The 72,089-nt window shown below is 38.7% G+C and overlaps 1 pseudogene; it reads right to left on the bottom strand.

The window, feature by feature from the left end:
• Positions 1-37,612: 37,612 nt before the first annotated feature.
• LOC110150013 (TAF5-like RNA polymerase II p300/CBP-associated factor-associated factor 65 kDa subunit 5L pseudogene) lies at positions 37,613-39,404 on the bottom strand (annotated as a pseudogene).
• Between the last annotated feature and the right edge of the window lie 32,685 nt (positions 39,405-72,089).

Here is a 72,089-nt window from a genome sequence, read left to right as displayed (position 1 = left end):
AATGTTGATCCCCACGGGCTGAGGAGGTGATGTAGGATTAATAACTATTGCAGGAGTATTACTGGACTAGCTTGCCCCAAGGAGTGACAAACTTGGAGCCATCTTCCTTAGCAAATGGAAAAACTAAAGTTGCTGTACCCTGAAATTCCAGTCCAAATGAATTTGTATTTGGATCTGGTGATACACCAGGATAAGTCCCCAGCTAACAGTCCAGTTCCCCAACTTCTCAGTAACATCTGTCCAATTTTAACTTGTGGGTGGAAGTTGAAACCATGCGAAATCCTGTGGTTACAGTAATTTCCACCAGGAAACCATGAAACAACGAGTGGTATGCAAATGCAGAATTTTCAGTACGCTTTTTTTAATTTCCAAGTTGGAAATTGAGGTTTGGTAGTACACAGGGACTAAAGTGATGAACTAACTCCAAACACAGCTCTGGAAGTGGAAAATTTGAAAGTTTCCTTTGCCCTAACAAGTGTTTTTAGTTTGTTTTTGATTTATAGGATTTAGTGTCTGGGAGAAAGTCTTTCTGAGAGAAAGCAAGGAGAAGATGGTAGTGGATTCCTCACTTACCTCCCAGACATGACCCTGACTGTTAAGAGCTATCATTTCCTCAGTAGGTCCTTTCATTGCCCTGAATCCAGACCACAATCTGCAAAACAGGCATTATTATCATTCCCATTTAAAAGTTGTACTAAATGAAGGTTGACTAAGATTCGAGCAAACACTCAGACTTTAGAAACTGACACAACGCTTCAGAAACGCAAATCTTTCTTCTTTCGCAAATGGGACTTCAGCTCTATCCTCCCCTCCTCTCCACTCCTGATACTGTTCTGACAGTTTCGGCCTTTGGAGACCCCCGGGGAGATCCAGGTGGGGAAGAAAGGACGTGGGCGACTCCTCTCAGACCGGGTTTAAGCCTGTTCTCATCCTCACCCACACAGCATTAGCGGTGATGTTGGACTCATGGTAAAGGGGGCGTTTTGCAACAGTTTGTTCTCAAGGTTGGTGGCCTCCAGTCAGGGCTTATCTCTAAGTTACTTCTCAGGAACGGGGCCAGATCGATACCGTATTCTTTCAGACCTCTCTAAACCCAGCGGGGAAGGCAATCACGGCTCCCTGCACCTTCTGGAGCGGATCAATACTCCGACAGCGTGGAGCTTTGTTCCTTCCCCAGCTCTAAGATGTTCTGCATGCTCTACATGATTGCTTAAAGGCTCGCGTTCCCTTCCCCCTGGATGACAGCGCCACTCCCGCCCTCACCTTCCCTAATACTATCGCTATAATTGCCTTGACATAAAATAGCAGCACAAACCCAGCGCCTGGGCTTTGAAGGGTTTTATCTTTTTTGAACATCTCTATTAGTAAGGGCTGTTGATTCGCCTTTAATATGTAGTCGGAGCTTTAATGTAAACCTGCACTTATTTACACTGCTTTGTGAAACCCACTGAGATGATTTTACCTATGGGAATCATATAGGGACTGTTTAAGGGGAGAGGGAGATATAAACCCGTAAGCCCAAGAATATTAGCTTAAACTTTATGCGGCTTGAAGCCCATTATAGCTACCCCATACCGCCACAGAAATTGTCTTAGAAGAGCTCTGTGTCTTATTTACTTTTTAAATGATGCTGGGTAAAATGAAATATTTATTTTACTGTTTTTCAGCCAACATTCCAATAAGTGGTAAATAACACAAAGGCTCAACAGATCCTGTTTTTCCAATTCCTGCTTCTTGCTGTTGCCTGCTAAGTCAAGTTACTGATATGCTCTGAGTCTTTACCATACGCATGACTCCTCAGTGCTCATCTCCCTCCAAATATACCAAACAATAAAAAATAAAATATAACAAATATATTATGTGATTGCATTGAAATAGAAAAGTTTAAATGAAAACTCACTACTTTAGCATAAGAAATAAAAGTCCAGCACTTTAGTCTCTTTCTGCTGGCTTCAACCACATCCCTTGAGCTTCTTCCCTATTGCTATGCCCCTGTCCTGGGTCCCAGCCTCCATTATTGCTCTTTTCTTGTTTCGAGACTTCTCCATACTGTTCAGCTTGTCCCTTCCCCTTAGACACGTGTAACTCCTGGCCTTTCTTTGCCCCTTTAAGTCCTTCACACCCTTCAAGATCTGGTGCCCGTCTCAGCCCCTCTGGGAACCACAGGAGACGGTCCGACCCATTGCGTCATAGTGGAGCACTGCCGTTCATCGGCTCTCAGTTAGATTGCAGGACAGTTGGACGTTTGCAGTCAAAAGCAGTTGCGCTTCCAAAGTTTGCCGAAGATTTTTTAATGATAATTGGAGTGATGGATATTGATAATTATTAACTGGTCAATTGAGACACGAAAGTTCAAGGTTATCCTTAAACTTTTTATTCTTTCACTGGTATGCTGATATATTTCTAAGAATAATAGAAAGGGGCAGGGCCACCCAGCCTTAATTACACCTTCCTTGAAACTTGTCTTAGAGAACTTGTAGGTCACTGAAGGTCACCCACTGGTAGTATGAGATATCTAAGATGTGCTGTAACACTCCCCAGTGGATCATTTTTATTTGTTGGGTCATCCACACACTCAGTGGGATTCCCACATGGTGCAGTGGTAAAGAATCCATCTATCAATGCAAGAGATGCAGGCTTGATCCCTGGGTCGGGAAGATCCCCTGGAGTAGGAAATGACAACTTCTTTAGTATTCTTTTCTTTTTCTTTCTTTCAGTATTCTTACCTGGAAAATTCTATGGACTGAGGAGCCTGGTGGGCTACAGTCCATGGGGTCACAAAGAGTTGGACATGACTGAGCTACTGAACACATACACACCACAGGCTCAACACTATGCCTTGTATATATCATTAGGCACTGAACAAATACTAATTAATGTGTTATCTGGTTGGAGTCATCTTTTAATAGAAACCAAGTATGTCTGTGGGCTGTACATGCACTGTGGCCATGAAAAAGAAAAAAGGAGGGAAATAATTTACAGTGTATCCAGTATTGCAAACTAATTAGATGAATTGTCACTTCTGATGGCAGATGCACCAAGCAAAGTTGCTTTAGTTAGTAGTTTGCTTAATTTAATACAGTGTCCATTTCAGGTTGAATATTTAAGTATAGCTTCTGAATACACTGGACTACTAAGATATATAATTAAAAAGTCTAGCTGAAGCATTCTGATGCTTTAAGCTGTTTCATATAGCTGAGAAAAGAAAGCAGGTGTCAGACACTTGACTGTTTTACCGGGGGAAAAAAAGAATTGATTTTACCTGGTGAATGAAATCAGAATGACAGCCACATAACAATGCAGTGTTGCAAAATACAACATGTAACATATATAATGTGTACAGAGGAGAGAAAGAAAGAGAATGATACAGAGTAAATTATTTCTACTTCATTCACGTAAGTTGATTACAACTGAATTAATATGCATTTTCAAGGACATATTATATTACGGCTAAAGAAGTCACAAGCAACGTGTGCAAGATTTTATGAAATTTATTTTAAAAGCATCTGTGTGAGATAGTGATGCAGACAATGAAAGCATAATGAAGGACAACAGTCATCATACAGAGGACGGTAACTGCTGAGCAGTGAAACCACAGCAATTTAGAAAGTTAAAAGAAATTAAAATTCAAGTTCTGTATTTAATTGCTAATGTAATACATTTTCAACAAGGTAAAGACTTCCTTCCCTCCTTCTTTTTTTCCCCTCATCCTTCTTCCTGCCTTGCTCTCTTGTGCATTTCTCTCTGTCTCTGACTCTGTCCTTTGTCTCTTTCCAAGATCTGCTGTCTCTATTTCTCTGCCTCTATTTGTCTCTTTGTCTCTGTTCCTGCCTCTGTCTCTCCCTCACTGTCTTCCCTGTATCTCTCTCTCTTGAATTCTATAAAGAAGAGTTACCAAAGTCATCAATTCGGGCACTTTTGTGACATGGTGGGAAGAGACTGGCTGATACTTTGCAATTTATGACCTTGAGAAGCTACTTGTTTTCGTGATAATTTTCTTTTACTATCATAGTGCTAATTTAAGCTGTCTACCCAGGATCCCACTCCAACTTGGTAATAATATGCTGCATAAACTTATTTTAGCTCATAGAAAAAAAAGTGCTACATCAAATGAGAGAATCATTGATATCACCGTTTCCTTAAACCCTCATATTTCTTGTCCGTTATTCATTACTATTGCTACTCAGTGACCATCCACTATGAGCCAGGCACAGATTTTTTAAATGTCTTTGGATGGCTAAAGATCTCTATCAGTTGAATGTTCACACGTGTGTGCTCAGTCACCCAGTTGTGTCTGACTCTTTGTGACCCCGTGGACTGTAGCCTGCCAGGCTCCTCCACCCATGGAAGAATACTGGAATGGATTGCCATTTCCTCCTCCAGTGGATCCTCTTGACCCAGGGGTCAAACTGGAGTCTCCTGTGTCTCCTGCATTGGTAGGTAGATTCTTTACCACTGAACTGCCTGGGAAGCCCATCAACTGAATGTACTTCATTGTTTATAAGAATACCATGTTTAGCATAAAGACTTTCATTTGAATCTTCCCCCATGTCTACCTGAAAAGTGTTTTCATCTTCATGCTAGTAATGGCGTGAGTTTAGCATTTAGTATTTAGTTTGGGGCATTTTTAAGCATACAAAATCAAGCTGGCTTAGATTAGCCATTATCAATCCAAAAAAGTTAACTTCTGGAGAAAAATTCGTCTAACAATGTAATTGTTTACCTAACCAGACAAACTTCAGTATTTCTGTGACAGGACCATAGATGCACAGACAATGTATTGAACATTGTCTTTAGATTATTTCCCCCCTTTCTAAAGTTATATCAGAGCCATATACTTTTCAAAATAAAATTTTGTTTTTTAAAATACTAGACGTATAGAAGCTTGTAAAAAATGGTAAATCAATCTACAGTGAATGAATGAATGAATATGCAATTTGTCATCTTCCCAGAATTAGGTCAGACTGCCTGGTCCTTCTCATGTCTGGCACCAGCTGGATCCTCACTTCTGCTCAACTTTCTTTAGGGGATCCCCTAAGTTGCTCAGTTACAGAACTCCTGAGAGCTCTTTACATATAATTACCGTTTTATTCTAGCAAAAGGATGCACACTAGAAACAGCCCACAGGCAGGCCTGGGAAAGCCCCATATGTGAAGTTGCCGTTGTTTCTGGGGTCATCCTAACCGCTGGCACATCAGTGTGTGACAATACAGAGGACCAGAGAAGCTTGCTTAGGCTTCAGTGCCCAGAGTGTTAGTGGGGCTTCTTTAAATAGACATCATCACTTAAATCATCGGTCATATGACAGTATCCAGGCCCTGTCCTCTTCCCAAAGAATGGGTGGGTGCTGAGTAGCTCAAAGCCCCACCCTCTAGTTACCTGATTGATCTTTTTGGCTTGACTGTCTACTATCTTGAGTAATTTTATTAGCATAAACTATGTAGGGGTTCACCATGAGTCACCTAGTTAGCATAAACAATCAGATGTGGTCCAAGGGGACCACCAAAAGTGAAAAAAAAGGTAATCCCAAGGCTATAAAGAGACACTCCTAAAGATAGGAAGTTCCAAGTGTTTAAAGTATACCTCCGAGGACCCAGGGACAAAAGCCAACTAATGTCTTTATTATACAGAAATATTATTTTGCTGAACCATATAAGATATAAACACCTAAGTGTTTCCACATGTTTCTCTTGTAAGATCAAGGATATTTTCATAGTAGAATACAACATTTAAAATAATTAAAATGTAATTATTGAAACTAAGGAAATGAAATACATATAAAATAGTGTTATCTAATACATAGTCCAAATTCAATATTTTGCAGTTGTCTCAACTTTTTTTTTCCTTTCAATTCTGTTTCCAGTCTAAAATCACATATTTCACTTAGTTGTTCATCTTATTACTTTTTTAAAAACAGAAACCATTCCTTAGCTTTAGTCTTTTCTTTCATGACATTTGATAGTTGGGAAGAGTATAGACTAGTTGTCTATACTCTTTATTTAAAAAGGGGTTTTTAAATAAAGGTGTTTATTTTAAAAGCCTCCCAATTTGGAGTTGTCTGATTGTTCCCTCATGATTTGATTCAGATTATTCATTTTCTGGCAGGATTACTGTATAGGTTTTACCCTGTTCTTCTCTGTGAACCATATCAGGAAGCACATGATCTTGATTTAGGTTGTTTATACACTTTTTCTACTGTAAAGATCTCTAATTATTTTTTTTTTGCTCTGTAATAAGAAATCCAAATGGAGATATTTTTAGACTATGTGGACACACTTCTTTAACAAAATCTCACAATAGTTTTAGGATCCATTGATAGTTCTTATCTATATTAATTATTACCGTAGTCATTGCAAAATGATGATTTTCTAACCCTGTTTTTCCTCTGATATTTGTTACTTACTAGAAAAGAGCTTTCCCTTCACTCCTTTGTATTTGCTTGTTTATTTAACTTTTAGCGTCAAAGTCTGGATTCTTTTTTTTTTTTTGCTATGTTGTTATGATTCTGCTAAATTTTCACCTGTGAATGAATGTATGTGTTCAGCAATAATTCACAAGCCACTATATGTGAAATGATGGGATTTAGGAAATACTAGTTTGTATCTCTTACAAATAAGAAAGCTGTCACTTGGAAACAGTCAGAATAGGAATCCTTCATTTAATTCCTAACTTTTTAGACCTTCTCAATAAAATATGAATGTTGCAATATACATTGTCCATTTCAAACAAGCAAATAAATAAGCGTACAAAATCTTTGCAGTTGTAACTGTAATTTTGCAGAGAATGAGCTTTTGTTCAAACGATCACAAAAACTGATTCAACCTGTACTCCAAAACATATCCCCTATTGAGAGAGGAACTGATCACATCCTTAAAGATCAACTGGTTTTAAAATTATACCAGTCTGTTTCATTCAATCATTATGTAGGGATTGCAATGGGAGGATGAACATGGACCTCCTGAAATTCGCCATGTTCAATGAGGTAAGCCATGGTGTATAGAGAGCTCTACTGGATGTGAAGCTTCTGACACAAGAGGGAAAAGGGAAAGGGTTTCCTTTTACCCGCTGCCTGATTGTCAACACCAGCAACTCCACCATCATGTTTTCTTCCCTGGCATCTCAACTAGACTCCACCCTCCTTAGTAGCATGTGTGTAAGAGAGTTCCCTCTTCTGAAGATCTGGTAGAGCACATTGATTAAGGTGTACATCCTTCGCTGCGAGAAGCCTCGCAGAGCAGGTTATCAGGAAAGAGGATGGAAGGAACATAAAGATGCTGGGTGTATACTGGGAAGGAAATTATCTATTGTGAGGTGTGAGGAGGCAGACACCCCAAGACAATAGAGCCTGCCTTCCAGCCTGGTCACTGGCTAATCTGGCCACACTCTAATAGATACTTTCTGGAGACCATGCCCGACACCAGTGCCCTACTCCAAGGGGTGCTTGGACAGAGTGAGGCACATGGCAGTCATTCAGAACATTTATTCAGACATGCCTAAAAACTGGCCTTATAGCTGACCATACAGAATTTCTGCTTTCCATACCCAGCTCTATTTTGTCCATGGCACTCCTCTCCTTCTATCATGTCGTACAGTTTCTTATTACAGGGACAATTTATTTCCCTATCCTGGAAGACAACTCTTACCACTCTCATCCCTCCCCCAACTAGAAAGTAAGCACCAAGAACGCAAGTATTCCTGTTTTATTCCTGGATATGTGTTGGGCTCTTAGGATATAGTAGGAGCTCAGTAATCTTTGTGGAATGAATGAATGTCTACATTGTGGATAAAGTGCTCTCTCATTTTCCCTTAAGATGAAAATCTGTAACTTAAATTCTCTGTTTCTATCATTTTAAAATGGGACAATTGGACACACACCAGGTTTTCTCATTAACATCAAGTTAATTTTCTACCTAGACATTTCCCACTGTTCTTGGACATTTTGCAAACAGTAGTGTCTCTTATTGTTGTTATTGTTTTACTAAGTTCATATATAAGACACTGAGCTGGATGTTTTTATGGTATAAGCTTCTCTTCAAAGATGAGTCTATGAGTCAGGTCACCTTTCAGAAGTGGAAGAGATGATGCTACTTCCATAGATGACAAACTTACTCACAGGGAGTGTGGTCTTTGGGGATCTCATTTATTCAAAGTCCATAAGGCCATGACTGTTTATAAAATGCAAAATGAGACCAGTGTAGTCTCAATTTAGGGACACATGCCTTTTAAAATCACAGTCATTTGCTTACATATCAGCTTCCCTGGGGACACCTGCCTCTCTTAATGGGAGAGCAGCTCTGTTAACCCTTGTTGACAAGGCAGGAACACATACTCTGCAAAAAACTGTGCATTTCCAGCCCAAGGCTGTTCCAAGGGATGGGCAGTAATGTTTTGGCTTTTTGAACATTATTGACAACCTGAAAAAAATGATTGCTCATTGCATCTCACAGAGCCAAATGTAGTTCTTAAACCTTCTACAGTTTAGCTGAAATTAACGCCTTCAATGCAATTCAGAAATTCCACTCAACTAGAGACTGAAAAAGTTAGTGCCTCTGAAGACTTCTATGAGTTAACTTAAGAAGCTCGTCAGAAGTTCACCCTTTGCTAGGAGCATTCAGTTAGGAACTTAAGATAACCTGTTTGTGAATATTAGAATAATTTTAGAGCCTACACAGAATTTCCTAGTATGATTTCAAGTGAGGCCTAGAAAATCTAGTTTCTTGTGTGTATGTGCAATATTCTGTGAAGAGTCCATAGATTCCATGTAGTTCTCAAAGAACTCCATGATCCCTATGCAAAGAAAAAAATGCAGAATGTGTGTTAAAATCACTAGATTTTATCTGATGTCTTTGGAAATGAAAACAAAAATGGTGGAAACTGACTATTTCAAGGCCAGAAAGAAGATATACCGAGACAATGAATAGGGAAGAACAAGGAAAAAACCCCGATTTGTTGATCCATGGTGGAGTTTTCTGAGAATAATTGTCTTTTTATGCAAAATGAACTTAATCACATTTGCCTTGTTCACAAACTTGTTCATAGATTGAGTGAGGGGTATGTGGAACGATCTTTATAGCTTATAGTTATCTTTATTATCACATGCACATCATTATGTAGATAATTTCATCTGTGTTATGTGTGTGCATGGAACTATATGAACAAGTTAACTCAGATATGATTGCTCTAAGATCTCCAGTTGCTTCAATTCTGTAATTTTGAAAATATTAACCTTTTCAATGACTTTTAAACTTGCCCAGAAAGTACACATTTTCCAAGACAAACTCCTCCAGTTCTCTGAGGTTTTGTGAGTATTAGTAGATTTTACTATACTCCTAGGTGGTTCTGAAAAGGTATGTGCTGCATCATTGATAAATACAACCTGCTGTCAACTTATTTTCTCCCTCATTTTCTCTACTATATATACATCCTTAAACTCCAAACATTTTCTCTTTTACTTTTTAGGAAGATACAATCAGCAACTCTTCACCATCCTTAGAAGGTGGATGTGGTATAAGATGCAACATATTATTTTTAAACTACTCTACCAATAATTGCAATGTAATGTGAGAATTATTAGAACATAAATATATAAAAAGGTTGCGGGATCACCCAAAAGGGGACAATTTATGATTTAAGAGTGTTAAAATCTCAAAAAGGGTAGGAACATTCTGGACAAAAGATTAGGGTTAGGGTTAGGGACAGAAGATACTATCCCCTATGCAAGTAATCCCTGAAAATCTCTTCTGTGCCAGGCATTGACTTCAGGTCTGGAGCATCAGAATATACCCTCTAATGTAGAGGATAAGAGGCTTCCCTGGTGGCTCAGAAGGTAAAGAATCTGCCTTTAATGCAGGAAATCTGAGTTTGATCCCTGGGTCAGGAAGATCCGCTGGAGAAGGGAATGACTACTCACTCCAGTGTTCCTGCCTAGAGAATCTCACGGACAGAGGAGCCTGGTGGGCTACAGTCCATGCGGTCACAGAAGCGTTGGACACAACTGAGCGACTAACACTTTTACTTACATAGAGGATAGAGAGAGAAAATAATCCCTAAACACATCAATTCCTCAAATGATCTTATATGGTGATAATTTTTCAAAATAATGAGAGTTATCTGCTTCAAGACAGAGATATGTAGAAAACAAATTAACATTTGTTTATTTAGTTGTGCCAGGTCTTAGCAGTGGCACACCAGATCTTTGGTCTTTGTTGCATCAGGTGGGATATTTTCATTGCATTATATGGGGCATTTAGGTGTAGAATGTGGCATCTAATTTCCTGACCAGATCGAACCCAGGCCCCCTGCAATGGGATTGTAGGATTTTAGCCACTGGAGCACCAGGCAAGTCCCAAAAAACATTTTATAAGATGATCAGAGCAGAGACCCTTGAAGAGGTGCTATTTGAAAAGATACCCAGTGTATTAAAAGGAGACAGTCCCTCAAAGACAGAGGAAAAACTCCCGGAAGCAGAGAAAGCAAGAAGCAAAGTGTCAGTGTTTGAAAAATAGAGAAGCAAGAAATGTATCAGTGATTCATGCTCATCATGGAGGAAGGTCAGTCTGGGAAGGTAGGCTAAGTCCATACATTTTGAACTTTATCTGAAAAGCTTTTATTCAGAAGCTTGTCATGAGGGGATTTTACATTTTGGAAGATCACTCCGTGAGCAGCAAAGGGCATGGCTGAAGTCAGAGTGCTGAGCATCCAAGGCACTTCCCTGGGGGAGCTGACAGTGGTCTAGGCGGGAGGAAATGATGATGACTGATGAAGATGGAAGGGGCGGGAGAGCCACTGAGGCTGGAAGACTGATCACCGGGAGTGCTGGGACAGGGAGAATGGCCAAGAATAATTCTGAGGTGTCCAATTTGAGTGACAGTACGGAGGATATTGTCATCATTGGAAATGTGGGCTATCAGGTATGAAGATACAAGGTCCTCCTGTATAGCACAGGGAACGATATTCAGTATCCTGTGATAAACCATGATGGAAAAGAATATAAAAATATATACACTATTATATATTTAATATATATATATAAAACTAATATACATGCATATATATATATATGTGTGTGTGTGTGTGTGTATATATATATGCATGCTAAGTCACTTCAGTCATGTCCAACTCTTTGTGACCCTATGGGCTATAGCCCACCAAGCTACTTTATCCATGAGATTCTCTAGGCAAGATATGCATATAACTAAATCACTTTGCTGTACAGTAGAATTTACCACAACCTTTTAAATCAATTATACTCCAATAGGAAAAGATTGAAGTTGTGGAAATACAGGTGTATCTGACACATAACTTGGAACTCAAGAGGCAAAACATATCACTGACAGTAGCTAAAATTAGCTATTCAAGCACAGTAACTTCTGAATTAGAATGTGAATTTCCTGAGAGCAAGGCCCCTGTTTCCTACATTGCTGCATCTCTCATATATAGGTAAACGCCTGGCATGTAGGTCCTCACTAATTATCAACTAAATGGAATAAATCATTGAATTTGGGAGAAAGGCACATTGACATCAAATTATTGGCCACTCCAACAGTACCAATTTATGTGTTACTTTTTAACGTCATGAAGTGAATGGATGGGATTTTCTTCAAAACCAAAGAATCAACTTTACTTGAGTTCTATGAAGACTAAAGTCTTTTTTTTTTTTTTTTTTTTAAGACAATAGACCTTTCACATTTATTTTCCCAGTCTCTATGGGTCCCATTCTGGTGCTTTAGCATGAGTTCTCTCCCATATCTCTATCAAAACCAACTTCTTAAAACTAACAGATATATATTAATATTAAGAGTAGGATGGTTTTATTTTCACAGAAGACAGATAGTTACTCCAAGGACCAAATCACTGATAGTGAAGTTTCAGGCATTGATAATCTGTAAGCAGTGTAAAATGTGGACTAGAATAAAAGGTATTTTGGATTTAATTCACATGTCATGGGGAGGCCATTGAATCTTCCTGTGACTTGGTTCCTTCATCTGCAAATATTATGAACTAACTGCCTTGCTTCTCTTTTCAGTGGGATATTGCCAAAATACAATGTTGATGTAGGAGTCATGCTTTCTTGGTCTCATTTTATTCCTAGAACTTTATAAAGTAGTTCTCTGTGCATGAAAATCCCTTAATTAGTACTTTTGACACCTGTTGAAGTATTTCAGGTGAGATATCAAACTTTATCCTGATTAACTGTAAAAAAAAAATCATTCCTACAATAACATGATTCACAATATGGGTTCATAGAAGTAATTTAATTGGTGATGAGAATATTCAAAATCAACTCATTTTTAAGACTTTTCCAAGATGATTGACTGAAAGCTTTATACAATGTGTATATATGAAGTTCTAAGAAAGGATTAGCATAAACGCCAAGATTTTCTGGAAATTTCTGTTTTTCTTTTGGTTTTAATATAAATGACAGAGATATACATTTATTTCTAACCAACATACTTTTAAACATTTACCATGTTTTTTAATTTAAAAAAGAAACTGAGAAGACTTGCTGGCTCAAAGAATTAAGGGATTGTGTGTGTGTGTGTGTACGCAGGTGGATGCACACATATGTGTGTGTGCTTGTGTGTTTGGAAGCAGCAAGGAGATAAACACATAACTACAGTACTCTACTAAACATGCTATTATTGAGGTGGGCGCAAAATGTGGTAAGAGTACAGCGGAAGCCATCAGTTTCCCAGAGGATCCAGGCCTTACAGCTCACTCTGCCCCTTCCAAGGCAGGTATGCTAACAGTAAGTCACCAACACTGCCAACCTGTGATAAGACCGTCTTTTCCTTTCCTCTTGCCTCCATCAACAGATGTCCAGAGGGAAAACGTTCGTTTGTAGTATGAGAAACAGGGAAGTGGTTATTTTGGAGCCTGAAGGTGACTCAAAAGGAAATACAAAGTGGGCTGGTGAGGCACTGATCCTTGATGTGGGTGCTGTTTACATGGGTGTTTTCAGCTTATAAAAACTCACCGTTTCTTTCGCGTATGATAATTTACATGTTTCAGTGCCGTTCTCCCATATCATCCTGCCCTCGCCCTCTCCCACAGAGTCCATTTCTGTTGAGTATGAAAAGTTATACGCATCTTAGGCCAGGTTCCAATTTTTTTACGTTTAATTGAAAGGGAGAGAAACTAGAATCCTTAGAGCTTTGTGTGTCCGAATGAGACTTGCCTGCTCACCTCCCACAGTGTCATGGGCAGGAACAAAAAGAGGCCCCAGAACTGTCTCCTGAAAAGACACTCCTGATCAGACGCACTTTCTAAAGCATCCTACAGCTTCCCCCATTGTTGTCCTTGACTCACTCAGGACAATTTATCTACTCCCATTTTGCTGGATGACTGTTGTTTCTTCTTCTCTCCCCATCTCCACCGACTTAAAGGGTAGATCTCGTCTCTTCCACATACCTTTGCCCACTAAAAAATTTATCTGCAACCTAAAAGTTGAGAGTTATGTTTTATTGAGTGGGGAATTTTTAGGATTTCAATGCCAGGAGGCTGCATCTCAAGAAAACCTGAGAGAACTGCTCCAAGGAGGCAAGGGGAGAGAGGAGCTAGGTTATATAGAAATTTTGAAACAAATGGCAGGAAGTAGGAACAAAAAAACTTTTTGTCACCTATAGAAAACTAGAAATCTCAAGTTACAAAATTTAGCTCTTTTTTACGTATGGGAAGATGCAACACTCTGGGCTCACTGAGATCATTGTTTAATCTCAGTTATCTGGGGCCAGGATGCTGTGTTTCCACATCCTGGGTTTCCTCTGAGCTCAGCAAGGGGAGTAGCTTCAGTATGATGGCTGCTGGATGGCAGGTTTCCTTTCATCCCTGAGTTCCCTCCGGGCTCACCAGTTCACCATCAGCTGTGGCTGCTATTGTGGTGGCAACTGCTGTTGACTGTGACATCATTTGTTTACTGATATGGCAGTCTGTGTTCTGTTTATCACCTTTAATCCTTTAATAATTTGGTCTGGAGGTGGGCTAGATGTCTTTCTCTTTTCCACCACCTCCCTCCCATTTACCCAGTATGAATTTTACTTTATTAGGTTATACCACCCACTAGCTCTTGTTTTATACCACCCAGTTACCTCTTGTAACTGGCTGGAAAAGGTCAGTTTTCATTCCAATCCCAAAGAAAGGCAATGCCAAAGAATGTTCAAACTACCACACGATTGCACTCATCTCACACACTAGCAAAGTACTGCTCAAAATTCTCCAAACCAGGCTTCAACAGTACATGAACTGTGAACTTCCAGATGTTCAAGCTGGTTTTAGAAAAGGCAGGGGAACCGGAGATCAAATTGCCAACATCCGCTGGATCATCAAAAGAACAAGAGAGTTCCAGAAAAACATCTACTTCTGCTTTATTGACTACACCAAAGCCTTTGACTGTGTGGATCACAACAAACTGGAATTCTTAATGAGATGGGAAGACCAGACCACCTGACCTGCCTACTGAGAAATCTGTATGCAGGTCAATAAGCAACTGTTAGAACTGGACATGGAACAACAGACTGGTTCCGAATCAGGAAAAGAGTACGTCAAGGCTGTATATTGTCACATTGCTTATTTAACTTTTGTGCAGAGTACATCATGAAAAACTCTGGGCTGGATGAAGCACAAGCTGGAATCAAGATTGCCGGGAGAAATAGCAATAACCTCAGATATGCAGATGACACCACCCTTATGGCAGAAAGTGAAAAACTAAAGAGCCTGTTGATAAAGGTGAAAGAGGAGAGTGAAAGAGTTGGCTTAAAACTCAACATTCAGAAAACTAAGATGGGGCATCCCATCCGTCACTTCATGACAAATAGATGGGGAACCAATGGAAACAGTGACAGATTTTATTTTGGGGGGCTCCAAAGTCACTACAGATAGTGACTACAGTCATGAAATTAAAAGATGTTTGCTCCTTGGAAGAAAAGCTATGGCCAACCTAGACAGCATATTATAAAGCAGAGACATTACTTTGCCAACAAAGGTCCATCTAGTCAAGGCTATGGTTTTTCCAGTAGTCATGTATGGATGTGAGAGTTGGACTATAAAGGAAGCTGAGCACCGAAGAATGGATGTTTTTGAACCGTGGTGTTGGAGAAGACTCTTGAGAGTCCCTTGGACTGCAAGGAGATCCAACCAGTCCATTCTAAAGGATATCAGTCCTGGGTGTTCATTGGAAGGACTGATGTTGAAGCTGAAGCTCCAATACTTTGGCCACCTGATTCAAAGGACTGGCTCACTGGAAAAGACCCTGATGCTGGTAAAGATTGAAGATGGGAAGAGAAGGGGACAACAGAGGATGAGATGGTTTGATGGCCATCACCTACTCAATGGACATGAGTTTGAGTGAACTCTGGGAGTTGGTGATGGACAGGGAAGCCTGGTGTGCTGGGTCGAAAAGTGTCGGACATAGCTGAGCGACTGAACTGATTGACCTCTTGTTTGCAGTCTTCTATAGAGTTCTGGTTCCCTCAATTGCTCCTTTGAGGTTTTTGTTGCTGGCTGTGGTCCTTCTCTTTCACACCATTATGAAACTTCTTGCTGATTTCATTATTCACATAGATGATCTGTCTACTATCTTGCTTCTCATTCCCTTGACCTTTTCTTTATCACTAAGTCTTACTCTCTACCCAGAGCCAGTTACTTACTCTGAGAGCCAAAAGCTAAATGGCTTAGATCTTTCCATTACCAATATTTATAACTTACCCATTATTTCCACTACATTCCCTATTTGCCAGTTTACTCTTAGTTCCCCAACTCCAACTGTCCTTCCACCCACTGAACATCACAACCCATTGACCTGCTTCCCTTTTACCATTTCTTCTCTCTCATGCCTTCACTCTCCAGACCATATATGTTCAATTCCATGGTGCATCATTATAATAACTCTCTTCCATTAACCAATTTTTTCTGCATCTCTCTTGTTTCAACTTGCTATGTGGAAATACCCCTCATTAATTAAGTCCACATTTTTTTTTTCAGGCACACCTGTGCATCTTTATCAGTTGGAGAAACATTCAACTAAACTGGATGAATGTGTTATAACATTATAGTCGATATTGTACTACATTTCTCCAATGTATTCATTTCCAGTCCAAATCCAGTGCTTCTCATTATTTTGGTGGGTATGAATCACTTGGCATATTGTTAAAATATAGGTTCTAGTTTGCTATGGCTGAAAGAGAGGACTGAAATTCTGGTTTCTGATGAGGCTCTCACGTACTTCTGTTGCTGATTTATGGACCACACAAAAAACCTGATGCTATTATTTCATACTATTCTTTCCTGGAACCTCTATTTCCTCCCCCATTCACATTTAACTGATGTCTTGTTCCTTGTACTGAAAAGTCAGCAGCAACCAGAGATTTCATGTGCCTTAAATGTAATTAAAACATAATTTTCAAAATATGTATTTATTGACACACAAAAATCATTTGTTATATGAGTAGACATATAAAAGCCTTCTACTCAAAAAACATTTTTGTCTAAACAAGGATATATATGTATAACTGATTCACTTTCCTGTATAAAAGAAACTAAAACAACATGTAAAGCAAGTATGCTCCAAAAAAATTAATAAGTTTTCAAAAATAAAATTATTTCTCAAAAAGTGAAAATAGCATTAATTTATATGTATATAATTATTGATTGAGAGAATATTAAAAACATAAAATAATTATTCTTGGTACTTAATCATTTGTTTTAAGGAGTTTCTTTCTTGTATACAATTGGTGTCCCATACTATGCTATTGGCATTTTTTTATAAAGAATGTGTTCTGAAATATAACTTTATTATTTTTAATTTTTGCCATAGTGTTTCTAGCAGATACCTTCAAGGTTGTATCTATGGTTGGTGTGTTTAAAATTGTTCTGTCTCTTCAACTGATTATAAAAATTCAAGTTCTGTAATGAATTCTATTAGTATTTTACCTATTTATTTTACTTCTAAAGATGATACAGGAAAAATATAGAAAGAGTTTGCCCCTTTGAGAACACTGTTGAGCCACTGAATTTAAAAACCTGAGAACAGCCCCACTACTGATGTTACTTCTTACAAAACCAGTCAAGGATATTTTCCTATGATGTGCCTAGAAAGGGCTTAACAAGTAAAGTTTTTGTGTTCTTTTTTGGTGAAAGTTTTCAAAATGTGTAGTTACATTACTATTTTCTGCTATGTTGACTCTGTTCTTCTGTTTTTCTTATTTTGTATCCTCATTTAATATCACCCACCTTCAACCAGTGCTTTTCATCTGGATTAGCTGTCTTTTTATATTATTACCTCTAATATCAAAGGCTTTATCTCTCAAATTTTCTCTTATTTTATTGTAAACATAGACTAAATGACTTCTCTGTCCCTCATTTTTCATCTAAGTCCTGTTGGAATCATCTTCTTCAGTCAGAAACTTCAACTTACCTAATTATGTGAACCCTCCAGCCAAGAATTTGTTCAGCAGTCATTTTTTAATATGAATATATTGGTCAGTGGAGGGAGCTGCCTAGTTGTCTGGCTCTGACAATTTGGACTTATTTCTTGAAAAGCTAAAGAAACCAATAGTTCTTCCTGTGTCAGAAATAGTGAACGAACAAGTAAAAGCTTCAGAGATGACCTCTCCAGGGACTTTGTCCCAGACTCAACTCTTTCCTATTTCTTATCTTAGAAAATATTCTTTTAAAATACAAACTTCCATTGTTGACCATGTTGCCATGCCAGAAAACCTGTCTAGTGTGGATTACTAAGGAACATTCATGTGCCATGGGAAGGTTTTCCCAACCGTTAGTGGAAGAGGTCATCAGTTTTCCAATTCTGTGCAAAGTAGGGCTTCCTCGGTGGCTCAGGCAAGAATCTGCCTCTGGTGCAGGAGATCTGGGTTCGATATCTGGGTTGGGAAGGTCCCCTGGAGAAGGGAATGGCAACTCACTCCAGTATTCTTTCCTGGAGAGTCCCATAGAGGATCCTGGCAGGCCACAGCCCACGGGGATCCCAAAGAGTGGGACATGACTGACAGACTAACACTTTCACTTTCCTTTAGTGCTAGGAGGGATGTGAAGCCTGAGAAAAATTGTGTGTATAGTAGTCAGGGAAAAAACAACAATGTTTTTAATGATATAAAACACAGTATTCTGTATTCCCCATCCCGGCTGATTCATGTCAATGTATGACAAAAACCACTACAATATTGTAAAGTAATTAGCCTCCAACTAATAAAAAAAATTAGAAAAAAAATAATAAATGGAAAAAAACCCAAAAACACAGTGTTCCGGGCAGTAAAGGTTTCTAGTCAAGCTGCAGCAGAACACTGAGGTGGCCCTCAGGTGTGAAGACCAGCCCAACTGTGGACATCTTTGTAGACTCTGTGAGGTACTTACTGGTCATGGTCCGAGGGAGAGCTCTGAGACTATTGCCAAGCATGGAATCTACTGTGGGTACTTAACAGTCCTTCAAAGGGGCCACGAAAATTCTGGTTTCCTATAGTAGTCTTCAGATAAACAAATGAAAACCACTTACAGAGAAAATCATGTGAAATGTTTAGGTCAATGTCTTCCCTTTCAGTTAATGGGAGTGCGGATCTTTTTTTGATTTGTGAATGGTTGTCACTCTGTGTTAGCAGGTACTCATTGAAGGTAGATGGATGGAAATTATCCTTTGCCTTAGACCTCAGGTATACTCACTGGAAATTCTCCCTGGAATCTTAAGGCTGCCTTTGTTATTCACTGAGTAGTGTCCCCCCAGTTTGTATGTTGAGGCCCTAATCCCTAAAGTGGATATATTTGGAAGTAGGGCTCTTAAGGAGATAATTAAAGTTAGATGAAATGATGCACAGTTATGATTCATATATATGCATTTACGGAAACACATAAGTTTGTTTTTTAAAAATACTGTTCATTTATCTGGTTAAACATTGTTTCTTAAATTATTAAATAAAGAAAATGTCTCTTTCTGGTACATACTTTGGATAAGTTTTTTAGCATGCCCCATATAAATAACATACTTTATAGCTAGTATAGGGAATAATATATCACTGATCTGTATAAGAGGTAATCTATCTATAGTATGAATAAAAGGACTGTGAAATATTGCTTGAAATAAAATTAACCAGCTTGAATGACTGTCCTGGTATCATCATCAACCATATCAAACACAGTCATGGTTTTTATTACTTTTAGCATAAAACGTTAAGTTAAATTCAAACTGCAAGTTTGTCAGATCTTAGTTTATCAATTTCAGTTTATAGAACAGAGATTTGAATAGTCACAAAAGATATTTTAAAAGTACTTCATACTTTTGAATAATACTTTGGGAGACTGTGAAACATAGCAGCAAAAATTCTATGTACAATAAATTTAAAATATAGAAAATTGCTACTACTAATTTTAGTAAAAAGAAAATTAAAAGCATAAGGTCGCTGAGTACATGATGTAATCAGGTTCATGAGTTCATGGGAAAGAATTATTACCTCCTCGAACATATTCTCCTGTGTAATGCTTTCAGAAACACAATTGAGTCTTGTATTTTTTGAAACCAAAGTCATAGTAACTATTATCTTTCACCATGCCTTTATTTTTAATGTTGACTTTAATGTTTTTGGAAATACATGGTAACCACAGAGTTAAAAAATGAATAGTTTATAGCCAAAATTTTTTTGCTCAAGAGGATAGTTATTGAGGCTAACTGGAAGTGTTAATATTTTAAAAAGTTATGGAACATTTTAGGAGAGCTGCCATTAAGTATCAGCACATTAGAACAATAATACACATATTTTGCCTTAATTATATATTTTAAACAAGGATTATATTCTACATCTCATCATCTTCAAGATGATTTGCAGAGGTAGGTCTTAGATGGAAATATGAGTGTACCCACACCATTTTCCTACTCTGGATATGTTAGCAAAGAACATTCTACTACTAAGAGATTGAAACCATTTTGGAAACTTCAGATGAAAGTTTACCCAGATATAAAATGTCATTTACTAACTATTTGGGTGTTTTCTAGAAGAGGGTGCAAACAACTACCTCTAGCAAACACCTGGACAGTTAATTTTTCAAATAGCAGAAAGTGAAGAGGAAATAAAAAGCCTCTTGATGAGGGTGAAAGAAAAGAGTGAAAAAGCTGACTTAAAATTAAACATTCAAAAAACCAAGGTCATGGCATCCAGTCCCATCACTCCATGGCAAGTAAAGGGGAAAAACTAGAAACAGTGACAGATTTTATTTTCTTGGGCTCTAAAATCACTGTGAACAGTGACTGCAGCCATGAAATTAAAAGGTGCTTACACCTTGGAAAGAAAGCTATGACAAACCAAGATAGCATATTAAAATGCAGAGACATCACTTTGTTGACAAAGGTCCATATAGTCAAAGCTATGGTTTTTCCAGTAGTCATGTACAGATGTGAGAGTTGGACCTTAATAAGGCTGAATGCCAAAGAACTGATGCTTTCAAACTGTGATGCTGAAGAAGACTCTTGAGAGTCCCTTGGACAGCAAGGAGATCAAAACAGCCAACCCTAGAGGAAATCAACCCTGAATATTCATTGAAAGGACTGGTGCTGAAGCTGAAGCTCCAGTACTTTGGCCACCTGACATGTAGAGCTGATTCATTAGAAAAGACCCTGATGCTGGGGAAGATTGAGGACAGGAGAAGGGGATAACAGAGGATGAGATGCTTGGATGGCATCACTGACTCAATGGACATGAGTTTGAGCAAACTCCAGGAGACAGTGAAGGACAAGGAAGCCTGGCATGTTGCGGTCCATGAGTTCACAAAGAGTCAGACACAGCTCAGTGAGTGAACAACAACTATTTGAAGTAATTGTTTTGCTTTGCCCCCAAACCCCCACCTGCCATGAAGGGTATTGTTTGGAGAGGAAAGGTGAGCTTTCTCAGTGCTGCTTCCTATATTCAGGATATCACAGGGAGATGTAGCAACGGCCCAGGGAGAAATTACACTTACATTTTAACTATACTACAGTAGCAGCACAAATAAGTTTTGAGAATCAACTTTCCATTGAATCCCTCATAATTCTCTATGTCCTTTGAGTACAGTCACTGACAATTTTTGTTCCAAAGTATCTTTTCAAAGATGTTTGTATAAAGCATAGCCTTGAGATATGGAGATGGTTTCTCCTTCTAGAAAGCAGAGAGAATATTTGCTTGAAAATGAGTGGCTCAGTGGTAAAGAATCCACCTGCCAATGCAGGAGACAGGGTTCAATTCCTGAGTTGGGGAAGATCCCTTGCAGAAGGAAATGGCAACCAACTCCAGTATTCTTGCCTGGGAGATTCCATGGACAGAGGAACCTGGCAGGCTACAGTCCATAGCATCGCAAAGAGTCAGACATGACTTAGCAACTAAAGAACAACCATAGTAAAGATAATGTTTTCTCCTGGGTCAAGGTTTGGACAGATTTTCTAGCAAACTCTCATAAATGAACAGGATTTCCTGAGCTCAAAATTCCTCAGCCATGATGCCCAGCACTTTGTATACAGCATCCTTCTAGCTCTATGTGCCTATTGTCCCTTTGGCATTTGATGGACAGTTGTAACTGCCATGAAATTGAAGCTCATACTGCCTGCTAGCTTTAAGTAGAGAAGTCTTTTGTTTCTGACCCAGGAGTCTTGTGTCTTCCACCAGCATTTATAAAACTGGAGGCAGATTAACTTGTAAGCATGCAAGTAGCATAACCATCCCAGACCCTTTACAGTTCTTTACACAGGTCTGAGAGCAACAGAAACATAGTACTAGGTGCATGCGTACAGGCTAAGTTGCTTCAGTTGGGTCCAGCTCTTTGGCACCCTATAGACTGTAGCCCGTCAGGCTCCTCTGTTCATGGGACTTTCTAGGTAAGAATACTGGAGTGGGCTGGAAATGGCAACCAACTGGGTTGGAAATGGTTGCCATTTCCTCTTTCAGGGGATCTTCCCAACTCAGGGATCCAGCCTGTGTCACTCTGGTGTCCTGTACTGGTAGCTGGGTTCTTTACCACCAGTGCCCCCTGGGAAGTACTACAGGGAGTAGCAGTAATAAGCAATAGAAACAAATTTAAAAAGTCTTTTTTACTCTACAAATCCCCTCCAATTTGCTATTTCAAGCTACAGAACTAATTTAAATATTTAAAAGTACAAGATTAAAGATTATTTTAATGGGCCAAGTATCCTGGTATAGTTTTTTTTTTTTTTGGATTTGGTTATATTTCCTTCTTTACTTTTAATATTCTTTCCTTTTGTACTCTTATTTGTTGATAAATCTAGCCTAATTTTATCCGAGAGTTTAGTTTTTATTTTGTTTTGGTTTTAAATTTTTTAGAATCAAATTCTAATTGTATTGATCCTAAGTTTCCAATCAAGAGTGGAGAAAAGTTTCCAAACAGTAGAAGAGAAATTTTTCCAAACAGTAGAAGAGAAAAATGAGAACAAATAATGCATCGTAAATCTAATGGAGGGCAGAAAGGGGAAAATGAAAGTTTAAAAATGTGTGCATAAACAAAGGAAACGATAAGCAAAGTGAAAAGACAGCCCTCAGATTGGGAGAAAACAATAGCAAATGAAGCAACAGACAAAGGATTAATCTCAAAAATATACAAGGAACTCCTCCAGCTCAACTCCAGAAAAATAAAAGACCCAATCAAAAAAATGGGCCAAAGAACTCAACAGACATTTCTCCAAGGAAGACATACAGATGGCTAACAAACACATGAAAAGATGCTCAACATCACTCATTATCAGAGAAACGCAAATCAAAATCACAATGAGGTACCATTATACGCCAGTCAGGATGGCTGCTATCCAAAAGTCTACAAGCAATAAATGCTGGAGAGGGTGTGGAGAAAAGGGAACCCTCTTACACTGTTGGTGGGAATGCAAATTAGTACAGCCACTATGGAAAACAGTGTGGAGATTTCTTAAAAAGCTGGAAATAGAACTGCCATATGACCCAGCAATCCCACTTCTGGGCATACACACCGAGGAAACCAGATCTGAAAGAGACACGTGCACCCCAATGTTCATCGCAGCACTGTTTATAATAGCCAGGACATGGAAGCAACCCAGATGCCCATCAGCAGACGAATGGATGAGGAAGCTGTGGTACATATACACCATGGAATATTACTCAGCCATTAAAAAGAATTCATTTGAATCAGTTCTAATGAGATGGATGAAACTGGAGCCCGTTATACAGAGTGAAGTAAGCCAGAAAGATCAAGACCATTACAGTATACTAACACATATATATGGACTTTAGAAAGATGGTAACGATAACCCTATATGCAAAACAGAAAAAGAGACTCAGATGTATAGAACAGACTTGTGGACTCTGGGAGAAGGTGAGGGTGGGATGTTTCAAGAGAACAGCATCAAAACATGTATATTATCTAGGGTGAAATAGATCACCAGCCCAGGTTGGGTGCATGAGACAAGTGCTCGGGCCTGGTACACTGGGAAGACCCAGAGGGATTGGGTGGAGAGGGAGGTGGGAGGGGGGACTGGGATGGGGAATACATGTAAATCCATGGCTAATTCATGTCAATGTATGACAAAAACTACTGTAATGATGTAAAGTAATTAGCCTCAAAAAACAAAACAAAAAAAAATAAAATAAAAAAAAATGTGTGCATAAAAATACAGGGAAAATAGCAGATGGAATAAAACAGATATAACAGTAGTAACAATGTTCACATATTAGAAATGTTGCTATCAACATTTTTACTAAGTTTTTGCTTTGATCACACAGTGAAGACAACTTGGTCATGGTGGAGATTTTTTTTTAAAAGGAATTTAGGAATTTTAGAGGGAAGAAATTGAAGAGGAGGCAGAACTCCCTTCGCACTTATCAACAGTGTGGAAGAAAAGTCAATTACCCCTGACTTAGTAGAATATGGGAGGCTGGGACTATCTACCACTCCTTTTTGCATCCTGAATGACATGGCATATTAAGCTGAGAGGGTTAGGGTTAGGAATGGTTTAGGATTAGGATTAGGGACAGATGGCTCAGTGGTAAAGAATTTGCCTGCTGATGCAAAAGATGCGGGTTCAGTCTCTGGGTGAGGAAAGTCCCATGGGGGAAGAAATGGCCACTCAATCCAGTATCTTGCCTGGAAAATCCCACGGACAGAGGAGCTAGAGGACTGCAGTCCATGGGGTCCCAAGGAGTCACACGTGACTGAGTAACTGAGCATGCATGCATCCACACAGAACATATGGTACCAGTGCTCCTGGCACACATGCGGGCACACAGGCTGACATGTACCAGAGAGTCTGGAAATACAGAGCTGAGACTTAGTTAAAAGACAGTGAGGAAGCCAGGACAGTATAGTTACGCTGTTTTCTGATACAGAAGAAGTAACTGTTACAGAGGGATCTTGCCCTTCTAAAACTTACTGACCAAGCGTTCCCCTTTCGTTAATCTATGATAGTATTAATAAATGACACTCAAAACTTTTTTTCCTGTGTATATAGCTGTGGTTCCCTGGTGATGCCTGGGAAGCCATGATTTCCAGTGAGAAATCCCTGGTACAAAGAATGCAACTGTATTGGGCTTACATGGTCAGGCTGCCCTTTTCAAAAGACTTACCCCAGAGTATAACTATTCCAGGGATTTCTGGAGGAAACAGCAACTGTGTTTAGTGCTAAACTGACCCCAGGGAAGTGTCTCATTGCTAACCATTCATCCAAGTAGACACCCTTTGGACTGAATGAGTCATCTTAGGTGAGCTCTTTGCAAATCAGTCTGATGTATTTTCTCATTTGACACCCAGGCTGTCAAGCTTCACAATGGTGTCAGACAAGGTGAACAATCTTGTAACCTGTTAATTTGCTTGAAATAATGACAGCAATAATCTGATCAGGTTTGCCAGACTGTCTCCATTTGAAGTGGACAGTGGTTCGTCCTGTTAAGATTGTGACACATTAAGACAAGTGTGTGATTATTATATCCAGTTATGGCACTTGGGTAAGTTGACACAGCCCACTGCTGTGAGAGTAACCCACATTTACCACCCTGTGCATCCACTTGCTATGATTGGCATATTTGTATGCTTGAACCTGTCTCCAGGTCCTTTATTTCCTCTGGAACTGTATCAATCACAAATTCCTTTAGCTGCTCTTAAGTGTATTTATCAATATGTTAACCCCTCTCTCAAGATATTCCAATAAGAGTTATTTATAGGCTATACTGAGAAAGCTACTTGAACTCTCTAAGGAAGACAAACAAAGATTGATCTATCAGTGTTGGAGAAGAGTTATATTTAGACTTTTTGATAAAGTAGGACTTGGATTTCTGTTTCTTTCTAGTACTCAAGATAGTTTTTTCTAAATTCTTTATACATATCATGCAGTCCTTCTTGATATCCAAACTTGACTCAAAAGGACAATTTGTGAACATAAAACATTAAAATCATTTTAACTTAGGCAAATCTATTTTAATAATTCTTCAGATACAAACTTGCTCAAATAACTGTTGTGTCTATTGCTGACAATTTGGGAAATGCCATTTGAACTTTTCATGAAAGTATGCTAAGAACAAATAGATCAATAATTACACAGAAGTTGTCATGTGTTTTTTTGTTTTTTTTTTTTTCCTTCCAGTAGAGTGCTTTCCTCTGAAATCATATACAAAACTGTTCAATGTAATCAGGGTTAGGGTTTGGATACTTTGGCTTTACCTGCACTAAAGCCAACCTAAATAAGCTGTTTTCAGTCTTATATTTTTTCTTTTATCCATGTTTTATGAGGAGACAGTATACTTGTTCAGAATAGGTAAGAGAAAAACATTGGTAAAAGAAAATTAAATCTCATTGTTGTAAGATAATTTTAAGAAGATCCTTATTAGAATAATTATGATCAAAATGTTTTCTAATATTTACATTTCAAATATTGGTCCAGATAAATATGATAAGGTATGTTAAAAGAATTTGTTGATCAAAGTTAAAGAGGTTAGGTACGTGCTAATTTTTATGAGGCGTAAAGTAAAAGAATGGATATAAAACGGAAGTATGCGAAAACAAAAATATGAAGAGGGATGATCTACAAAGTATAGAGAAATTGGTGTTTTGTCACAGCTCAGGAAAATTCTGGAAGCAATCATTATAAGGAAAGCAACGATCATGTGTCAAATAAATGAGTCCTATAAGGTAAATTTCATTTACACGATAGGTTATCCTTTATGTACTCTCGTATCTATGCTTCCGCCTTTTTGCCCACTCTACCTCTGGTGCATTCTTCACTCTCCACATTGAATTTGTCTTTCAGCTCCTCTACCAAATCTGATCATATGCTTCGTCTAGCTCCCTGTATTTTAGTATTTTATGAATAAATGTTCAAACTCCTTGTGTGGAGTACAAATTCCTCATGATTTGGCCGTTTACTGTACCTTCTTGCAGCTCCTGCCACCCAAGAACCACCTCTGCCACGCACGGCTTGTGATCCTTCAATACCTAGCTTGGTCATCACTCATGCAAACTGCATCAGATTGTCACCTTCCATCTCTCCACTACAAGGCAGAGCTGGTCACTCCCACCCCTTGTGCAAAAATACAGTAGGCACATGCCTTTATTAAGAGTCAGTACAATATAAATACACTGAGACACAATTTTAAATTTCTATTTCTGATGTCCTTGAGTAGACTGGGAGCGCTATAGAGCAGAGACAATGTTACTATCCTATTGTTATCCCAAGAGAACATGTAAGGTGAGAAAGAAATGTTTGTTGTGTTAAGTAATTAGTATTTTAAAATTATAAGGTGGTAATTTATTCTAAGTTAATCTACAGGCAAAAGATTCACTATAAAACTGGCATGCATATGTTTTAAAAATTGGCAAGACTTTTCAAAAACCTGTATTAAAACATAAAGGATTCAGAATAGATAAAAGATGTGTTGGAAGACAAAACAATTGGGGGACTCATATTTTTTGGTTTTAAAATGTACTATAAAGCTGTAGTAATCAACATAATGAGGTTCTGAAACAAGTATATAAATACAGAAAATACAGGAGAAAACCTTAGTGACTTTAGATTTGGTGATGAGCTTTTAGATAGGAAACACAGTACAACACATGGAAGAAAAAATTAAGGAAGATTTTAATGACACTTGTTTTAATTGATGTATAATTGACTTATAGTATTTTCAGGTGTACAAAAAAGTGATTTGATATTTTTATACATTACGGAATTATTACCCTATGAAGATTAGTTACTACCACCATACAAAATTATGACAGTATTATTCATTATATTCCCTATGCTGTGCATTATATTCTGTGACTGACTTTATAACTCTAGGTTTGTATTTCTTAATCCTCTCCACCAGTTTCACCCACCCTCCCCTCCCTTCCCTCTGGCAATCACATTTGTGTGCTGTATCTATGAATCTGTTTTGTAATTATTTATACATTTCTTTTGTTATTCAGAATTCATATATAAGTGAAATCATATAACATTTATCTTTCTCTATTTCACTTAGCATAACGCCATATAGATTCATCCAGTTTTTGTAAATGAGAAGATTTAACTCTTTTTTGGCTGTGTAATATTCCACTGTATGTGTGTGTGTGTGTATACACACATCCTGGAGATATATATATATATATATATATATGTATATATATATATATATATATACACACCAACACACACCCACACATCTATATTTTTTCCTTCCTCTATCAGTGGACACTTGTTACTTCTATATTTTGGCTACTGTAAATAATGCTGCAATGAACATAGGGGTGCATATATCTTTTTGATTTAGTGCTTTTGTTTTCTTTGGACAAATACCAAGTAGTGGTTGTTGGATTGTATGGAATTTACACTTTTTATTTTTGTGGTATCTCCATTCTGTTTTTCACAGTGGCTGTGTCATCCGCAGTCCCACCAACAGTGTACAAATGTTCCCTTTTCTCCACGTCCTCACCAATACTTGTTAACTGTCTTTTTGATAACAACCATTCTCATATTTATGAAATGATATCTCATTGTGGTTTTTATTTGTATTTCCCTGATGATTTAGTACCTCTTATTGTGATGAGTACCTCTTATTATGCTTGTTGGCCATCTTTATGTCATTTTTGGAAAAATGTCTATTTAGGTCTTTCAAACATTTCTTAATGGGATTGTTTAGTTTGATAATGAGTTGTATGAGTTCTTACATAACTTGGATATTAATCCCTTATCAGACACATCATTTGAAAATATCTTTTTCCATCTGTATGTCTTCCTTGGAGAAATGTCTGTTTAGTTCTTTGGCCCATTTTTTGATTGGGTCATTTTTTCTGGAGTTGAGCTGGAGGAGTTGCTTGTATATTTTTGAGATTAATCCTTTGTCTGTTGCTTCGTTTGCTATTATTTTCTCCCAATCTGAGGGCTGTCTTTTCAGAAAAAGAGACACAGATGTATAGAACAGACTTTTGGACTCTGTGGGAGAAGGCGAGGGTGGGATGTTTCAAGAGAACAGCATCGAAACATGTATATTATCTAGGGTGAAACAGACCACCAGCCCAGGTTGGATGCATGAGACAAGTGCTCGGACCTGGTGCACTGGCAAGACCCAGAGGGATCGGGTAGAGAGGGAGGTGGGAGGGGGGATCGGGATGGGGAATACATATATATCCATGGCTGATTCATGTCAATGTATGTCAAAAACCACTACAATACTGTAAAGTAATTAGCCTCCAACTAATAAAAATGAAAAAAAAAAAAAAAGAAAATATCTTTTTCCATTTGGTAGTTTGCCTTTTTGTTTCCTTCATCATGAAAAAGCCTATGAAAAGTTGATAAGGATTATTTGTCTTCAGGGAAACACAAATAAAAATATAAAGAACTACCTTATTAAAATAATGAATACAAAAATCTGCAAGAACCAATAGCTGATTAGTATTTGCAGCACATGGAACTCTCATTCATTATGGGTAGGAATGTAAAATGATCTAGTTACTTCTGATTACAGTTCAACTATTGCTGACAAAGCCAACATGTCATAATGTAGAATTGTGGTCCAACAATTGTGGTGTTAAGTACTTACCTAATGTGTTAACAAATTTCCGTCGTACACAAAAGCCTTCATACTGATGATTATAGCGGCTTTATTGTAATTCCCTCAAATTGTAAGCAATCAAGGCGACCTTCAATATGTAAATTGATACACAAGCTATGGTACAGCCATAGAATGGAATATTATTCATCAATAAAAGAAATGTGTTATCATTATTTCATCCCCAAACATGGACAAACCTTAAATGCATACTGTTAAGTTCAAGATTCAATAGCAAAGAGTCTTACACTATGTAATTTTCTCTTTCTGGATATCCTGCTATTGGTGTAACATAGATCCTGGATCTATGAGCCTATCTTCCAAGTCTTTTATCTGTTTCATCATGATTTACATCTCTGTACCCAATTCCTTCACATGATTGAGATGTTTCTTGGACTTGTTCTGCTAAGTTAGTTGTAGAGATTTAAAGCTTCTCATTCAATACATCCAAAATATTACTTAATTAAGAAGATTTTTATTTTAGCTCAGAGAAGATACTTTTTATTTTGGATTTAATTATTTTGAGTTTTTCTTCAATTATTTTTCCTCTTCCATTGTCATCCATTTTTTTCATTCAGCTACTCTTCTTTATAGCTGTTGGACAGGGACTGTTAAGCTGAGACAGATGAAGTTTTGTCTGTTTTTTTGGTTTGAAATACTGGTTTGATTGTTTGCAAATCATAAAAGGTGAGTGTCTCATCTATAGTAAAAATGCCACCATCTATTTATTACATACGTCTAGCAGATTGCCAGTTTCCTGCTGAGGCAAGGAACCATAGTCTTCCTATTTCACCTTCCCTTATAGTATCTTTTCCTTAGGAGAAATGCAGTGTCTTCAGTAATAAGAATATCAGGTGTATACATGCAGGTCTGATGAAAACCCTCTCTGATAGCCATAAATATCTGTGTAAAGATTTTTCCAGGATTCAGTAGTTTATGGAAAATAACCTAAGATCTTTTGTGTCTAGTTTTTTCTCTACAGTTAGTCTCTTTTATTGAAGTATAGTTTATGTACAATATTATATGCTACAAGCTTACAATATTATGTTCCACAATTTTAAAGGTTATATGCCACTTATAGTTATTAAAAATTTATTCTTATAGTTTACTTCATATGTAATAATTTGTGCTTCTTAATCCCCTACCTCTATTGCCTCTCTCTGCTTCCCAATGGTAATTATTAGTTTGTTTTTCACATCTGTGAATTTGTTTTTGTCCTTATACTCACTAGTTTATTGTATTTTTTTAGATCCCACATATAAGTGATATCATATAAGATTTGGCTTTCTCTGTTTGACTTATTTCACTTAGTATAATACCCTCTGAGTCCATTATTGTTGTTGTAAATGGTAAAATTTTATTATTTCTTATGGCTGAGTAGTATTATATAAACATAAATATATAAATAGATATACTAATATATAGATGCAGATAGCATATTTATATATATATATACCACATATATATATACATTTATATACATATATATACCATATATATACATATATATACCCATATAAATATATGGGGCTATATGATGGCTCAGCGTTAAAGAATCTGCCTACAATGCAGGAGACGCAAAAGATGCAGGTTGGATCCCTGGGTTGGGAAGATCCCCTGTAGGAGGAAATGGAAACCTACTCAGTATTCTTGCTTGGAGAATCCCATGGACAGAGGAGCCTCACAGGCTACAGTGCACAGGTTTGCAAAGAGTTAGACACAACTGAAGTGACTTGACTTAGCATGCACACATGCACATATCTCACATTCTCTTTATCCATTCACCTGTAAGAATATACATATCGATAACTGCCGTAAATATAAATGGACTAAATGCTTTGATCAGAAGACACAGAGTATATCTGAACTCCTAGAGAAACAAGACCTGTATATTTGCTGCCAACAAGACTCACTCAAGATCTAAAGACACACACATCCTCTGAAAGTGAGGGGATGGAAAAATGTATTTCACACAAGTGGAAATCAAAACAAAACCAGAACAACAATTCTTATACCAGAAAAAAATAGACTTTAAAAAATAAACAAAGAAGGACACTATGTAATGATAAAATAATCAATCCAAGAACAAGACGCAACAATTGTAGATATATATGCCCTCAACAAGAGAAGGCAATGGCACTCCACTCCGGTACTCTTGCCTGGAAAATCCCATGGATGGACAAGCCTGGTAGGCTGCAGTCCATGGGGTTGTTGAGAGTCAGACACAACTGAGCGGCTTCACTTTCACTTTTCACTTTCATGCATTGGAGAAAGAAATGGCAGCCCACTCCAATGTTCTTGCCTGGAGAATCCCAGGGATGGGGGAGCCTGGTGGGCTGCCATCTATGGGGTCGCACAGAGTTGGATATGACTGAAGTGACTTACCAGCAGCAGCAGCAGCATGCCCTCAACATAGGAGGACATAAGTACATAGACAAATATTAATGGACATAAAAAGAAATATCAACAGTAAACAATAATAGTAAGGGATTTTAATACCTCATATATGTCAATGACACTTTATCCAGACAGAAACTCTAATAAGGAAACACTGGCCTTAAAGAAATACCTAGGAATAAACCTACCTAAGGAGGCAAAAGGCCTACACTCAGAAGACTATAAGATACTGATGAAAGAAATAAAAGATGACACAAACAGATGTTTTTGGATTGGAAGAATCAATATTGTGAAAATGACTGTACTGACCAAAGAAATCTACATATTCAATGCAATCCCTATCAAATTACCAATAATTGGTAAAATAGATCATTTAGTCCATTTACATTTTTCACAGAATTGGAACAAAAATTTAAAATTTGTATGGAAACACAAAAGACCCCAAATAGCCAAAGCAATCTTGAGAATGAAAAACAGAGCTGGAGTAATTGGGTTCCCTGACCTCAGACTACACTATAAAGCAATAGCAATCAAAACAGTATGGTACTGGCACAAAAACAGAAATACAGATCAATGGAACAGGACAGAAAGTCCATAGACTAAACCCAGGCACTGACAGTCATCTAATCTATGACAAAGAGTCAAGAATACACAATGGAGGCAAGACAATTGCTTCAGTAAGTGATGCTGAGAAAACTGAATAGCTACATATAAATGCATGAAATTAGAACCAACCCTAATATCATAAACAAAAATAAACTCAAAATGGATTAAAGAGCTAAATGTGAGGCCAGATACTATAAAACTCCTAGAAAACCTAGGAAGAATTCTCTTTGACATAAATCTCAGTAAAATCTTTTTCAATCCACCTCCTTGAATAATGAAAATAAATACAAAAATAAACAAATGGGACCTAATTAAACTTAAAACCTTTTTCACAGCAAAGGAAACCATAATCAAAACAAAAGACAACTCTCAGATTGGGGGAAAAAACATTTGCAAACCAAGCAAGTGACATGGGATTAATCTCCAAAATAAACAAACAGCTCATGCAGGTCAATATTAAAAAAAAAAAAAATTACAGCCCAAACAACAAAACTAGGTGGATGATCTGAATAGACATTTCACTCAAGAAGACGTACAGATGGCCAAAAACACATAAAAAGATGCTCAACATCACTAATTATTAGAGAAACACAAATTAAAGCTACACTGAGGTATCACCTTAAATCAGTCAGAATGGCCATGATCAAAAAATTTATAAACAATAAATGTTAGAGAGGGTGTGAACAAAAGGGAGACCGCCTACACTGTTGTTGGGAATTTAAACAGGTACAGGCGCTATACAGAACAGGATGGAAGTTCCTTAAAAAACTAAAAACAGAGCTACCATACGATCCAGCCATCCCTCTCCTGGGCTATATCTGGAGAAAACCATAACTGGAAAAAATACATGCATCCCAATGTTCACTGAACTACTATTTACAAGAGCCAGAACCTGGAAGTAATCAAAATGTCCATCAACAAAGGAGTAAAGATGTGGTATGTATATATACAATGGAATGTTACTGAGCCATAAAATTAACAAAATAATTCCATTTGCAGCAACAGGGATGGACCTAGAGACTGTTATACTTAGTGAATTAAGTTGAACAAAGACAAATCTTATGTGATATCATTTGTGGAAGCGAAAAAAGAAAAGGTACAAATGAATTTACTTACAAAGCAGATATAGAGTCAAAGGTGTAGAAAACTAACTTATGGTTACCAAGGGGATAAGGAGGGGAAGGGTAAATTGGGATTTTGATTGACATATACAAACCACTCTATATAAAATCAGTAACTAATAAGAACCTACTGTATGGCACTGGGAATTCTACTCAATACTCTGTAAAGGCCTATATGGGAAAAGACTCTAAAAAGAGTGGATATATGTATACATATAATTGATCCAGATTGCCATACAGCAGAAACTAACACAACATTCTGGAGCAGGAAATGATAACCCACTCCAGTATTCTTGCTTGGAGAATTCCATGGACAGAGGAGCCTGGTGGGCTGGAGTCCATGGGGTTACAAAATCAGACATGACTGAGCATGCATGCACAATGCAACACTGTAAATCAACTGTGTGTGCTAAGTTGCTCGATCATGTCTAACTGTTTGTGACCCATGGACTACAGCCTGTCATGGACTATGTCCATGGGGATTCTCCAGGTAAGAATACTGGAGTAGGTTGCCATGCCTTCCTCCAGGGTATCTTCTCAACCCAGGGATTGAACCTCACGACTCCCACATTACAGGCAGATTCTTTACCGTCTGAGCCAGTTAAAAAAAAAAATAACACATTAGACCAGATGAACTTAATTGATATTTATAGAGAATTTCATCTGAAAGCAGAATAATACATATTCTTTTCAGGTGCATATGGAACCTTCTCCAGGATAGAACACATGCTAGCCACAAGACAAGTCTCAGGAAATTTAAGAAAACTGAAATCATATGAAATATCTTTTCTGATCACAATGCTATAAGGCTGGAAATCAACTACAAGAAAAAACAACTTCAAAAAACCAAACAAATAGAGGCTAAACAACATGTAACCAACATGTAACCAATGGATCACTGAAGAAATGAAAGAGAAAAAAATAGAGACAAAAGTTTTTCATTTGTAGAGACAAATGAAAATGAAAACAGGGTGATCAAAAATCTATCGGACACAGCAAAAGCAGTTCTACAACAGAAGTTAATAGCAGTATAATTTTACCTTAGGAAAATATGATATAAGAAAGTAGGAAAATCTCAAATGAACTACTTCACCTTACACCTCAAGCAACTACAGAAAAAAAGAATAAACAAAACCCGAAATTAGCAGAAGGAAAGAAATCATAAAGGTCAATGTAAAAATAAAAGAAATGGAGATGAAGAAAACAATAGAAAGGATTAGCGAAACTAAAAACTGGTTCTTTGAAAAGATCAAGTTGATAAGCCTTTAGCCAGATTCATCAAGGAAAAAATGAAGAGGTCTCATATCAATAAAATCAGAAACAAAAAAGGAGAAGCTACAACTGACATCACAGAAACACAAAAGCTCACAAGAGCAGACTACAAAAAAACATATCCCAATAAAAGAGACAACCTAGAAGAAATGGAAAATTTCTCAGAAATGTACAATCTTCCATGATTGAACCAGGAAGAAACAGAGAAAGTGAACCACCAAATTACCAGTATTGAAATTAAATCCTTTATTTGAAAACTCTCAATAAACAAAAGTCCAGGACTAGGTGGCTTCACAGGTGAATTTGATCAAATACTTAAGAGTTAAAACCTATCCTCCTGAAACTCTTGTAAAAAATTGCAGAGGAAGGAACACTTCTGAACACACCACCCTGACACCAAAACCAAACAAAGACATCACAAATAAGAGTACAGAAAAATATCACTGATGAATGTAGACCCTAAAATCCTCAACAAAATATTAGCAGTCTGAATCCAACAATACATTAAAAGGATCATACACCATGATCCAGTGGCATTTATTCCAAGGACACAATGATTTTCAATTTTCACAAATCAATGTGATACACCAAATTAACTAATGGAAGACCAAAAACCATATGATCATGTATTAACAGATATATACATGGAATCTAGAGAAGTAGTACTAATGATCCTATTTTCAGGGAAGTTGCAGACATAGAGAACGGACTTGTGGACACAGCAGGGGAAGGAGATTGTAGGACCAATTGAGAAAGTAGCATTGACATATAAGATAGATAGCTAGTGGGAAACAGTTATATAACACAGGGAGCCCAGCCTGGCACTTTATGATGACCTAGAGTAGTGGGATAGGAGGGGTGGGAGGCTTTCGAGGGAGGGGATATATATATACATACATACATACATACATATATATATGTACACACACACACACACATATATATGTGTATATATATATATATGTGTAATTATGGCCAGTTCTCATTTTTGTGCAGCAGAAACCAATACAAAACTGAAAACAATTACTCTCCAATTAAAACATAAAAAACCCATATGATCATTTCAACAAACACAGGAAAAGCTTTTGTCAAATGTCACCTTATTATACTATAAAGTATTTAATTTGGTAATATTTTTGAGATGCAATGCACATAACCTCTTAAATTGTTCAATTCAGTGTTTTTTAGCATATTCACAAAGTTTGTAATCATTACCACGATCATTTATGGAACACATCCATCATCTTGAAATATAAACCTCATACACTTTAACTATCCCCTCTCTGCTAATCACCGATACTAGCAGTCCTTGGCAACCACTGTTCTGGTTTCTGTCTCCATAGATTAGCCTATTATTACACTCTGTTGGATTTGACTTGCTAATATTGTTTTGAGCACTTCTGAATCTGTATTCATAATAGATAACTATTGTGTAGTGTTATTTTTTATTATGATTATGTCTTCATCTCTTCTGATATCTGGGCAATACTGGCCATATCAAAATAATATTGGCCATATAAAATTAATTTTTCAAATGTTTGGCAAACATTCAACTGTGAGACCATATCAGCTTGGACTTTTGGTTGTTGCTGGTGAGTTTTTTGTTCCTAATTAAAACCTTTCACTTGTTATATGACTATTTGGATTCTATATATATATATATATATTTTTTTTTTTTTTCTGAATTCAGCTTTGTTAGTTTTTGTTTTTCCAAGAATTTGTACATTTATCCTGTTTTTTATTTTCACATGGTTTTCATTGTCCCTTTAATATTATTAGAGTCAAAAGGAGTATCTGCTCTTTTCTCTTTCTTTGCATTGAATCTTCACTTATTTTCTCTGTCAACATAATGAAATCTTTGTCATTTTGTTGATCTCTTTAAATGACCAATTTTTGGCTTTATTGATTTTTATATTGTTTTTCTATTTTCTATTTCATTAATTTTTGCTATAATCTTTTTGTTATTTTCTTTTGGACATAGGCTTCATTTTTTAAAATTAATTTCTTAAGTTGAAGGGTTATTGATCTCTTAACATAGACCTTTCTAGTTATAAAAATCCCTTAAGCATTATTTTTACTGAAACTCATAAGTTTTGGCATGTTGTGTCTTTAATTTCATTAAAAGTAATTTATAGTTTCTCATTTCTTTTTTGGCATGTTAGTTATTTAGGAGTGTGCTATTTTAATTTTCACATTTATGAGTTTCCTCCATTTCTTTCTATTATTGACTTAAATTCAATTCCACTTTGGTTATAAGATCATAAACCTTTATTTTTTTGTAACTAAATACATATCAATAGAAAACAAAATACAAAAAACTCTCTTCAGGAAACAGAATTATTTAATCCAACAAATCAGAAGTTGCTTCATCTTCAAAGTGCAGTTTTTGATGTGGGTGTTCACACTTAAGATATGTTTCACAGACTGTTCATTAAACATCTATTGCAAAGCAGGAGGTAGAAGGGACCATCTCAGGAGAAAAAGACATTGGAAAAGCCACACCTCAGAATCATCTGGAAATTCAACACTTTCTATCTTACCACTTTTCACTTCCAATTACTTTCATTTCTTTACCACAATCTGCCCTTTCAGGGGACAGAACTGTTAATAGAGGTGCAATCCCCATAATAATCATTCTTTTCCATCATGGACGCAAGAGCCCAAGACTTCCTCCATGAAATCCACATACCCATTTCTAGAAACGTCAGCTGGAATGATCCGTCTGTCACCCAGAAGTTTCTCCTTTCTCCCAACAGACTGTGCAACCAAGTTCTCTGAATCCCCTGAACCTCAAAATTCCAAGTATCACAACCAGGAGAAAAACCTGAAAGATGAGAGCAGAGAAGTGTCTCTGCCAGTGCTAGGTTTCTTCTTCTCAACAATAAAAAATCCCAGCTCTCTGCAATCACGGAAAAGGAAAGACATTTGCCAGCAGGACCCTGCCCATTTCCTAATTCCCACCCCCGCATTCTTGCCCTAATAGAGTCCCCTCCACTCAATGACTCTGCAGCACTGGTCCTACGGAGGGCGCCCAGGAAACATCCTCCTGTTGAGTGCAGCCCCAGTGAAGCAAGGCTGCCTTGGCGCCAGAGACTGGAAAGAGCCACAGGAGGATACAGCGGTATCTCTGTGATTCCAGATTTCATGTTCATTCTCATCACCACCCTTCCTTCCCCTGTCCTTCCACACTGGGGGTGGTGGGCTCAGGAGATCTGTGGGTCTTTCACAGTCAGGCAGTGATTCCATCCGTCTGTCCTAAGACTTGCAGTCTTGTGCCCTTTGCATGCACCAGCCCATGACATCAAATATACAAATCAAGGTTCCTCATTTTCTTGTGTGATTCCGGTCACCAGCAGGAGGTTGCAGGCCATGAACTGCACGCTCAGCACTTTGCTCATCTGGCGGGTGAAGACGCCCAGGAGCTCTCTGGATGAGCCGTCTGCGGGCGTGCAGCTGTGCGTGCTCTTGATGTCCCAGACACGCACTGAGTTGTCCATGGATGCTGACGCAATCAGGCTGCTGTCCGGGCTGAAGGTGAGGCTGGTGATGCTGTCCGTGTGGCCCTGCAGCTCTTTGTAGAGGGTCCCTGACGCCAGGTCCCACAGCTTCAGCCGCCGGTCCTCGCCTGCAGACACTAGGTACTTACCGTTGGGGGAAAAGGCCAGGGAGCGCACGGTGCCGTGGTGGCCGGTGAAGAGCCTCACCAAGTTCCCCTGCTGGGTGCTCCACAGCCGCACCGTCTTGTCTGTCGAGCCCGTGGCTAAATAGTTTGAATTGGGGTGGAACCTGACGCAGTCCACGTCTGCCACGTGCCCGGCGTAGATTCGCAGAGGATACGTCCGATCAAATGACCAGAGGCGGGCCGTGCGGTCGTGGCACCCGCTGGCGAAGTACAGGCTGTGCGGGCTGATGTCCAGGTCCCACACGGGGTAGGCGTGGCCCTGGTACCGCACGGTATTGGTGAAGCTGCCCAGGTCCCAGTACCTGATGGACGTGTCTTCAGAGCAGGAGAGCAGCGCAGAGCTGTCCGGGAGGAACCTGGTGCCATACACTGGCCCGCAGTGTCCCCGCAGGACTTTCATCTCCAGACCTGCACTGTCATCCTCGTCCTCCTCCGGGACATCACGAGCCAAGTGGATGTGAGACGCGTCGACTTGACGCGGTTCGGAGTTTAAGTTCTTGGAACGCGGACTCCACACTTTTATACAGGAGTTGTCGAATCCCGCGGCAAGCAGCCTCCTGTCCGGGGAGACCTCTGCCGTGTTCAGCAGCTGCTCCGTGTTGTAGAAAGCGTAGAGGCAGATGGTGGTGAGGGACGGGGGGCCATCCCGAACGCGCTTGATGCTTTCCTGCAGGGCCTTCAGCGCCTCCTCGTTCTGCAGGACGGGTCTCGGCATGTCAGGGGGCTCGAGGCTGCTGCCCTCGCCACCGGAGGGGACACCGCTGGCACAGAGCTGAAAGTCCATCTTCTCGGCGGGCCGCACGTCCAGGTATGACACGCCAGGCGAGGACTCTGCCAGGCGTGGACTCTGTCAGGCGTGGCGTCGTTCCTCCGGAGGAAGCTGCGAAAGGAGTTGCACCTTGTCTTCCGGTCGACGGGATCACGTACTTGTCGTCCAGGAAGGCACGTAGCCGGAAGTTACACGTAAACAGGATATCCTGCCTGGTGCGCGTGATCCGCAGCTGCTCGACGACATTATCGGCGCTGGGTTCTCCACTTCACGGCTCTGCTGGGAGTCAGAGTCGGTGAGAAAATTACACAGCCTTCGTAACTGTACTTCATATTGCTGGGTCTCTCCCTGGCAAGAGGCTACAGACACTGTGAAGTCACAACCAGATTCTGATGGGGCTGCGAGGCTGGCTGCCATCTCCTGGGCATTCTGCAACCGGCGCAGCCCCTGCTTCAGCCGGCAGGGCACATCCTTGACTGCCGACGTTTGAGGTAACAGGACGCGGCCGTCTGGATCTGCTCCGTGAGCACTCGTGTCATGACTGAACATCCCAGGCGGTTCCTGCTTCCCCCACTGCCACTGCCACCACTACCAGGGTTTCGCGATGCCCCATGCCCCTCAGCCCCCGCGGGGTTTCCGGGGCAGCCGAGAGATGACTGACTGAGGTGACTGGCTGACTCGGAGCCACCTTGGGCTGAGCCAGGCCCTTACAGACATTTATAGTCTTAATTTCTATTAAATATATTGAAATTTGTTCTGTGGCGTATCCTGGAGAATTCTCTTTGTGCACTTGAAAAGAGTATATATTCTACTGTTTTAAGTGTTCTATAGAGCTCTGTTAGTTCAATTTAGTTTACAGTGCTTTGAAGCCTTGTATTTCCTCTTTATCATCTTACTGTGATGTTTCTCTATATCTTTGCGTTTATCCTACTTAGAGTCCTTTAAGCTTCATGGACGTGTGGATTAAAATTTTTCATCAGGTTTAGACATTTCAATTATTATTTCTTTAAATATTTTTCCCCCATTTTCTATTCTTTTTTTGTTACAGCTTTTGTTTTAAAGAAAGTCTGTTTTGTTTGCTATGACTATTGCTACCCCAACTTTCCATTTCCCTGGAATGTATTTTTCCATCCCATCATTCTCACACTTTTTATTTGTGTCTTTAAATCATGTGAGTCATGTGTAGGCAGTATTTAGATAGGTCTTTTTCTGGCCATTAAGCTACCTTGTGTCCTTTGATTGGTGCATTTAGTCTATTTATATTTAAATAGGTCTGTATTTATTGTTACATTGCTAATTGTTTTGCATACATTGGTGAGCCTACTGATTTTCCACATTTCTCTGCACTTTTTTATTTTTCATTTTTTTCTATTACTCAGATTTCATAAACTCTATTGATTTATTTTCAAGTTCACTGATTCTTTGTTCTGCCAATTCAAATCTTCTAGTAGATCCCTGTGAGGAATGTTTCTTCTGGTTGTATTTTTCAGCTCCAAATTGCTGTGGTTTTTACATTATTTCTGTGCTGTGCTGTGCTTAGTCTCCCAGTTGTGCCCTACTCTTTTTGATCCCATGGAGTGTAGCCCTCCAGGCACGTCTCTCCATGGGCATTCTCCAGGCAAGAATACCTAACTGGGTTGCCATGCCCTCCTCCAGGGGATCTTACTAACCCAGGGATTGAACCCAGGTCTCCTGCATTGCATACAGATTCTTTTACCATCTGAGCCACCAGGGAAGCCCAAGATACTGGAATATGTAGCCTATCCCTTCTCCAGGTCATCTTCCCAACCCAGGATCAAACCATGGTCTTCTGCGTTGCAGGCGGATTCTTTACCAGCTGAGCTACCAGGGAAGCCCACATTATTTCTATTTCTGTATTAATATTTTCCTTTGCTGCAATATTATCCTCACATCTTTTTTTACTTCTTTTAGCATCATTCTCTTTAGTTTGTGAGATATATTTATAATGACCATATTGAAGTTTTTGTCTGTTACAGCTGACATCTGGTTGATCTCACAGAGTATTTTTCGATTGTTTAGTTGCTTTTTTCTGTGTACGTGTGAGAACTTCCTATTTATTTGCATGATATACCTATAACTACATCTGTACCTATCTATATACATCTCATATTGATAAAATTGCTTTAGTATAACATTGACACAGTTTCTACATTTTTAATATCCAGTCCCCCCAAATATATATATCAAATGTGTATATATATATACACACACACACACACACATACACACACACACACACACACACACACACACACACACACACATATATATATATATATAAGCTTCCCAGGTGGTAATGAACCCTCCTGCCAATGCAGGAGACATAAGAGTTACGAATTCAATCCCTGTGTTGGGAAGATCCCCTGGAGAAGGGCATGGCAACCCTCTCCATTATTTTTGCCTGGAGAATCCCATGGACAGAGAAGCCTGGTGAGCTACAGTCCATGGGGTCACACAGAGTTGGACACACTGATTGAAGCAACTTAGCGCATATATATTTATAAATGTATATGTGTGTGTGTGTGTGTGTGTACATTTGATATATATTTTAGGGGGACTGGATATTTAAAAAGGTAGCAATTGTGTCAGTGTTCTACTATAGAAATTTTATCAACTTATATTTAATGTTGTAGAAACTTTGGATAGTCCCCTTTCTACTCTCCAGGACTTGTTTTTGCTGTTTGTTCCTTACTTTTTTTTAGTGATTAGCAAGATTATTTAGCAAAGTTTATTTCACCCCCATAATGTGAGCCACTGTCATTGCCACATGAAGGTGAAGTCTTCGTGAGCACTGTCATCCTGGGATGATGATTTTTGTTTGTTTGTTGTAATAACATCTAGCTGTTAAGCTCCACTAATTTCTGGCTTATTTATCCATCATCAACAATGGCCTGAGGCATAAATTTCTTACAGAGTGATTCAATGAAATTCATGCTCCTTTACAAGGACTGTTTTTAAGGTCTTCATTCGAAATTGTTTTGGTCTCTTTCCCTGATTTTTTTATTTTATTTTTCTGGAAAATTAGTCAAATAATAGTACACCTTATATTTCTAAGGAATCTACCAGTTTCCTTTTAGTTACTTTTCATCATACTTTCCAATGTTTTGAAAATTCCCTTGGGTTCACTTCCCCACACTCTGTTTCAATTAAGTCAGTTTCTTGGGAAGAGATTCAGAGCTTTCTGTTTTATGGACTGCATTTACCCTGAGGCAAAAATATCTGAGTTAGGGCTCTGAAATTGGGGGTGGGGACAAAGATATATTTCTCTCTGAGAGATACTCATTATAAAGTAGGCATTCAACTGGGGATGAAGGGGTGTAGATCAGGTTATAACCTCTTGTTTCTCCACTTGCTTCTTAAAAAGCAGGACAAGCAAACTGAAGTATGGTTGATCTGGGCCCCAGTATTCTTCACTTAAAATAGAGCCTCCATCCCAAGAGGAGAGACTGGACTTAAGAACTGACTCCTGACTGAATTCCCCTGGAACATAATGTCTGCAACAGGTAACTGAAGCATGATTAGAAATGTTAATGCCCTCTCCTGGAAAGATACTGTAGCCCTTTAACTGAGAGCTGTTGAAAAGAAATCCTTCCACATGCACGGATCTGGAGTGGAATTTCCAAAGCACTGAGCCGGCTGGCCATGGTTCAAATGCCCCAGACTCACTTAAAACGTTTTAGTTTTAGTAGACTTTCTCAATTAAATGTATTTTCATTTTCTGTATATCTTTAGGGTCATTTTCTGAGAGTCTAAACTGACATTGTTATAATTTTTACTAGTTTTATTTGGGAGTTGGTCTGTGTTACTCCTTGTGGCACTATAATAGAAGTTCATCTATCAGGGCTTTTTAAAATTGGTCTCCTGAGGTATCTTGGAGACCTTGTGGGAGATAGAAGGCTCTTATTCTGGTTTTTACTTCAGAAGATCCAACAAAACCTAGGACTTCAATTGAGCCCAGTTGTGTATGGGCTTCAGTAGCTTGTTTGTTTTAGGGAAGTTGGAAGTGAAAGGAGAGGAGATCATGTTTATGTCACAGAGTTTCGGAATCTTGCTCCCCTTTTTTCTCTGAAATAGCTTCACTGTGTAGAAGAACAAAATACCCAACAGTTTATTAGTGTAAGCAAACTTTTCCAAAAATGTTTAGTTTGTTCTATTAAAATTGGTACCATGGTAAGGAGTAAAATCCAAGTCATTATCTTCAGACCCTGTGTCTAATTCTATGAGAATCCTTTGTGGTACACATACTCTACTTGAATAATTTCATGCCTTTTTCTTTTTGACCTTTGGCTGTAATAAACAAAGCAGTTACAAGATTCATAAATAAATGTAAGAAATATATAATGATTAAAATTTAAAATATATAACATAACCTTTTACAATAAAAATTAATATTTTGATAATTTGATGTCAAAATGTACTGATTAAATGCATCTTATATGTAAAAATACAGAAAAATCTAATATATGTCTGAAATGAAGATATTTGTAAAATGAACTCAAGATCATACACATTAATGCATCTTAGTGAATTCTTCAATACATTAGTAATTGGATCTCTTTGTTAGCAAATGTTATAAGTGATATTTTCCATAATTGTTTGTAAAAACATTTACATTTGCTGTTTGAAGCAATCTTCATTATCTTTTTCTATGCAGATGAATTTAAAATAATTTTTGTGTATTCAAATTTTGTTCATCAGTTTTTTTTTTTTCATTTATTTTTATTAGTTGGAGGCTAATTACTTTACAACATTGTAGTGGTTTTTGCCATACATTGACATGAATCAGCCATGGATTTACATGTGTTCCCCATCCCAATCCCCCCTCCCACCTCCCTCCCCATCCCATCCCTCTGGGTCTTCCCAGGGCACCAGCCCTGAGCACTTGTCTCATATATCCAACCTGGGCTGGTGATCTGTTTCACCCTTGATAGTATACTTGTTTCAATGCTATTCTCTCAGAACATCCCACCCTCGCCTTCTCCCACAGAGTCCAAGTCTGTTCTGTGCATCTGTGTCTCTTTTTCTGTTTTGCGTATAGGGTTATCATTACCATCTTTTTAAATTCCATATATTTGTGTTAATATACCATATTGGTGTTTGTCTTTCTGGCTTACTTCACTCTGTATAATGGGCTCCAGTTTCATCCATCTCATTAGAACTGATTCAAATGAATTCTTTTTAATGGCTGAGTAATATTCCATTGTGTATATGTACCATAGCTTGCTTATCCATTCATCTGCTGATGGGCATTTAGGTTGCTTCCACGTCCTGGAAATTGTAAACAGAGCTGCGATGAACATTGGGGTGCACATGTCTCTTTCAGATCTGGTTTTCTCAGTGTGTATGCCCAGGAGTGGGATTGCTGGGTCATATGGTAGTTCTATTTCCAGTTTTTTAAGGAATCTCCACACTGTTCTCCATAGTGGCTATACTAGTTTGCATTCCCACCAACAGTGTAAGAGGATTCCCTTTTCTCCACACCCTCTCCAGCATTTATTGCTAGTAGACGTTTGGATAGCAGCCATCCTGACTGGCGTATATTGGTACCTCATTGTGGGTTTGATTTGCATTTCTCTGATAGTGAATGATGTTGAACATCTTTTCATGTGTTTCTATATGTCTTCCTTGGAGAAATGTCTGTTTAGTTCTTTAGCCCATTTTTTGATTGAGTCATTTACTTTTCTGGAATTGACCTGCAGGAGTTGCTTGTGTATTTTTGAGATTAATCCTTTGTCTGTTTCTTCATTTGCTATTATTTTCTCCCACTCTGAAGGCGGTCTTTTCACCTTGCTTGTAGTTTCCTTTGTTATGCAAAAGCTTTTCAGTTTAATTAGGTCCCATTTGTTTATTTTTGCTTTTATTTTCAGTATTCTGGGAGGTGGGTCATAGAGGATCCTGCTGTGATTTATGTTGGAGAGTGTTTTGCCTATGTTTTCCTCTAGGAGTTTTATAGTCTCTGGTCTTACATTTAGATCTTTAATCCATGCTGAGTTTATTTCTGTGTATGGTGTTAGAAAGTGTTATAGTTTCATTCTTTTACAAGTGGTTGACCAGTTTTCTCAGCACCACTTGTTAAAGAAGTTGTCTTTTTTCCATTGTATATCTTTGCCTCCTTTGTCGAAGATAAGGTGTCCGTAGGTACGTGGATTTATCTCTGGGCTTTCTATTCTGTTCCATTGATCTATATTTCTGTCTTTGTGCCAGTACCAGACTGTCTTGATGACTGTGGCTTTGTAGTAGAGCCTGAAGTCAGGCAGGTTGATTCCTCCAGTTCCATTCTTCTTTCTCAAGATTGCTTTGGCTATTCAAGGTTTTTTGTATTTCCATACAAAATCATTAATCATTGATGCTGATGGTGTTTTTCTTTCTGTCAGAAGTGTGGATTTTGTCAAGAACCTAACATAAATACTGACACTAGACAAATATGGACTGGTAAACATATGTGACTAGATGAGTAAAACTTTTAATTGAAGTTTTATTACTCTCTGGGCTATTTGTGAATGTTTAAGATGTCTTATATATTTTGGTATTCCCAGGCACTAGACCATAGTAGGCATTTAATAGATATTAAAACACACATTAATTGACCACTTCATAATTTATAACATGCCTCTACAGGTTTAACTTATCTGTGTAATTAATTGATATCACTTATAAAACAAATGCATTATCAGTAAAAGAACCTTTTGAAAAAACAAGTAGTTTGTGCATATATATTTGTGTATATATAAAATTAGACAAACACTACCGAGGTTTACATAATCCAGAAGTGAGCAGTGATTGATATGGTATGAATTTGTATATTCCTACATATATATTTTTTACCAAAAATCTTAAGAATAGACATAAAATAATATGTCATGACTGTATCACAAGTAGCAGTCATTTATTGTAGTCTCATTAAGTAGCTTTTAGTTCTCTATAATTAAGTAGTTTTCTCTATAAAAAACAGTTTTTAGTTTTCTCTATAACAATATTGAGATAAACATTTATAGATATCTTTATATCTTGAATATTTCTTGATAAAAAGATCTTAGAAGTGGGATAAAATGTCATAGTATAAAACTTCTTTAGAACTACTAAGGGATATTGTCAAATTTCTGTGGCTCTTGAATGTATTTAGGATAGTGTTATATGTTTCTGGTTGCTTCAGAGAAAACAATTTGAACCAGAAGTTTGACATTTAGTAATGTAGAGTTCATTTTCCCTAAAAATGAAGATTTGAAAAATTAGAGTCGTCTTAAAACAAAATGGTCTTCTTCAAGATGTGAGTTTCATTACTCTCATCTATATGCTTTACACTAATCCTGGTAAGCTTATCCTCCTGTTGCCCCCTCCCACTCCTGTACAACACCTTGCCTCCAGACCCCTGCTTGGTGCATGGGAAGCTATTGCTGCTGCTGCTATCACTGGCAATGATGTCTGTGAAGGGTCTGCTGTGTTAAGGCATTGCACTAAGAACTTCTTCCCACATCTTGGTTCTACTTCAGGAAACTGTTCTGAACATACTCTTTTTCATCTCTCCGAGAGAGTCCATCTGTCTGCCTCATGCTAACTATGACAGTGCCTAGGACCAGAGTCTCCATAAACTAAGAGTGTTGTTGGTATTGTTGATATCCACTGTTGGGTAATCGCCTCCTGCGTTACACTTTACCCCATCAATGGCATCAAATAGTATGAAATCTAGTAGATCTAACACATATCTCCACTCTGTGTTTTCTGCTGTCTGAAAAACCCTGAACTTTTACCGCCGTTGTGTGGACACAGTGGTTATACATCATAATCCTTCTGAACCATTATTCAGTTGTTTGTCTATATTTTGTTTTGCCTGTTAATATGTATGGACATAGTATGTATTTAAATCATTTTCTGTTGAGAACGTGTTTCCTTCTTGTGAGAGAACAGAGCAGTTTAATGGAATTTTCAAAGGATAAGTGGGTGTCTCATGAAAGATGAAGGACTATTCAGTACTTTTGATGAGCAGAAGATAAAAAAAATATTGGTACAAGTAGATTGGAGACATTTCTGACAATAATGTGAATACAGTGTTTCAGTTTGGGGAGAATTCATATGTAAAGATTTTATATTGGAGTTTGTTTTAATTGAGAATGTTGAGAGAGAATGAATGTGCTGGGAAGACTGAGGGAGAACGTTTTGAAACTACAAAAGTATCGGATATCAGAGTTAGGATGACTTAAGTCTCAATGCTGACTAAACAGAAATAGAGTGTAATTAACCTATCAAATTAACTCTTATAGGCATAATTAACTCTTTGGGAACTAACCAAATTCTGTCAGGAGGTAATAGGGAAATTCACTATGAATGTTCTATGGCAGCTGAAAACTGGAAGAGTATCTTACTTATCTGAGATTCATGTAAAAACTGGGACCACATGGAGATGTTACTTAGACACTGGGGTCAGGAATAGAGAATTCAGTGAGATTTCACTTTCTCTACAAGTTAGTCTCCTGAGGGAAGCTCAGCTTTGGCCAAAGGTAGAAAAGCCAGTCTTTTTATACTGTTCATGGGGTTTTCACAGCAAGTATAGTGTGGTGGTTTGCCATTCCCTCCTCTAGTGGACCACGTTTTGTCAGAAGTCTACCACTATGACCTGTCTGCCTTGGGTGGCCGTGCATGGCATGGCTCCTAGCTTCATTGAGTTATGCAGGCCCCTTTGCCTTGACAAGGCAGTGTAGCCATGAAATTAGAAGGCACTTGTTTCTTGGCAGGAAAGCTATGACAAACTTAGACACTGTGTTACAAACCAAAGACATCACTTTGCCAACAAAGGTCCATATACTCAAGGCTGTGGTCTTTAGTAGTCATATATGGATGTGAGAGCTGGACCATAAAGAAGGTAGAGCACCAAAGAATTCAGCCTTTGAACTCTGGCACTGAAGAAGACTCTTGAGCATCCCTTGGACAGCAAGGAGATCAAACCAATCAGTCTTAAAGGAAATCAGTCCTGAGTAGTCACTGGAAGGACTGATGCTGAAGCTGAAGCTCCAATACTTTGGCCACCTGATGTGAACAGCCGACTCATTGGAAAAGACCCTGATGCTGGGAAAGTTTGAAGGTGGGAGGAGAAGAGGGAGATAGAGGTTGAGATGGTTGGATGTCATCACCAGCGGACGTGAACTTTGGCAAACTCCAGGAGATAGTGAGGGACACGGAAGCCTGGTGTGCTGCAGTCCATGGGGTCTTGAAGAGTTGGACACGACTTGGTGATTGAGCAAACAACAGATAAGCCAGCTCCTGATTGGGGGAGTCTGAGACAAAGACAGTTTATGAAGAAAATACATCTTGAACATAATAGGCGCAAGCAGTTGTGAAAAAACTTGGATGAAATCATAAATTGTTAGTCTTGGGAATATGTCTGTTTAGGATTGAGTTTTCCGAGTGAGGTAGATATGTCCCAGAGTTGTTAAGTGACAAGTCCAGAGTAACAAAGCTGGTGTCAAAAAACCGAAAGGGAGGTTTCAAGTTTCTTGAAAGTTCTTCACCTTGATGTTACAGTATTAACTCTAATCTCTATTAGGACTGTCATTTGTCAGTCAGGGAATAAAAGACTCTCAGTCCACCAGATCATATCTGTGCCCACTCTTCTCTCCTGTGCCAGTAATGTCCAGGGTAAGTTTTATTCACTTTCTGTGGCTACTGTAACAACTTACTGCCAACTGGGTAGCTTAAGGAAACAGATTCCTTCTCTAACAGTTCTGGAGTCCAGAGTCCAAAGTTAGTATTACTGGGTTGAAATCAAGGTGTTGATGGGCTGGTTGTACCCCTTCTTGAGACTCTAGCGTATAATCATTGTGTCTCCCCATTTTTGGTGGCTTCTGGTATTCTTTGGCTTATGGTCACATCACTCCAGTTTCTATCCCTGTCTTCTCATTGCATTATGCTTTGTGTGTGTTCAAATGTATCTGCCTTTCTCTTATAAGGACTCTTGAGATTGCGTTTAGGGCCAACCAGACAACTCAGAATAATCTCCCCAAGTCAAGGTCTCATTCATGTCTGCTTTGTCTTTACTTTTCAAAATAACGTCATAGGCATTAGGTCTTACTATTTCTGGGGGCCTTTATCAAGCTCCTACATAAGTCATCACTGTATTCTGAACTTCAGTTAAACATGAAATGTGCACAGTCTACTTGAAAAGTAACAGCTTTTGCGCCTGAAGACTCTATGAATAATGTGAGAAGATTTAAGAGTCATTTTTACAGATAGTACTAAATCCAGGAGTGACTGCTTGTCCCTGGAGAATGAGTGTAAGTTGAAAGCACCAAGTTGAGCCCTGGGGCTCTTTAAGCTTAGGAGCCAAGGAGATGAGTAGGATTTTGAGAAGAGTGTTGAAAAGGTGAAACCCGTAGACTAGGAGGAGAGCAGAAGAAAGGAGAGGTGAACTAAGTCAAATCAGCCATCAACTACGTGGATACTAAAATCACCAAGAGATAGAACATGAGTAGTATCAATGTAACAGATAATGAATTAGCAAGGGGCAAAATCTTCGAGGAATGGGAGGAATCCTCAGGAGGAAGAAGGAGTTATCCGAACAGTATTCTCATTTGTTTCACTAAACATTTACTCAATATGTGAAGTTAGTAAATTTTTCTTGTTAACACTCATTCAGACATTGTCCCTCTTCTAATTGTTTACATGACAAGATCAAAATATCAAAATAGAACTGCTTGCTCTTCTCTTTGAGATACCTGATTAAGAAAATGAAATGCAAGTAGCAGATCATGGGGAAAGTATTCATAAAGCATATATGTATAAAGGTCTTATATTCAGATTTTATAAAGAACACCACTCAATAAAAGGGACAGCAGTCCAATAAAAATGAGATAAAAGAATAAAGCACATCAAAAGGTGCTCATGAAAACTAAAACCATATCATAATACATCTACTGAAATGGTGAGAGCTAAGAAAATGGACAGTACAAAATGCTGGTGAAGGTGTGGAGGAACTGAAATACCTTACATTTCTGATAAGAATGTAGAATACGACAGACACTTTAGAAAATAGTTTGACAGTTTCTTACAAAATTATATATTCATTTATATGTCCCGCAGTTTTGCTGTTAGATATTACTTAGTAAAAGCATCCATGCACACTAAGATCTACATGCAGAAACTTGCAGTTGCTTATTAATAAAAACCCCAAACTAGAAATAACTATCTATCAACTTGTAAATGAACACAATATTGTGGTATATCCATAAATTGGAATGCTACTTAGTAAAAAAGGGAACAAAGTTGTGACATATGCAATAAAATATTAGATAAATCTCAAAAGTAACATGCAATATGAGAGAAGACCAAAGGAAAAGGCTATGTATTGTATTATTTCATTTTTGTGATGTATGGTTGAGTTGTGTTCCCCAAAATAATTTTTGAGGTCCTAAGCCCCAGTAACTCTGATGTGACCATATTTGGAGATAGGGATTTTTACAGAGATAGTCAAGTTGAATTAGGTCATCTGGATTATGGTGGGTCTTAATCCAGTTACTAGTATACTTATTAAAAGGGGAAATCTGGAAACAGACACACATTCGTAGAGGAAAGATTATGTGCAGACACAGGGAGTAGATGGCCATGGTGTGTACACCAAGGTAAGAGGCCTGCACCAGATTTTTCTGTCATTGCTCTCAGAAGGAACCAACCCTGCTGATAACTGTCACAGGCTTTTAGTGTCTAGGGCTTTGGGATAATAAATTTGTATTGTTTAAGTCACTGATGTTTTGATACTTTGTTACAGCAGACTTAGGAAACTAATACAGGTAACTTCTGGAAAAGGCCAAAATTACAGAAACAGAAATCAGATGAATGGTTTCCTAAGAGGATGGAAGGAGGGGATTTATTGTAAGGGGGCATGAAGGAACTTTTTCAGATAATTAACCTTTATTTATTGATGGTGGGGGTGGTGACATAAATATACATATCTATAAAACTCATTAAACTCTACATTTCGAAAGGATAAATCTTACTGTATGTAAATTACACCTTGATAAGCCTGACTTTAGCACAGTTTGCAGCCTTTCCTTTGTGACTCTGCTGCTGATCTTTATTGAATCTATCATGATTATGGGTAGAGCTGCATAGCTGGAGAATAGAGGAGGGAAAATAGCTTCACATGGAGTGTGAGAGGCATAGTAGAGAGAAAAGGATGAAGTGAAAACAAGAGGTAGGATGGAGGATAGATGAGAAATGGTGAGGCTGATCACTAGAGGAGGATGGGATTTTTAAAGACAAAAAGTAAATCACAAAGAGTAACTTCAGGGAGATGGACAGGTAAAGAGAATTGTTAGGAAATATTACTATACTCAGCTGAATGAACCCTTTTTCATTATTGTGCCCTCAGGGAAGCTTAGTAAAAATATACATCTTTCTCAGAGTTTTTAGGGTCAGAAATAGTGTTTGTTTCATACCTAAGACTCTTCTGAGCAGAGCTTTAAAAGTAGAATCCCCTTTTGCTCAAGGGTCTTACCTATTTATTTATTTATTTACTTACTTTCCCCACAGAGCAGGGATCACAGAGATGGTGAACTTTAAAAGCATTTGCCTTCTCTTTTCCCTGTTCTCTGCCCCCAACTCAATATCAAGTGCAACCTAATGGCTAACCATTGAATTTCAACTGAAATGCACCTGCTTTTCCATTTTCAATAGTGATGGGCTCAAGTTGAAAAGCAGCATCTAGACTATATTAATCCCAATAAAATAAGCCCATGATGTCACTGAAATAATCTCTCTGTGTAAGTATTTGTATATAACCTTGAATGTGATGTGATGTGTGCATGCTCAGTTGTGTCCAACTCCTTGTGACCCCATAGACTGTAGTCTGCCAGGCTCCTCTGTCCCTGGAATTTTCCAGGAAAGAATATTGGAATGGGTTGCCGTTTCCTACTCCAGGGAATCTTCCCGACCCAGGGATCAAATCCACATCTCTAGTGTCTCCTGTATTGGCAAGTGGATTCCTTAGCATTGCACCACCTGGGAAACCCATAACCTTGTATATCTACGTATTACATTGTTTACAAGCATATGTTTTATGAGAAAGCAGTTCTAGGCAGTATTCCTAGTAAAATAGATCTAAAATTGAATTCTTTGATTTTTCCTGTATCTCAGGGTGTAAGAAATTATGTCTTTGATTCTGTATAATAATTAAAGCAAAGTTTTTTGAGTGACTAAAGGTATGTTTGCAGTCAACATTTTAAAGGATGTATATTCAATGATACCAAATTCCCATGTTGTTTCCTATTTATGAATATAATCAAATACTATTTAGTGGGGAGAAACAAACATACTTTTCATATTTTATAAGTATGAAGTCCATAGTTTATAAGAAAAGTCCATAAGAGAATTAAATAGTCATATCATCAAAGGAATAATGATTCATCCCAGAGAATACAGTGCTCAGATATTTTAGTCCACAGATGTGTTGACATTTTTTTTTACTATACAAGAACATCATGACATGTAAGAAAGAATACTTAACCAGTGCAACTTCTTTAGGAGCTGCATCTAGGGGAGAAAAGCACAGATGTCTTTATTGGGCTCCAGTCTGAGTAGCTTCCCTAGAGGGAACCCTGGGGATGAGCATTAGTGGGCTGATGGCTGATATGTGCTTATTACCAAGCTCATTAGTGGTGGGTGACCTCACAAGGAGGGACACGGTATTGCGATTTCTCTGATTCTTAGATCTGTGTAGACTTCAGGGGGAAGGATGTGGGCTTCCAGATGCACACTGTCAGAATGAGTGGATCATGAGAACACTTCCATTAAACATGCCGTTAAACCAGCAGTTACCAAATCATGAGAAAAGTCATGAGGCATTCCCAGCCAGAATAAGTTGAAGTCCAGAGAATCGGTTCATTCTGACTTAATTACTTCAATGGGTAAAACTGTTGTACCAATAACACAGAAGTTTTCCAAGTTGTGAATTTCAGTCGTGTGTTCATTTTGGAAAAAAACAATGAAGTGATGAAGTTTTTTATTACTGCAGTTTTACTTGTGACAAGCGCTTGTCTGCTTTTAGCTCTGGCTGTTTCAGGTATAATTTTAAATATGTGCTGTATGAAGTGGTGGAAATTGACAAGTTGATTTGCTTTATCCTTTGCCATAAGTAGTTTGATTTCTGTGAGGTTGACCATAATGGTAGAAATTCTATAAAAATGAAAAGTGAGTATATGTGTGTGTGTGTGTATATACACACACACGTTTGCAGTAGTTCTGAATCTTACCTTGAGTGTCATCATTTCAGTTTCTCAATGAAAAGCAAATGTTACACAATTAAACATTTATTGTTTAATTTAAAATTTCATATCAAATTTGAGAGGAGCACTTTCATTCAAGTGCTCTGTTATATAAGCACTTAAAACTAGATTAGAACATGAACTAGAGTTCACTATTATTATATCTCTGTTGTTTTGGTAACGAGCACAAACAGAGAGAAAAAGGAACATCTAATTGTTGGACTTTCAATCTATGACTGTGTCACCATTTCCCCTACATTAATTTGGGAAATTAAAAAGAGAAAACTCATTTTAAAACCTTTTTTTTTTTAAAAAGAGAATCTATTACAAACTCAGTGACTTTGCATATTTTCACTGATTTTATGTCCACCTACACAGCAAAGTACATTTAGTGACTCACTTGGAGGAAAAATAACCTTGACCCTCTCTCTGAGTCACTTGCTTAATAAAAACTGGCCCAGGGACACTGTAAATGTGGTTAAGCCACAAGTTAATTAAGTTTGACACCATTGCTGGGAGTTGCTGAGGGTGAAAAGAGAATTGTAAAGTTAGTACTTTGACACCAGGGAGATTTCTTTCTGTTAAAAAAGTATATAGAAGTTATAACCTTACATTAGGGAATTAATTTACATAGAACCAAGAGAAGTTTGTTTGAAATCTTAGTTCTTCACGCTTCTCTTCTCTACACACATTCTCTTTGCGATCTTCTTCCCTGACTTCTTGCATCAAAAACAAATATTTCAGAAGACACACCCACAAAGAGCAATGTACAGAAAGAAAAAGACCCACATCCTAATTGTCATATGCCACAAATGTCCTAAAAATTGGAAAAACAGCATACATCACTTAGTAAATTTAATAAGAGTACTATTTTAAATTTACAAACCAGAAAAAGCTTTCAAATGAATCAGAAGAGTTTTTGGAATTTTCAGATCAGATTAGCAGATTCTATTCAAGCACACGAGAGTGAAATGGTGTTCAAATTGTTAAGTTTGTAGTTAACGTTATTATCCCTTGCTCAGTTGTATCCGACTCTTTGTGACCCATGGACTGTAGCCCACCAGGTTTTTCTGTCTAGGGGATTTTCCAGGCAAGAATACTGGAGTGGGTTGCCATTTCCTTCTCCACGGGAATCTTTCTGACCCAGGGGTTGAACCTGGGTCTCCTGCATTGCAGACTGATTCTTTACCATCTGAGCTATCCATTCAAGCATATGGGAGTGAAATTGTGTTCAACTTGTAAATTTGTAGTAGTGAAGATCATTTATAAAGTATCCCTCTCCATTATATAAGATATAAAATAGGCCTTAATACAGTTATTTGTATATAAAAATGAAGCCCTCCCTTTGTCCTAGAGGTAGATTGTGAAATATACCCTTTGTGGCAGGGGCTGGGAGGCACCATTATCTTCAGGACCCTCTCCCATGCCAGGGCACGTGATAGTTTATGAAGGGCATGTGAGACTCTCAGAGTGAGAGCAAGAATTTAGGGGTGTTCTTTCCAGGCTCTGCTCCATTTACTGTGGTTCACTTCCTTACTATCATGGCATCCCTCCTTCATTACCTTCAGGACACATGTCTCAACAAGTGTGGGGGTTTGAAAGTCAGGTTTTACACATAAATAAAGGAATTTGATGAGCAAGAAAATAAAACTCAATTATGAAATATACTAACAGATTATTAAATTGTTTATGTGTGAATAGATGGCAGAGAGAGAGAGCAATGGTGAGTGACAAACAGACTCAGTTATAATTCAATAGCACTAGCAATCTACAACTCCTCTGTAATTTCAGAGTTCAAAAAGCTCAAGACAAAAAGTTTTGTTGCTCCATAATTTATCCAGTGACAGACATAACGTGTACTGCCCTGAGGATACTGCGATCTCTGTTTCTCCTACTCACTGTGACTGGCATGTATTTTAATCAGAAATAATGCATTAGAATAACGATAGGGAAGTGGGGGTTACCCCAGACCTCACTGAGGCTATCAGGCAATATTCTTTTCCAAAATCTTAAGTCTCTGAATTCTGAAATATATCTGGCTCTGGGAGTCTTGGATAAATTATTACAGACTTTCATTTCAAAAATTTCTGTCTTTAGTCAGTGATTTGACCTGTCAATTCCTTAGCCTGCTTTTCTGTCCCAAGCCAGGTCTTGTCTCCTGTGATCTCTGCTAGATTGACCGTTTTCCGGACCCCGTGATACTCACCTCTGGGACTTCCATTCTCTCCGTTCTCCTTGTGAAGTCAGTCTTCACAGATCCGCATACAGCTGTAGGTGGTTATCTCCACTTTGGCCTCTGCGATGCTGACTGCTGAAGGATCCAGGCCTCGTGCTGGGCATGGCAGAGGTGACAGGCTCATTTTTCCTAGTGTGATTTGTTCTCTCCCAGTTATTCTTATGTGAACAGAAAGATTAAGCCTTCAGTGAGCTCTGTCGCTTGGCAGTAAGTACTACTCCTCAGAGTCCCTTTTATTATTCAATTTTTTTTTTTTTTACATAGTAGTCTCCTAGATTATTATTGAGAAAGCACTCCTAAGTCTGATAATCTTGGGTTTTGTGTATTATCTACTTGATGCGCGCGTGCACGCACAGTCACCAACTTGTGTCTGACTCTTTGTGACCCATGGACTGCAGCCAGCCAGGTTCCTCTGTGCATGGGATTTCCCAGGCAAGAATACTGGAGTAAATGGTTATCTTCTCCAGGGGATCTTCCTGACCCAGGGGTTGAGCCCTGCATTGGCAGGCAGATTGTTTACCAGTGAGCTACCAGGGAAGCCCTTCTACTTGCTATTCATTTATAAATTAGTCATGTTTTCACTTGTATACTTTTATTACCCAAAACCTTGTAAGGTGAGTGCTATTAAATTCATTTACGAATTTGGTAAATAAAGCTCAGATACATTGAGCAACTTGTCTAATCTCTACTGTTCAAAGTTCGGTCTGGGGACCAGTAACTTCACCATCACCAAACACTTGCTAAAAATGTAGCCACTCACATCCTGCCCTCGACCTGCTGAGTTGGCATCTGCATCTTAACAAGTATCTCTGGATAACTTATCAATTCATTTTATGGTATGAGAAGTTATTCAGTGAGAAATCCAGTGATCTGTCTTCTCCATTATAGATCTTCTTAAAAAACTCAAAAGTGTAGGATGTGTGTAGAGATATAAGGATCCAGTTCTCAAATTAGAGAACAACCAGTTGAATTAAAGTTTTGACAGAAATCATAAAGGTAAAGATACTCAGGATAAAGAGTTACTCTAAAACATGTTTTATTTTCCCTATTCCTAATTGTTTCAAGGGATAATGCTGTAGCCGTAAATAACTGCCAGCACTGCAGCACTGACAAGTGATGGAAGAAGAGAACGGCTTGTAACACGTGGGCAGGTGTCTGGTGTGACTGCCTGTGGACGCTCAGTGTGCAGCTCAGGGCTCATTGTGTTGGTGTCTGGCTACGAAGGCCGAAGGTCAGGCTCCCTTCCAGTTGCTGTGTGCATGATGAGATAGCACAGAGAAAGAGACTTGATCCTTAAAAATTCTTCTTTCTCTAGACCATCAATGGAGGGGGATGCATACCTATTATGACCCTAAAGACTGGGTTTTCCCTTGGAAGATAAGTTTTTCCAAGCTATGAGGTCCTGGAGCAGCACAGAAGAAAGTGCTGTCCTTGGCTGCCCGCATTCAGAACGCATGGTAGCCTCTGCAGCTCAGATGCTGCCTCTCGCTCTGACGTTCCTCTTCCACTAGCATCTGTGCATCTCCAACTCTGACTTCCAGTCAGCTATCCTGTGGGCTGTGGACCCACGGACTCAGGACCAATGCTTGACAGCTGACTCTCACCCTATTTAGAGCTGCTCTCTAACTGTGTAGATATTGTTATTCTGAGGATTGGTATACCCCACTCCCTCCACCATTATACCAGGAAAAAAAAAAATGGGACTCAGAAAGGTTTAGTGCCCTAAGTAACAAAAGTCCAAGCGGCAGAATTGGAATCAAAGCCCAGGTCCATTTGACAGCAATTTGAAAGTATTTCAGGTCTCACACATGAGCCAAAACCCGTCCTCAGTCGTGAAAATCTTTCTACTCTAAAACAATTTCATAGTAAAAACTTTTTTTTTCACTTATTTTTATTAGTTGGAGGCTAATTACTTTACAATATTGTAGTGGTTTTTGACATACATTGACATGAATTAGCCATGGATTTACATGTATTCCCCATCCTGATCCCCCCTCCCACCTCCCTCTCCACCCGATCCCTCTGGGTCAAATGAAGGATTCTGTAATGGATACTTGAAGCTCATGGAAGATCTCCAAAATACTCTCAGTCCAAAGACATCATCTCCTAGGGGTAGAAAACTGGTATCTGAGGACTGAATTTAGACCACAAGTTTGGTCTGTCCATTGTTAAATTCCATTATCATGTTACTATTATCATTGTTATTATGAATACCTTCAGGCTTGGTAGGTCTTTCCAGCTCCACAAGCAATACTTCTGTTGTTTTACAGTTTCCTGATTAATAATTCATAAATGTATGTTATCTGATTGATCCCACAAAGGTATTGAAATTTATAATTGCTGATTTCTATTTTACTAAACAAAGTGTTATATTATTTATCAGATATGTTCATCCTTAAAAGTTCTTGTGCAGTATTTCCTAAAAACAAAACTGATCTCTCAAAAATATTATGGATATTTATTTTTTCATTTTCTGCTCTTCAGTATTTTTCATATCTAAGGTAATCAGTATAACCCTTATGTGGCTTAAGGAGAATTGGGTTGGTGGTTATTCTTCATCCTTAGGTAGCTTTTTTAATTGTTATGATTTGTATACAATACCATGTTAGTTTCAGGTATATGGCATAGTGATTCAGTATTTTTATCAGTTCAGTTCAGTTCAGTCGCTCAGTTGTATCCGACTCTTTGCCACCCCATGAATCACAGCACACCAGGCCTCCCTGTCCATCACCAACTCTCAGAGTTTACTCAAACTCGTACCGATTGAGTCGGTGATGCCATCCAGCCATCTCATCCTCTGTTGTCCCCTTCTCCTCCTGCCCCCAATCTCTCCAAGCATCAGGGTCTTTTCCAGTGAGTCAACTCTTCGCATGAGGTGGCCAAAGTATTGGAGTTTCAGCTTCAGCATCAGTCCTTCCAATGAACACCCAGGACTGATCTCCTTTAGGATGGACTGATTGGATCTCCCTGCAGTCCAAGGGACTCTCAGGAGTCTTCTCCAACACCATAGTACAAAAGCTCAGCTTTCTTCACAGGCCAACTATCACATCCATACATGCCCACTGGAAAAACCATAGCCTTGACCAGACGGACCTTTGTTGACAAAGTAATGTCTCTGCTTTTTAATATGCTATCTAGGTTGGTCATAACTTTTTTCCCAAGGGGTAAGCGTCTTTTAATTTCATGGCTGCAGTCACCATCTGCAGTGATTTTGGAGCCCAAAAGAATAAAGTCTGACACTGTTTACACTGTCTCCCCATCTATTTCCCATGAAGTGATGGGACCAAATGCCATGATCTTAGTTTTCTGAATGTTGAGCTTTAAGCCAACTTTTTCACTCTCCTCTTTCACTTTCATCAAGAGGCTTTTTAGTTCCTCTTCACTTTCTGCCATAAGGGTGGTGTCATCTGCATATCTGAGGTTATTGATATTTCTCCCAGCAATCTTGATTCCAGCTTGTGCTTCTTCCAGCCCAGAGTTTCTCACGATGTACTCTGCATATAAGTTAAATAAGCAGGGTAACAATATACAGCCTTGCCATACTCCTTTTTCTATTTGGAACCTGTCTGTTGTTCCATGTCCAGTTCTAACTGTTGCTTTCTGACCTGCATACAGGTTTCTCAAGAGGCAGGTCAGGTGGTCTGGTATGTCCATCTCTTTCAGAATTTTCCACAGTTTATTGGAATCCACACAGTTGAAGGCTTTGGCGTAGTCAGTAAAGCAGAAATAGATGTTTTTCTGGAACTCTCTTGCTTTTTCAATAATCCAGTGGATGTTGGCAATTTGATCTCTGGTTCCTCTGCCTTTTCTAAAACCAGCTTGAACATCTGGACATTCACGGTTCACGTATTGCTGAAGCCTGGCTTGGAGAATTTTGAGCATTACTTTACTAGCGTGAGAGATGAGTGCAATTGTGCAGTAGTTTGAGCATTGTTTGGCATTGCCTTTGTTAGCAATTGGAATGAAAACTGACCTTTTCCAGTCCTGTGGCCACTGCTGAGTTTTCCAAATGTGCTGGCATATTGAGTGCAGCACTTTTACAGCATCATCTTTCAGGATTTGAAATAGCTCAACTGGAATTCCATCACCTCCGCTAGCTTTGTTCATAGTGATGCTTTCTAAGGCCCACCTGACTTCACATTCCAGGATTCTGGCTTTAGGTGAGTGATCACACCATTGTGATTATATAGGTCATGAAGATCTTTTTTGTACAGTTCTTCTGTGTATTCTTGGCACCTCGGCTTATTTCTTCTGCTTTTGTTAGGTCCATCCCATTTCTGTCCTTTATCGAACCCATCTTTGCATGAAATGTTCCCTTGGTATCACTAATTTTCTTGAAGAGATCTCTAGTCTTTCCCATTCTGTTGTTTTCCTCTATTTCTTTGCATTGATTGCTGAAGAAGGCTTTCTTATCTCTCCTGGCTGTTCTTTGGAACTCTGCATTCAAATGGGAATATCTTTCCTTTTCTCCTTTGCTTTTTGCTTCTCTTCTTTTCACAGCTATTTATAAGGCCTTCTTAGACAACCAACCCCTTTGGCTTTTTGCGTGTCTTTTTTATGGGGATGGTCTTGATCCCTGTCTCCTGTACAATATCATGAACCTCTGTCCATAGTTCATCAGGCTCTCTGTCTATCAGATCTATCCCTTAAATCTATTTCTCACTTCCACTCTGTAGTCATAAGGGATTTTATTTAGGTCATACCTGAATGGTCTAGTGGTTTTCCCTACTTTCTTCAGTTTAAGTCTGAATTTGGCAATAAGGAGTTCATGATCTGAGCCACAGTCAGCTCCCAGTCTTGTTTTTGCTGACTGTATAGAGCTTCTCCATCTTTGACTGCAAAGAATATAATCAGTCTGATTTTGGTGTCGACCATCTGGTGATGTCCATGTGTAGAGTCTTCTCTTGTGTTGTTGGAAGAGGGTGTTTGCTATGGCCAGTGCGTTTGCTTGGCAAAACTCTATTAGCCTTTGCCCTGCTTCATTTTGTACTCCAAGGCCAAATTTGCCTGTTACTGCAGGTGTTTCTTGACTTCCTACTTTTGCATTCCAGTCCCCTATAATGAGAAGGACATCTTTTTTGGGTGTTAGTTCTAAAAGGTCTTGTAGGTCTTAATAGAACCATTCAACTTCAGTTTCTTCAGTGTTACTGGTTGTGGCATAGGCTTGGATTACCATGATATTGAATGGTTTGCCTTGGAAATGAACAGAGGTCATTCTGAAATTTTTGAGATTGCATCCAAGTACTGCATTTTGGACTCTTTTGTTGACCATGATGGCTACTCCATTTCTTCTAAGGGATTTCTGCCCACAGTAGTAGATATAATGGTCATCTGAGTTAAATTCACCCATTCCAGTCCATTTTAGTTCGCTGATTCCTAGAATGCCAACATCCACTCTTGCCACCTCCTGTTTGACCACTTCCAATTTGTCTTGATTCATGGACCTAACATTCCAGGTTCCTATGAAATATTGCTCTTTACAGCATCGAACCTTGCTTCTATCACCAGTCACATCCACAACTGGGTATTGTTTTTGCTTTGGCTCCATCCCTTTATTTTTTCTGGAGTTATTTCTCTACTGATCTTTATTAGCATATTGAGCAACTACCAACCTGGGGAGTTCCTCTTTCAGTATCCTATCAAGGGAATGGCAAACCATTTCAGAATTCTTGCCTTGAGAACCCCATGAACAGTAGGAAAAGGCAAATTGATAGTGTTTTTATACATTGTGATATCATCATCACAGTAAGTCCAGTTACTATCTATCATTGTGCACATTTGTTATAATATCAGTGACAGTCATTCCTAGGTACACATTGTATCCCTGTAACATATTTATTTTATACCAGGAAATTTATCTCTTAATCCCATCAATCCATTTCATCCATCCTGTTAGCCAACTCTCCCCTGATAAACAGCAGTTTGTTCTCTTTATCCATGAATGTGTTTCTGTTTTGTTTGTTCATTTGTTTTTTTGTTTACACATGTATGTGAAATCATATAATGATCAACAATTTCAAGTGTTAGGGAAGGTACCCTGTATATGACATCTTCACATCTTTTCTGCTGTCCCTGAGTCAAGGTGGTAAAGTGTGCTTTGTCTCAGCTCAACTGGGTGGAATTTGTCTAGTCCACCCAGAGTATTCTGGTCTTGCTGCAGTAGCACACAGTCCTAAAATGGCAGGGGCTTGAAGCAGTGCAGGCTGATTGCTCACACGTATCCCTGCTATGACACAGATGCTCTGAGTAGAGCATCCAGATTGACCGTTGCCATTTAACCGTCGTCATCAGTCATCATCCCAGTGAGAAGGGGTCTCCGGAAGGTCTTGCCATGGCAGTGAAATGTTTGATCCAGATGACACTCATCACTTTGCTCACAGCTCATCGGCAAGAACTTTTCACATGGTCCAGCTTCTTACAAGGAGAAGGATCTCCCACCATCATCTGCCATCATCCTGGGAGGCAGAGACCTCTTTCTCTCTTTGTAAACCTTCTTCTATTTATTTTACTCAAAGGATTTTTTCCCTTAAGTTCACTGACATTTCTTTCTGCCTAAACCTCAAAAAAAAAAAAAAAAAAAAGATTCCTAGACCATCATGGCACCAGTGAACAGAATTCTGAGATGAAAGCAATTTAAACAGAGTACACTGATAGCCCACACTTCCTATTAAATAAAGGCCATTAAGGATCAGCCATATCATAGTAAAATCTAATATTATGATACATTTTCTTCCCTTCATTATTCAGAGACAGTGGTCTTATTTAATTACTCATATTTCTATGAAGTTAATGTGTAGTGATTCTTTGGGGATGGTGATTATTTTGCTATAATCTATCTGAAAGTACCTGATACCATTCTTTATGAGCAGAAATGAAAGAGATCTACCCACTTGACAAAAAAGACAAACATCATTTAAAAACAAAAACATCTCAATTCATTTCATTCTGTATAACTCGTATAACTGGATTTAGAATATTTATTTTGTGACACTTTTTTTTTTTTTCCTGGACTGGTAGTCTTTTAGCATTTGAAATTTGGCTGTACACTGAGATTCACCCGATTCTCTTACTGTAGTTTTCTATTTATTTTTGGTTCTGAATTGAGATCAGCTCAAAATTGAAAAGGATTGGATGCAAGAAGTCATAGCAAAGGAGAAAAACTTAGCTTTATATTTCCGAATACAACTCCCAACTTACTCTCTCTTCCATTCACAGTCGCATCATTTTATTGGTGAAAAAATGTTTTAAGCCAAAAAGATATAATTCATACAAATCATCCACCCCATGATTAGCAACTCTGGACAAAGTACGCATATCATTTACTAGGGTTACTCAGCTATTTTAAAAGCCTCTTAGACATTCTGGCAAGAGACTGTATTCCCATCCTGCTCTGTTCAAAGACAGCCTGCTTTTAGCCAGATCCAGGGCAGATATCAGGCACGGGAGAACGTTTTAAACTCTTGATGTCAACATGATAAGCCTGTAAAATTATATGGATACAAATAATGCAGTTTTATCCAAGCCATTGACAGAAGGCAGTGGTGCAGAAATTCAGAAAGCGCCCCGGGTAATACTCCTGTAGTCAGGGAAGGCCCAGGCGCTGGTCACTGGCTCTGCTAGGCCACTCCTCTCTGAGCTTGTCAACTCATGGGGGTCTGCGAAGTCATTCCGCACAGCTCACCATGGGAACCGGGGGAAAACGCTTTGGTTTAAGGACATCCACAGCTGTGATGTCACGGGCACAAAGATAATAATAAAATGTGGCTTGTGTGGTGTCAACTACACCTTGGCTCTTTTGTCTCCTCTCCCTTCTCGTATAATTTTGTATCCTTGTGCGAATCGCCTCATTAGGGAAAGAGACTGAAAATTGGGGTCAGGGTATTTAAACCTGACCTGTGCAGAGGCCGGACAAGGCCGGGGCCCACCGAGGTTTCACTTCAGAGCCCCAGACCACCCCTGAGGTGACACCAATTCAAGCCTCATTTTATAAAGGCCTTATTAATTATTGTCTTTATAAGAAGGAGAAGAAGCCTTATAAAGAAATGTGTCATTCTTAGAGTAGGAGTGGGCAGACAAAAAAAGGAAGAGAGAGGGAGAGGGAGAGAGAAAGAAACAGAAGATCAAAAGGGAGCTTTTTTTTTTTTTTTTTCCCTTTTGCTTTTCATGCCTCCAAACCTCAAAGGAGGTGGGGGAACAATCAGGCTTGGGGGTCTCGTGTGCTTTCTGGCAATTAGACTCAGCTGATGGGCTGAAAGGGATTGAATGGCAGGGTTCAAGGCCCTTCTCCCGAGCTGCAGACAACAGGCTTTTCCAAAGCAGCCGAGCTGCAGACACTGTCGAAATCATTTCAAATGGAGACTTACAGAGAGGATTCATTAATTCACTGGCCTAAACAATTACGGGAACATATAATGTCTCTATAAACACTTTGATAAAGACTGTCATCTTAGACCTTCATTTTCCCTATTTTACTAGAGAGTTTTAATGCCATGTTGGAAAGGCGGCTTTTATTTCTCCAATTACTAAATGATAAACCCTTTTGCTAAAAATCATCCACCCTCAAATAACTGAATATTTCACTTTTAAATATTAGGCTGCAAAACTCAAAAGGAAAAAACAACATGTATATATGTATGTATATATACACATTTCTGTATGTATAAATCTTCTACTCAAATTTATAAAGCTCAGTTTTCGTCTGGTTTAAGCAGAGCAAATTGTCTCTCTGGTTAATTCTTACACATTTTCTTTATAGTTCTCAATTTCTCCCTGTTTATTTGATTTTTAACCAATATGTTCAGAAAAATAATTGTTGACTTAGACAATGCTCGTTAATTAGGGGGGAGGTAAATGCGATAATCCAGCACCATGTGTGTCTGTTTGTGGGGAGTGGGGTGGGCGTTAATAGTTTTCGTGGTTGGGGCATCATCTAGATTTAAATTAAAAAGAAGAAGATAAGCCTACGAGCCATGTGGCCTTAGGGACAGCTGGACATTCAGAAGCTGAGAGAAAATCAAAGTCCTGGGACTCCAGCACTTGCAGCAAGAATGAATGATGCTGAATTTCAAGTGCTCTACTTCCCAAGAGTAACAGGATCAAAATGATCTTGATCAGTCTGGTCACTACCCGATGAGTGATAATTTGCAAGAGAGCACCATTAATGGGCCTTTCAAAAGATGGGGACAGTTTTTTAAAGCTGTCAGTGAACCAGGATCAGCTTTGTAGCTCCAGTTTTATTTTCTCCATGGGGTTTTCACCTATACTACCTGTGAGGCTTTGATTTTGAGGTGGAGTTGACCTTTAGCACAGCTTCCGCCAGCAGAAATAGCTGCTCCTCTTTGCTCGTCTACATGGAGAAAATGTTTATATGTGTGTGATCGCATTGGGCTTGCTCAGCAGGGCAAGGGTTAACTACTTACATCCTGTCGACCCCTTTCAAGCAGGGCCTGAGCACTGCTGCTTCTAGGCAAGCACATCAGGCACTCAGGGCTTCGGCAATCGCTGAAGGCAAAGTGATAACAGAAAGATGGCCACCCTCAGAGCATCTTTATCTACACATGGTAGGGCACTTGTTGCACAAAAGATTGGCACTTTTTTGACATATTTGGAAACTGAGGTAGCTGGTCCTTTTGCCTTTTCTAGAGATACCTAGGCTGACAGGAAACCCAACCCTAGGCACTTAACTTGTCCACCCCACTTGGGAGAGAGCAGCCATCTTGATTCACAGAAAAATGGAAGCTACTTTGGCCTCCTCTCAGTAGCTGGGGTGCTCTTTGGGGGCCAAAAGGGAAAGATGGTAGGATGTGGTTATTCAAATAGGCATAGATTTAGACTTCACAGAGGACATTCTTGGACACAGAATACCCTCAAGGTCTTGACCAAGGCTCATCCAAAGAAGCAGGGTGGTATTATAGGGTTCTCCAGGTGAGATACGTTTACTGTATATGATTGGAAGGGTTCCCTTAACCTTTCTAGAGTAAGACTGGAGGTTCCACCCCTCAAGGATTGCCATGAAATAATTAGGAGTTTTTGTATTTTGTGTTTTGTATTCACTGGAGATCATCCTACAAACATCGCATTGTCAAGTACAGATAAGTACTGGTGTGCATAGAATTTTATCCTTGTGCAAATAGTTCATAGTTACTTCTCTTCTCAGAGTCTGTGAAAGAGGTTTCAAAGAGGGCGTGGTGTGTGCTGGGACTTAACTGCCATTTCATTGTCTCCGCAGAGATTGAGGTCCCTGTGGCCAGCTGTGCTGTCCACCAGTGCAGGCAGCTGAGGGGAGAATGACCACGCTTCTGGCCCCGGGGCCTCACAGACGGAGGGTAGACAGCATCTTCCAAGGGCCAGTCACGTGCCGGTTCGTTTTCTAATTGACTTCCCTCTCTTCATTACAGATAAGAAAATGAAATTCAGGGAAGTGCAGTCCTTTACTCAAGTTACAAAGTTGGTAGTGTTAGACCAGGTCTTGACTTGGCTCTGTTTTTCTCCAAAATGTAAGTCTTTCCTCTCTGCTCATCCACTGGTTTATTCATTACTTCACTTATCTATCCATTCCTTCATCCCTCCGTTCATTCAAAAAGTATATCTAACGACTCAAATGTCCATTGATCAATGAATGGATAGTCAAAATGTGGTCTGCAACCAATTGGATATTATTCAGTCTTAAAAAGGAAGGAAATTCTGGTATGTGCTGCCACATGGATGAATCTTGAGGGCAGTATGTTAAAAGAAATAATCTGGACACAAAAGGACAAATCCTCTGTGATTCTACATACATAAGTTTTAGAGTAGTCAGATTCTCAGAGTTGTGGGGTGCTGGGGGGAGAAGGGCCTGGAAAGTTAGTGTTTAATGGGCACAGAGTTTTAGTTTGTAAAATGAAAAAAGGTCCTGGGTACTGGTGATGGTTGCACAATATTGTGAATGTATAGGGCTTAATACCACTAAACTCTACACTTAAAAGGGGTTAAAATGTAAACTTTATGGTTGTATATTTTATCATGATTACATTAAAAAAAATCTATTATATTCTATATACTATACTATTTTCAGAGAATATAGAGCTGAATATAAAGTCCTCTTTCATAATTAAGAAAGAAAACTAAGAAAAGTGAAGGTATTTTTTTTTTTTCCTGGCCCAAATTTAGCCCAAACTTGTCCTGCAGACACAGGCACGTCTGAGTTGAGCAAAATGACATTTGCTGTCTAGGTTAGGAAGGATGAATGCATTTTTTGTCCTGCTTATCCAAAGAGAATATTAGATTCAGTTTTAATTATATTTAAATACATGGGTAAGAGTTGCAAAAATTGCAAAACTGAATAAAGTAGAAAGATTTCAATGTCTTTAAATTTACTCTAATTCTCATTTTGAGTATTCATTGTCCTTATGTTTTGCTGTGGCTTCATTTTATTACAACTGAAAGAGTTGTTCTCATGTAAATTTTAAAAGAAAGAAGTCACAACATTGTTGTTGAGACCGATAAGTATCTTCCCTCAAAGAAACATGCTGATACATCTCTAAAAGCAATATTTAAATTTCCTTTACATTTATCTTTTAAAATTTCTTCTAAATTCTGCTTTGATCTATATTTATCCTTCCTTTTGTTTAAAGCCAATTAAATGTTGAGCTTGCCTTAGGGCCATCTCTTCCTTTCCCCTTTGCCTGGTTGCCCTTTGCTGAGCGCCCGGCTAGTAGAAGTCAGGTCGCTGTCTCGTTGTGTGACAGGCAAGTTCCTCTCTGGCATCTGAAATATTAATGCCCTGTGTCAGGTAACACATTACCCAAAGAAGCACCAGCCCAGAGATTTGAATTAGCTTTCTCACTCCTGTCCTAAGAGGTTTTGTGGTTGTTGATGTTTTGCTCTAGGTAGATGTAAGCATTGAATTTTTAAAAATCCCAAGCTCAGAATTTAAACCTTATCATCATTGCCGCAGAAGTACAACTTCTTTATTCACTTCCAGTCATTTTAATGGTATGTTTTTTATAAAGTCTTTTTTCCCTCAATGCAAACTGGTGTATAATATCAATTTTGAAGGGGACAAAATGAGAAGTGTGTTGGTCTGATTGAAGAGAGGATGGGAAAGGAGCATAAAGGGTGAGGATTCTAGATCTGTCCACTTCAGTCCTAATCACTGCCCCGTTAAGACATGTCTGAGCCATTTATGAGGATTCTCCCACTGAATTTAGTTTGGAATGTTGATGGATTGGATTTCTTGTCAGTCAGCCTCTGCTTTGGGCATCTCACAACTGTCCGTTTGAAATGTAGATGGTTAAATTACATGTACTAAAGGCACACATTTTCCTCCATGGTTCACATAAGCATCATTTTATTTTATTTTACCTTAGCCTGCAAAATTTTCCCTCTACATTTTTCCTCCAGAGAACAAACTACTCGTCTGTTTTGGTCCCACCTGAATCCTTAGATTCTCAGCCCATTTCCAGTTCCATCATGATAAATCCTCTGTATTTCTCTTTCAGCTGGTCTGTTAACACTCTTACGTTCTGAAACAGATTCATTAAACCCTACTTTGATAATGAATGGCTACCCCGCCTTAGGCTTGAACTGTTATTCATTGTGTCTGATGCAGTTTGACAGTTTCTTACTCTGAATGAAGTGCTATTTAGATACCACTTGGAAGGCTAACATTAATTCAGTCAACATCTATGGAGGGGCTGTCAGAGATGAGTCTGTTGCATCCTGCCTTTTAGATACTTGCAGACAAGTAAGGGGTAAAATGTATACATTCATACATGGAAATGAGAATTATGAAAAAATATTGATATGAATGAAGTACCTGTTAGGTGCCAGGCATTTCCATTCATTATTTGTTTGAGTCATCATTGTAGGTTGGTAAAAATTTATATTTTACCTTTATTTTTACCAAATGACAAAAACTGAAGTTTTAGGAAAGTTAATTGAATCAGATCTGGTACATCACTTATGAGCCACACAACAAAGAAGCATGGAGGCCTGAGGTATACCCGGCAACACCATAGGGGACTACAAAGCAGAGATTCTTCCTAATCTTGGGGCTACTTGGGGTCTTGCTGCTACATTTCATTGTTCTTAGGATCAAAGCAAGCAGAACCCTTCAGCTCCAGACTCGCCTGGCAATGACAGAAAGGCCAGACTGTGGCTTTGGTCAAAATTAAAGGCAGTCCAAGGCACAGTATCTCTTTTTACCCAAAACTGCTGCTCAGAGGTCCCCAGGACAGAGTTCATGTTATTGCAGCCCATGAATGCGGGGAGATCCTACACTTTGCTTTCCAATTAACTGGCCTCTTTCCTGGACACATAGGAACATCTCAAGGCTTCAGGATCATAGTGTGCAAAATGAATGTGAAAATGCTTAACACTATCTTAAATGGTAACAATTGGTTTATGATTCCAAAGTAGAAAAATAGTAAGTGAAGACTAATGAAGCTCTTGTGGATATCACACACTCTTGGGAAAGACTTGAGTGAATTCTTGTCACATGAGATGCCTGCTAGACCTTTTGTAGGAGGAACTATTTGTATGGATGCTATTCAGCAATCTCTAAGAGACTGGCAGGGAGGGAGTTAACCAAACGTGCCCCAGAGCTATCCAGAATTTTCAGCTAAAGGGTGTTCACTCTGCTGTGAACCCCAATTAAAAATAAAACCCCTAGCTGGCTGAGCCCGCCCCATCCTTAGGATAAACAAGATTTGATTCACTGCAATGACACTGCACTAACTGTGTTGTGGAGTAATACAGTATATATGCCTCCTCTGGGGAGGCACAAAAGAGGCGGCTTAATTATCATCTAGCCAGAAGGATGGGGCATAGTTAACACCTTTCTGGGTGGGCTGAAATTAATGACCCCTTCCCCCCACTATTGCCTACCTCCAAGCCCCTTTATAAATGACTATACAACACAGTAGTTGGTATTCAGATCACAAGAGAGGGCATTTAGCCAAAGCATTTGTCTACAGGGTTTGATCTCTTTTTAATTTTGTTCAGATTTACAACTGTGTTATTAAGTGAGATAACTGGATCCTGTCTGAAGTAGACCAGGGCCTTCCCCACTCAAATCTGAACATCTGAAGTTAACATTAATTTTCGAGATTGGACCTAATGCTTTTTCCTTAAGTGTTTTGGAGGCTGCTTTCCCATAGCCACACTGAAGCTTCCCATCTGCAGGGCTGTATGTACAGCCTGCCTGCCCACTTCAGGCAGAGCGAGTGGGTTTTAGGGACAAAAAGGCTGGACTTGTGAAGTATGTGGCAGAAGCTTTAATATTTTGCAGATGGTCAAATGGTTGGGGAATTTGCTCTCTCTTTGGGCAGTGAGAGCTGTGTTATAGCTAATCAAGATACTTGAATTTATTAAAGCATTTCTCCTATAAATGTGTAAATATTATATGTATATGTATATGCACTTGTATAATATTTAACAACATTATCTCCTTAAGTCATGCTTTTGAGGTTGACAGAGTAACAAGTGAAAATTTGGTGATATCTCAGATGTTGTGTGATGTCATCAGGTCATGTGATAATTCACACTACCATCCTGAATAAGGTTACTATTAGCCCCACGTTACATTTGAGGAAAGTGACCTTCCAAGCCTAAGTGATTAATTCAGAGCTAATGAGGATTAGAGTGAAGACTCAGACCCATTTTTTTCTGACTCTAAATTCAGTGGCATTCAATTACATGACTCTGCCTTTTCTGGAAGTAAAGTTATGGTTACAAGGAGTCTGCCTGCTTTCTTTTCGTTTGCTTTCTCCCTGGAAGCATTACCATGTAGTGATTAAGAGCACTTCCCCTTGCTAACACTGTATACTCCTTGGATAAGGTATTTAACCTCTTTAAAATTCAGTTTCCATATGTAAAAATGGGAATGATAACAGTATCTCTTTATTGAGAATTTCCTAAGGACAATTAATTTTCTAAGCAGGAAAAGTGCTTAGAATGTAATATGTTCTCAGTAAATGTAAACCCCACTTCTTTGGAGGTTTACGTGTTTTGTTGTTGCTGTTTTTTAACTGGGGGGTAATTGCTCTACAGTGTTCTGGTTCCTGCTACGCAACAGTGCAAATCAGTCGTAATTGTAAATATACCCCTTCCCTCTTGAGCCTCTCTGTCCTCTTCTATCTCACCCTACTTTTTTTTTTAATATGAGAAAGTATTTTGTCTTTTGTGTACTGTACAGTGTCTCCTATAACTCATTAGATCTTGATTCAAAAAAATGTTCATCTAACACTTTTTGAAAGTTAAGACATAAAGTAGGAGATTTCATAATTATGATTCTAGTATGCTCCGTGAGTACATTTATTCATGTAATTAGGCAGGAAAAAGGACTGTACAAAAGCCCCTTATAAATATTATGAGATAATAGAATCTTTTTTTCCATCCCTCTGTTCCTGGAGCCCATATGCATCACCTGGATGAGGCCCTGAAGACAAGGATATAGACTTTTATGACCTAAAATGTGGTAGCCAGAATATTATGAGCAGATCAAAATTGAAGGCTTAGAGACAGGCCAAATATGTATGATCAAGAGGGTCAGGAAAGAGGTCATTGAATCAGGCTTTGTTGAATGTCTTTACTGATGTTTCAGCATTTATATATGTCATTGAGCGTATGCCAATTCTTATACTAGCAGAGCTTGAGGGTACCACATGACTTCTGACTATCAGTATTAAAATCGAATTCTCAAAAATCAATCTCTTCTCATAATGACTATTTTGTGGAATAATACAGATGCCCAGAAAACTCTTACTCACGTTCAAAAGAGTGTTCCCTTTCATTTTTAAAAACACTTACTCCAGGCCTCATTAATTTATTCAATAAATTTTTAATGAATATATACTAGGTGCTAAGATTGGGGATGGATGCTTAGATTCAGGAGTGAGCAGACAGTCTCTGTTGTGGGGTAAACACAGCTTCAGGAAACACACACAGAAACAAGCACCTGAAAGCACATAGATGCAAAATAGAGAAAAATGACTCTATGCGAACAGTCATGTACGGATGTGAGATCTGGACCATAAAGAAGGCTGAGTGCTGAAGAATAGATGCTTTCAAACTTTGGTGCTGGAGAGGATTCTTGAGAGTCCCTTGGACAGCAAGGAGATCAACCCTGTCAATCCTAAAGGAAATCAACCCTGAATATTCATTGGAAGGACTGATGCTAAAGCTGAAGCTTCAGTACTTTGGCCATCTGATGCTAAGAGCTGACTCATTGGAAAAGACCCTGATGCTGGGAAAGATTGAAGGCAGGAGGAGAAGGGGACGACAGAGGATGAGATGGTTGAATGGCATCACCGATTCAGTGGACATGAATTTGAGCAAACTCTGGGAGATGGTGAAGGACAGGGAAGCCTGGTGTGCTGTTGTCCATGGAGTGGCAAAGAGTCAGACACAACTTAGTGACTGAGTAACAGCAATAGCAAAATGTAGATTAAGGATGGAAGGAATTCAAAGAACATTTTCTGAAGCACACGTAGCTTGAGCTGCTTAAGCTGTACGGGATGGTAGAAGAAAACTGGATGGAATGAGGCAGGGAGTTAAAGAAAGATGAGCATGTGTAAAATCCTAATGGTGGAAAAGAAAGAACAACAACTGATTAGAGGACCAGAAAGAGACTTTAGGGCTGGAGGAGAGAGAATTTGAAGGAGGGAGGTGTGGGATGCGGCTGAAAAGTTGAACAGTGGCCAGACAATGCAGTGCTGCATTTTGTTCTTTCCCTAAGA

The sequence above is a fragment of the Odocoileus virginianus genome, chromosome 16, assembly GCF_023699985.2.
Source record: "Odocoileus virginianus isolate 20LAN1187 ecotype Illinois chromosome 16, Ovbor_1.2, whole genome shotgun sequence".
Classification (NCBI taxonomy): Eukaryota; Metazoa; Chordata; class Mammalia; order Artiodactyla; family Cervidae; genus Odocoileus; species Odocoileus virginianus.
Note: the sequence above shows the minus strand (reverse complement) of the source record. Positions and strands in the feature narration are given on the sequence as shown.